This window comes from Lactuca sativa, chromosome 1 (genome assembly GCF_002870075.4).
Source record: "Lactuca sativa cultivar Salinas chromosome 1, Lsat_Salinas_v11, whole genome shotgun sequence".
Taxonomy (NCBI): domain Eukaryota; kingdom Viridiplantae; phylum Streptophyta; class Magnoliopsida; order Asterales; family Asteraceae; genus Lactuca; species Lactuca sativa.
Genome location: NC_056623.2, coordinates 96302387 through 96374475, shown reverse-complemented (window position 1 = coordinate 96374475; position 72089 = coordinate 96302387). Strand labels below are relative to the sequence as shown.

At 35.1% G+C, this 72089-nt stretch overlaps 2 protein-coding genes across 2 annotated transcripts; both read left to right on the top strand.

The window, feature by feature from the left end:
* Positions 1–36317: 36317 nt before the first annotated feature.
* LOC111885958 (uncharacterized) lies at positions 36318–38244 on the top strand. The gene is made up of 2 exons (XM_023882199.1): positions 36318–37244; positions 38170–38244. Exons 1-2 carry the CDS (start codon positions 36318–36320, stop codon positions 38242–38244), a joined length of 1002 nt encoding a protein of 333 aa, XP_023737967.1.
* A 1901-nt stretch (positions 38245–40145) lies between these two features.
* Positions 40146–41708, top strand: LOC111885945 ((+)-neomenthol dehydrogenase). The gene is made up of 3 exons (XM_023882187.3): positions 40146–40500; positions 40803–40985; positions 41076–41708. The coding sequence occupies exons 1-3, from the start codon at positions 40174–40176 to the stop codon at positions 41469–41471; spliced, it is 906 nt and encodes a 301-aa protein (XP_023737955.1). The 5' UTR covers positions 40146–40173; the 3' UTR covers positions 41472–41708.
* The last annotated feature ends 30381 nt before the right edge of the window (positions 41709–72089 follow it).

Here is a 72089-nt window from a genome sequence, read left to right as displayed (position 1 = left end):
CCACTGAGGTTTATGGTTACACAACATCAATATTAATGATCTTAGCTTCGTCCACCATGAACTGAGTGAAACCCAAAATCCAAAAAAATTAATTGAATTGACGGTGAACAATTAAATGTTAAAGATTTTCACCATGGAATTAACAAAAGCCACCTTCGTGGTTTGTACCAAGAAATCTATTTTTCTTTTGCGAGATCTCTATGATGTGTTCTTATCCCAAGACACTTCTTCCCATAAGATCTAGGTTTATTTTTTTGAGATTTCAGAATTTAATCTTGTCACCAAAATAATTCCAAACTAACTCGTTAAACTGACTACACTGGCCACACGAGTACTTTGTTCAAATCTCGGACTTATGTCAGGTTTCGGAGTTTGGATAAAGATGAAGCCACCTTATAAGCCTACTAAAAGATTCCTTACAATGTTTCTTATCAAACACTTGATCATATTTCAATGGGAAATCACACAGACACTTATTAGTCTCTCTTAACTTCGAAGGAAGAGATTTATGCCTAGGATCCACAGTTTTATATCTTTTGTTAGACATCACAAAATCCCACATAAAAGTGTTGTTTTAGTTCTTTATCTTTGACACTCTTGCACGAAAATCTTTATGGTTTTCAAAAGGTCTAGTTCATGGTACTTACGTTTATTTTTAGATTCAAAGTTCAACTAATGTTCTCTTGAAACGAAATTCATATTCATAAGAGACTGGAAAATTATAACTGTGAAAGGTGCAATGCTAATGTGGAAATTCATATCGATAAGAATTCAAATCGGCGCGTGAAATTTTGAATGGACAACAACTTTAGCGCTATAAGAAGCATAGGTCTGACATCTACAGTTGTCAAGTCGCGCTTTTTCAGATGATGCTTCAGTGACCGATGTATTCTCTCTCCTGATTTCTCTCACAAATCAAAACGTATATAAGGATTTTAACAACTCTTCATTCTTTACCACTCACAAATTCTCTCAAAGATTTCCAGCGATCAAAGTGTCTACTGTTCATCTTCTTTCTCAAGCTTTAACAATGGCGGGTTCCTCTGAAAATGTATCTATTCAAGATCTAACTACACACTCCTCCCTACTGGCCATCAAGCAACATCAGAACTTAATAATAGATCTCGAGCCATGCTAGTATGATAGTTTTATGCTTCCAATCGTTGAATGTCACAAGTATTCTCCACTGACTCTTGCACTCACCAAGATGGAGAATTTTCCAACGTCGATCTTGTCTAAAGCCTATTCCGCTGCTAATTATATCAAGGAAGAACAGAGTATTACTTTTGAAATTCACAGCCACACAACTTCCATCACAAAAACTCGATTCTATTCACTTCTAAGGCTTCGACAGACAGACTACATGATCAACCCAGAAACGGTGTCTAGTGCGGCCCTTCTAGAGATGTTTTACCAAATGGGCTACAAAGAAACCCTAACCACCATCACAATATTCAAGAAACCAAATATGCCTCCTCAATGGAATGATCCTTTCACTTTACTTTTCAAAGGTTTTTCTGAAAGAGTGACTGGTTCCGACTGTGCCAGTAAGATGTTAATGGCGATTCTCTACGGTCTCTACACAGGTTTGAATGTCGATTATGGGTCCGTTCTATGGGCTCAAGTTGTTCATAGCACCCTCTCTACCTCACGTCGTAGTGAAATCACCTGTGCACATTTTTGGACCATCATTGTCCAAAGGTTCATTGAAAAGCTTAAGATCCCACTGATGCAAGATACGGTGATGGCTTCTATCTCTACCTTTCACACCACTGGTATTATCATTTTTGATTCTTCAAAATTCTCTTTCGTTGGCTCAATTCTAGAGGCAATGTTTCGTGATGTGCCTGGGTCTAGGAAAATCTTAGAGGGATACAGGAAACTAACTGCTTCAGGGTTTCGTCCCTTAACTCCTAAAATGTAAGCAATTATAGCGGAGGCGGACATACCCAAGAAAGGGGGACAAAAGGGTGCGAAGAAGGGCGAAAAGAAAACAACTAATAAAGAAGGACCTTCAGCAGCTGCGAAACCACCAACAAAGCGAAAGGCAAAAGTTTCTCCTTCTACTGCTGCTCCTAAAAGGCGAAAGCAACCTTCTTGTGAGCACAAGTCCCCTACTCCAAGCGAAAATGAAAGTTTGGAGTCTGAATCTCAGTCAGATATTTGCAATGAGAAAGAACCACCTGTTCATAATGAGGAGGGAGAGTCTGCTCACAATGATAAGTCTACTTCTGATACTGAGGTAACTCAAACTCATAATGATTTTGTTCCTTCTCCACCACTAGACCGATCACCATTGCACCATGCCCTCCACCTGTTTCTGTTGGGTTTTGAGCATTCTAACACTCCTAAGTGTACATGCAACCCTAAATACCTTGGATCTATGTTTTCTCTATTATACATGCAAATAAGAACTTCCAAGGTATTATCCTAATCTAGCATACAAAAAACAATGAATGTAACAAGATAGAATACATACCTCTTGATGTAGAAAGTCTTCATGAAGCTTGAGTGCCTAGCCCCAATAGTGTGGAAGCCTCAAATGGAATCACAATCACCAAAACACTTAGAATGACTTGAGAGAATTCTACAACTCATGAAATCGGCTAGCCCTTTCACTTCACACACTAGTCGCCGATTTGGTCAAGAATAAGATGCTTATATAGTTAGGGTTACACCATGTAAGCCCTAATTGACATGGCCTTTCATTTCCATGATCCATGGGTACAAATACACCAAGGAGCATCCATGGACCATCCTATGGGTTTTAGCCCAACTTGGTTATCCATGGAGCATTAGCCCACTATACAAGTATGGATGATTTACACAATCAACCCATATATTTAATTAGTCTTCTTTTGATCACTTAATTAATCCTAGATTAATTCTTGATCAATACTAATTAAATAATCTTATTATTCTTATTATTAATATACTAGAACTTATAATATATTAATAACCATAAGTGTCTTATTTCTCTCATTATAGTCTATCCAAGTGCATGATGGTATGCAACCCAAATGGACCATGTCGGGTCGGGTCAAGTCTTACCAATTATAGTTATGGACTTAGACATTAATCCAATAGTCTCCCACTTGGATAAGTCTAAAACTATTATTGCGTATGACTTCAGGAACCAACTGGCAATCGTAGCTCTCAAAAGCTTCTGTCGAACTTTGACCTTGTAGATGAACTCTGACCTTTGTCAATGACTTGTCCATTAGATAAGGGATCATATATTCCTCCATTCTAGATATCATATGGACTGAGACATGGATTATAATCATTCTCTCTGTCCATTTGTTGTTTCCCGATTTGAGATTTATGACGACTGACTAATTGAACAAATCAAGTCAGTCCTGGCCCGGCCGAGCACTTCCATTTGTCATCATCAAATCATCGAGGGGCCCACAGATATCGCTTTTATCCCGAAGGTAAAAGGAACGGATAAACTTCGACTCATATGGCTTGTTCTACTACTTGTTGAATCATACACAAAGGCGCGTTTTATAACACCGAGTTACCGTATGCGTTTTCGTGCAATCAATGTACAACCAACTCATAGTAACAACTCATATCTCTAGGTTTGAAGAATATAAGATATTATCGTCTCATGATCACTCGTGATAAAATCCATGAAGTGATTCCAATGAGCGCGGGTTGAATCCAATACTCAGAACTTATGAGCACTCATGAGTGTTGTAGCCCTTTGTCCAACACCTTAGACCTCTACAAGCCAACCCATGACAGTCTTAATTCATATCTACTTCCAACATATGACCGACTGTGGATGGTTTGAATAACTTAGTCATTCCGGAAGAATAACCCAATTTATTCGGGAAGTCAAAACATGCAAAATGAAACACAATAATAATTGAATCCAATATGGTATCAACCCTTTGAACATAAATAAAACACCTTTTATTTATCACCATATGATTACACATTATTCATTGTATACTGTTTCAGCTATCAACTTAATTCTTGAATTTAAAACAATAGTTGTCCCATGCTCCAAGCATGTACACTATGTTTTCTTAAACACTAGTCATGCCACACACCAAGTATGCATACTATGTTTGTCTATGATCTTTACTTTGTGAACTAGATCAATTGAACATAACTTCAATGATTCTCTTTTCACACTCCCAAATCCTTACTGCAAATGCAAGAATTCCAAATTCATGCCATTTACTGAAATCTGTTAGATTCTAAACTTATATGCATTGATCCTCTTGTAATGATTATGTACAAAGTCATAAAGACTTGACAACAACCATTACAGAGTATTCCAAAGGAGATCAGCTCCTTGGAAACATCCTTCTTGCATTAAGTTTCCTAATCTTAAACAGATTGAAAATTCTAACTTTGAAACATTTCCAGATTCCATTTTGACTATCACTTCTGAACAAGAGTTGCCTCCTTACAGATTATGTCAATATGGTCCTTCCAGAATTATCACTATACTTCCAAATGTCCTTGAGCAACCAATCTTTGGTAAACCATAGATTGTCCTCGACAATTGTTTAATCCTTTTAGTCATATCCAGTTCTAAACCTTTTCCCTTCTTAATGCCCTAGGCATTTGGAAATTTTTTAGAAAGGATGAATATAGCACATGTAATCGATCCTATATCCGAAGCATATGGGACACGATTCATGATGTCTCACATAAAGACTAAACCAATCTTTTGCTATAACATTTCCATTTCAATTTGCCAAGTTCTCATAATTCAGATTATGAAAAGGGATGCCGTAATCATAATCGAATTTAGAACGCAAATAATGGACCCATATACAGAATTTCCTTATGTTGAACCATTCCAACATGAAATTCATATATGTATCCTTGACTAAATGATTAAAACCTCACGATCTAAGCTTATAGATTTGAGATGAAGTATAATTTCCTCTCCCTTAATTATAGCAAAACAACTTTTCCCAATTGAAACTTTTGTTTTCTATAATTAACATTGCTAACTTGCAATACTTATCATAATTATCATGCTCCCACTAACATGATGATTATTAGCATAACACTTATGCTCCCACTAGCTCTGACATGTATTCAGAAATCAAGTGACTTTCTTCCAAAGTTCAGATTTCTGATACTAGATTGTTTTGATAAGACCTTATCAAAAACATACACCTTCCCTTAGATAGCACACTTGTGTGTCTAAACAATTATGAAGAGGTATGCCGTAATCATAATGGTTAGACCTTTTTGCCACTTCTCACAAGTCCAGGTTAGTGTGCTGGTAAACCACACACGCTCCACTAACGACTTTGAGAATGCAAATATCACAATTGCTATCTAGCTAAAATCTACTTAGTGAAAGTGTTTCCTCACCATCATTTTCATGAATCGGAGAGAAACCTTATGACACTTAGATTTTTATGGTGTATGAGTTCCTACCCATATGAATTTGTCAAAACCATAATCACAAGACACAGATAATGACAAATCCAAAACCATATGGATTGAACTCAATCTTAATTTCTTGCCACCTGGCAGCTCAAGGGCCTGCCATTGCTTCCAAGTAGTTGTGCAACCAATTGAGAACTCTAAGAACTCATATGCAAAGTCAACTTTAACTGGAATGGGCACAGAATATGTGAACACGATAGGTTATAAACCTCAAGTCGTGTGCTAGTGAAGAACTTCAGATTCTATTCTTGATTAGTTCTTGAGACTTTCAAGACCTTAAAGACTCCCACTGTCCTCTTGACCTATAAGACTCCCTTGTCAAATATCCAAGAGATAGTGCGGATTCTAATCAAGAAAAACACTTTACCCAATTGGCCTAAGTTGGTCTTTGTTTTATCCAAAACATCACAACTTACCAATTCCAAATGTACAAGAGTAGAAAACTTTTACTCTTACATTTGACAAGTGTTTTAAACCTTCTTTAAGACATGTCACTCATGTTACAATCTTGGAGTATGACTCTAAGACTTGTATTGGCACGAAGTATGACTCATCTACTTGATTTAACCATTTCAACAATTCAAGATCCCTCTTCTTAGTCATAAGAATGCACTAAGATTTCCTTAGAGAACTAATTGTGATATGGTTTCTTAATCATTAAGATGATCACAAAACTGATACTAAAGTACTCTCCCATCTTTTCAGATTTGAGAAACTTTTATCCTTCTGCCTAATTTGATTCTTCTTATTCGCTCTGCCTTACATTGGAACCTTTTTTTCCAATGTCTCAGAGTTACACTTAAGCATGTAAGTATAATCATATTTACTGAGCTTTAGTAAACTATGACGAATAGTCTTATCAAACTTTTGTGGTGGACTTAATCAGTGCACAAGAATGTGTACTCGATCTCTTAGTCCTTTACTTGACTCACACATCCATGTGAACAAGTAATTAGTCTTAATTTTCCAAAACTTGAAAGTTCTCATTCATCATGCTATACAACTTGCATGATTCCAAGTTCCGGTCCAATTGAAACTTGGGTGATGAGAATCTTTCCTTATTTGGTAAATCTAGACATTACCACAAATGAAAGAATCAATTTCATATTTCCACTCTTGCTCTTAATGGAATCATATAAGCAACTATTTTTCCTCAAATGCCATTGTAAGGATATTTTTTAAAATAAATAAAATCAAAAATTTTCTTTTATTTTAAAACTTTGCGGAAAAACTTATCCTTACAATCCATATGAAAACTTGTTGTTATCTATTCCTAAGCAATATCTCATAACTCCTAAGAAGTAGCTCAAGAATCCGATCTTCAAACTATGCGATAGAAATCCATCTACGCCATCAGATTCAGCATATTCTTTCTTTAAGTTTCTTCACTTTTCTTTTGATTCTTAAAACATCACCATGTGACCCAGTCACATCATGTATCAAGAATCTCAGAATAGAAACTTAACAGAGTTAGATAGTGGATTTTACCTGAAGTAGAGTCAAACTTATTGACTTTAACATCCTTAGGTAAATTTGGCAGCTTCGCAACCAATGCCCCTTCCTTTTCCAATATAAACATATGGACCCTTTGATAATGGTACACGAGACTATCACAGACTTAGCTTTTCTCTTTACCATTTGGTCAACCGAGTTGACTATGGCCGATCCCTTTCCATTGGGAAGAGAATGCTTTCCGGGATTTCCTGTGTCACTATTGTCAATGTCCATCAAGTTTTAAGAAAGTTGATCTTAGATAAGATCATTAAGGGTCTTGTCATAGTCTGTTTCATAGGTGTCCCAAAGGAACTCACTATGTGACTTAGAAAGTGATTGAACCACCAACTTTCTCAAGACTTTGACACCCAACTCTCCCGGCTTGTCAATATGTGACTACATCTCCAAGATGTGACCACACCTAGACCTTACCTTGCCAATAGGGCTTGAGTGACCTTAAACTTTTCAAGAACTTGTGGGTTAGGGAGAATAGTTGGAGGAGGAGAAAGAAGTATGATTTCCAAGGGACATCATCTTCATTTAGGAAACCTTGTTTCAAGAGATTTGGGAAGATCATAGGTGTCTATTACAGACATCTTTTGGGAGATATTCAAGATAGTTGATTTAAAGTCCTTAATATGACACCCAATATGAAATATTAAGGCTAGGACCCAACAAACTATTTTATAACTTAGAAGAGGTATGCCGTAATCCAAGCTATAAAATATTTGAAGGTAGGTGAATGACGATTCACCAATTTCCACCAAGATAAACGAAATGTATTATTAGGTTTTAATTGGTTTTGAAACTCCTAGATCTTTGAGATTCATTGAACTTTTCAAAGGCATGTTTCAATCTCGAGTGTGCCCTTCAGGTTTTGTGACTGGGATGCCGAGGATCACAAAACAAGGTGTGAAGTAACCATGCAAATCACTTGGTACCCTTAATAAATTACCCCTCAATCGATGTGCCGGTTAACCACACACGCTCCATCGATACTATGATAAATATTAAGTCACCCTTTACCTACCTTGTTAAGTCCAAGTTAGTGTGTCGGTTAACCACACACGCTCCACTAACGACTTAGACAAAGTGTAAAGTGTAATTTCATGGGTTAGCACCTTATTCACATTTTTCCTAAGTAACTAAAATTGGGTATTATTAAGAGTTTAGTTACTTAGTATTTATCATTAATACTTTTAATGAAAGGAGAATTATAGTCTTGTCAAACCCGTTCGGCTAACGACCCTCCACCAGTCAAGCAAGCGGTGGGTGAGAGTGGACACCCATTAAGTTGCCATTTTATAGGCAACAACCTTATACCCACCTTATAGACCGGCTTCGTGAATGAGGCGTACTAGCGGTAAGACTGACTTTACTCTTATACATATATATATTATTAACTTATAATATTATAAAGTATAAGGGTTGAATTTTAACTTTTAAAATTCTAAGGGCTAACTTGGAATTAAAGTATTCATAAAGAAAACTTTTCAAATTCCAAAACTAGAGGGCAAGTTTTGAAACTATTCAAAACTAATTAATTCCATAACTTATGTGTTTAAAGTAGTTTTAATCCAAAAACTCTTCAAGTTCCATAACTTGAGGACAAGTTATGGAAGACTTTAAACTAATAAAAGAACTAACTTTTTCTTTATTTTATAACTTATGGATTTAATTATGGTTACATATTTTTCTTTAATGATGTGACTCTTGAACTTCCATAACTTGAGGACAAGTTATGGAGTCATAAAAAAATTATTCAATGACACAAGACTCTTCATTTTGTAACCATTGCCAACTTTTATGAATTTTATGAGTCTTTAATGTGACTCTTCATATAACTTGAGGACAAGTTACACAAACACATTTTATACTCAACTCTTAGATTAAAATGGATTGAAAACAACTATTTCAATTAACTTTTCTATTAATCTAAGCAACTCATAAGTACAAGATAATTCAAATCAAACTTTTTCATGTAATTAGTCTAAACCTTAAACTAATACAAAACATGAATCTATTGACAATTATCTTTGAAATTGGATTAGCATGAACATTACCACATCAAAAACAAGTTTATAAGTTCAAAAACAACTTAGGGTAATGTTCCTAGTCCATTTCTAGCCAAAAAACTCGAAAATATGCTGTCTGGGGGTCCAACTCGTCGAGTGCATGAACCAACTCGGCGAGTTGGATCAAATTAATCACATTTTAGGCATGGACTCGCCGAGTCCTCTGATGGACTCGCCGAGTCTGATGATCAGACAGCAACAAATTCGTTTTTTTCAGCTTCTATTGTAGGTATAACAAGAAAACAAGCCTAGGCTCTGATACCACTGTTGGGTTTTGAGCATTCTAACACTCCTAAGTGTACATGCAACCCTAAATACCTTGGATCTATGTTTTCTCTATTATACATGCAAATAAGAACTTCCAAGGTATTATCCTAATCTAGCATACAAAAAACAATGAATGTAACAAGATAGAATACATACCTCTTGATGTAGAAAGTCTTCATGAAGCTTGAGTGCCTAGCCCCAATAGTGTGGAAGCCTCAAATGGAATCACAATCACCAAAAAACTTAGAATGACTTGAGAGAATTCTACAACTCATGAAATCGGCTAGCCCTTTCACTTCACACACTAGTCGCCGATTTGGTCAAGAATAAGATGCTTATATAGTTAGGGTTACACCATGTAAGCCCTAATTGACATGGCCTTTCATTTCCATGATCCATGGGTTCAAATACACTAAGGAGCATCCATGGACCATCCTATGGGTTTTAGCCCAACTTGATTATCCATGGAGCATTAGCCCACTATACAAGTATGGATGATTTACACAATCAACCCATATATTTAATTAGTCTTCTTTTGATCACTTAATTAATCCTAGATTAATTCTTGATCAATACTAATTAAATAATCTTATTATTCTTATTATTAATATACTAGAACTTATAATATATTAATAACCATAAGTGTCTTATTTCTCTCATTATAGTCTATCCAAGTGCATGATGGTATGCAACCCAAATGGACCATGCCGGGTCGGGTCAAGTCTTACCAATTATAGTTATGGACTTAGACATTAATCCAACAGTTTCATCTCAACCTCAAAGCACCATTCCCTTATGTACACCTTTATACACTGATTTCACTGTTCCTCCAATAGCTTTTGGAGAATTTGTTGTTTCTTCTGGAGAACCTGCTGTTTCAGTTAACGCATCTGATGCGGGGGCTAAAACTTCAGGCATTCAATTATCCCATGTCTTTCCACCCATTTCTTCAATACACCAAGATGATCATAACATGATCTATGGGGATGTTGAAGATGATTTGGCAGGGTTTACTTATAGCCCATTCACTGTTCGCAATGAAAGTGATGATGAAGCACCAGTTACAAAGGGGAAATTGAAGGCAATAAACGAAACGCTTGACACTCAGCTTCAGGTTTCTAAACCTTCTTCTTCTTATGAGTACTCCTAAGCCTCCATTAAGTCCATTCTTGAAACCTCACAAAGGAGCATTCATCTAATCTTGAAAAGATAAACAATGTTTTGAATGCCTCTACCTTTGTTAGCAACGAAATGACCGAAAAAGTCAATAAACTAATTTCTGATGCTAGTACGTTTATGAACAACTACCAGTCTTCTTTTCATACCAACACAACGAGAGTTAATGAAGCAATTGCAAATATTGGCTCGTCTCTTAAGGCTGAAAGAACAAAACTACAAGAAGTCTGAAAATCAACATTGATCACAAAGATTTCAGATCATCCATTTCTTCTCAAGTCTCTAAACTTCAGGATGATCTCGCCATTGAAAGCAAGATAATAGGCTCCCTTACCATTAAAACTGAAAAGTTAAAGTTCTCACTGTTAAGCTCGAACATTCTAAGAAACAGATTCAAGATCTGATTGCTGAGAAGGGAATAATGAAAAGTTGTATATCTAATGTCAGTGGCCTCCTCTCAGAAATTATAGAAACCAAGGATCCAATGATAATAATTACCGTTAGGAAACATCTTTCTGAAAAGCTAAGACCTATGTTCACTATGTTACACCGCTTGGAGGGTGTTCCAGAACCTTCTGTTATTCCGAAACAAGGGGGATATCAACCGAAAAAGCCTTTAACAACTTCAGCAAAGCCAACCACTTCAATCAAGCCAAGCATTAAGAGCAAATCTGATCCAAAAGGAAAATACAAGATTTTTTCTGAGGAGTCAATAGTTGATAACAACGATGAAGAAGAGCTTGATGAAGAAGAAATCAAAAGGTGAAAGGCTCGTGAGGCTGAACTGGATGAGAATCAAAGAATTGTGAGAGAGGCTGAAGCTAAGGAGAAAGCTGACAAAGAAGCAAGGTCCGCTCTTGAAAGCAGGAAACTCGTGTTTCCTATTTGGACGTTAAAAAGGACTCAAAGTCAAGTTTTTGATTCAGCTAATCAGTATTGGCTAGAACCAGTTGTGTCGTTCGACCTCTAGAATACTCAGGACTCATAACTAGATCTTCCAGTTACATCTAAAGCCTTCAAGTTTCGTTCTTTCATCAAGGTTGCGAATGTTCCCGTCTCTGATAATGGTGCTGATCAACTTCTCTTCCAATTCTATCTTAAGCACATGAGGCCACAATACGAAACTTGTAGTGGTAGTAAAATCACGACAATGAAGGCAACCGGACCAATCGAGACTGACAGTTTTCCAAACGCCAAATTCAAAATTTTCATAGGTTCTGCGAGTCAAGTTCAAGAGTTCATTCTCACAGACCTGCCATGCATCAATAATTATGATTGGATAATTCTCTAAAACTTGTTGTTACGAGATGTGTAGAAGTACGAACCTATCATTCATCAGCTTAAGCTTCCGATCATTTCATATATCCAAGAGGTAGGCATCACAGATGTAGAGATAGCTGCAGTGTTACGAAAGAAGCCTACTACAGTTCCTAAAGAAGCTCCTGAGGGGTTTGAAAAGTTAAAGCCTGGAAAAAATCTACAAGGAAAGTTGATATGTTGTCTTTTAAGCGAGGGATAAGAATGATGTTGACTATCACAAAACGTGTTTCTTCCTCCCAGACAAACACTTATACACCACATCTTCTCTTGAGTTCATCTTGGATCTTGTCAACAAATAAGGGGGGAATAGTGAAGGTGATAAGAAATGCTTCTCAAACATGATTCGTTGGTATGTCCAAGTTCGTAAAGCATTGTTGAGCATAATGCCGAAGGTTTTTGAAGTACAAAAGTGAATCCAGAATTGATGTTCGCTTTTCTCAATTGACGCAAAAGGGTAGATTGTTGGGTATTAGATGTTGTTTCATTGGCCTTTTTGTATGGTCTGTTATGTAAACGGTTTGGGCCTGTACATCTCGTATTTAATTCTAGGGTTAGAGTATTTAAGGTACGTGCATGCATCTTATTTTTGTTAAATTTGATATTATTCTGTAACCCTAATCACGCCTCTACAGTAGAAATTCTTTGTCGAGTTCTTCTGAGGCGTGACACTTAATCATTCAGTATTATTCAAATCATCTTTGTGTTCTTGATTTTACTTGTTTTGAATCTAAATGATCATTAAGGATTTTCATTCTAATGAAAATGAATGCCTACCAATGGATATCTACATGTACACGTGCACATATACCAAATTCTGACGAAATTGCCAACCTTTTTCCTTAAATTAAAAGTCAACCTCTAGCTGTGTACTATGTCTGAGTTTTCTGTACGTCCATTGATGGGAGACAAACTTAAAGGAAATTCTCGCCTGCATCATGTAAATGACACTCTCCAATCAGTTGACAACACGTCAACACCAGTCGGATCCACTTGTGTACTCACGTGCTTGTGTAAGGGACTTTCAATTCATCTACGACTAATCAACATGCCCAGGTCCCACATGCATTAAAGATGCAACACTCAAGCCGACTCAAACTCCAAGTGACTACACCTCACACATCCAATATTCTCCTGACATCACATCTCCGGGCCCCAACTCTGTATAAGACTCGTTTCCTTCACTTGTTTCCAGTCATGACAGCTCAAAGCAGGTCCACCATCTCTTTACTTAATGTCCATCACACGTATGCTAATGAGTCAAATCACATGTCATTTCTTTTGTCTCATTTATTTGTAAATTCCGAGACCGAGCTGCTTCCACATTTTTGAACTGGACCCACCCTCTTGTTATCACTTCCGATAACTTCTCCGCCCCCACCATTTCTGACCTTATTTTTTTTATTTCGCACCCACTTGTCTCTAACCCATTTTGAACCTTTTCACCCATCTCGAACCTTGTAACACCCATAAAATTTATGCCAAATTTAAACTTTTAATACTAACAAAAGAGTCATATAGTAATTGTTTTTACAAAACATTTCCAATTCATTTATCATCAGAGTGTCCCAAAAATAGATCACGAGGATGAGGAGCGGTACGGTCACACCTTCACCTTCCCTCGCTCTCCTGAAGTACCTGAAACAATAAACTGAAAACTGTAAGCCCGAGGGCTTAGTGAGCTACCCGCAAAATAACAATACCACACTCGCAGAAACCATAGCCATAACGATCAATCAAAAACACGCATGCTGGGCCATCAGCCGGACTGGTCCGCCCTACTGGGCCTACAATCTATCTGAATCTATCCCGAGCCTTCGGCATGACTGGTCCGCCGCATGGGCCTACAGTCTCCCCAGACCGCTCAGAGGGTGTGTTAGCCTTTAGCACAAAGCAGGACCGCCTCAACCCAACCAACAAGCCACTAACCATGTACGCATACTATCATATACTGATTATACACATAGCAATCATATCTATCTATCCTGATTTCGATCTAATAGATCAGAATCATATGTAGCATACCATAACAACCGATCTAACCGATCTCTAGCATAACAACCATCCTAAATGGGATAAATTCTAACAAAGCAATAATATAACACCCTACTAAACCAGGATGAACTCTAGAATGTCAATAACAAGCGACCATCCTAAATGAGGATGTAAATCATAAAGGGACGACCTTGGTGCCGTAGACCCTATCGATATAGAGAGGATAACTCACCTCGCAGATGTTGATTAGAAAGCAAACTCCAACTATCGGATCACTTGACACCGGCTCCACCACCTATAACCATAGCACAATATACTCATAAGTTCTTGCCCTTATGAGACACCCCATAACCTCTTAGAAATTCCTAATAAAGGTCAGAGTCCTCAGTCAAGGTCAACAGTCCATGTTGACCTCTACTCGTCGAGTGCACTCGGCCACTCGTCGAGTCCATGGAGCACATTCCAACTCGTCGAGTCATCGGAGTGACTCGTCGAGTTCCTTCAAATCTCGATTAATCCTTAAGGGCCACCCGTCGAGTTTCCTCCTTACAACTCGATGGGTACACACGCAAGCCTATCCAAGGGAAAAGCCATCCGACTCGCCTAGTTGTTCTTCAACTCGTCGAGTTTTATGGTGATCTTCATCGGACTCGCCGAGTTGTTCATCCAACTCGCCAAGTTCAATGACCATCTTCATGTAACTCGCCGAGTCACCCTTGCGACTCGCCGAGTCCATACCATACAGACTTGTTTTGAGCCATGCAGCGGCTCCAAATCACAGATCCAAGCTTCTAGGGCATACTTACCACGTAAAGTTGCAAACTTTACGTACATGCATGGTTATAAAGGCTCCAAATGTCTATTTTAAGTTCTTAATGGAGCTTCTAGTCCAAGAGGGACTTCAACCACACCCAATACAACAACTTTATGACTCTAGTACCCAAGGAGGGTCCAGATCTGAAGTTATAACTTCGGATCTAGCCTATAGCTCAACATCCCAACTTGAAAATCCATAAAAAGCCGTAGAACTCAACAAGAGGAAAGAAAAGGAAGTAAGAATGGCACTTTGATACCTTCAAAAAGATGCTAGCTGAGGTAAAATCCGATTCCCCTTCCTTTCTTGCTTCGGTTTCCCTTTGCACTCTTAGCTCCCTTCCTCAAAAATCCTCTATTCCACGCTTCAAACTCACACCAAGGCACACACACACACACGAATTAGGGTTTATAAGGGCTCTCAAAGACTGTAAGGAAGCCCAAAGGAGGCTGAGGCTCCTTTAAATAGGGGTGAAAACCCCGGGATTTAGGGTTTCATCTGCCAGCTCCTACTCGCCGAGTCCCAAAAGTGGACTCGCTGAGTAGGTCACTAAACACGCGTTCTCACCCCGCTGCTACTCGACGAGTAGGTCGACCAACTCGTCGAGTAGAGCTTTATCCAGAAATTCTTAATAAATAAATACCTGAGGATCAGGGCGTTACAAACCTTACCTTTTATTTTCATTTCGGACCCTCCAACTTCTAACCCCCTAACCCATTTCCATTTTTTATATTCTGAAATTCTTTCATTTTATTTTATTTTATTTTATTGACCGCATTTATTTTCAAGTTTTTTTTATTATAACCAATTTATTCCTTTTTTTAACCAATTAATTTTATTTAACACCCATTATTGTTTTGAAACCCATTTTTTTGATACCAATTATTTTTATTTTATACCAAATATTTTATTAAAACCAAATTTTTAATTAAAACCATTTATTTTTTTAACACCAATTTTAGCCCCATGGTTCAAGGCTTCATTCTTCTTGTTGATTATAACTGATGACATGGTTGGTTCAAAGATTGTTATTTGTGTCTCACCTCTACTGAGCAACTCGCATTTGCCGCCTCATATTTATGTGCTTCAGAGATGATCATTTTCGAGGTTCACATTTTTACTCCCTTCGGACTATTTGTATATGGTCTCGGACCATTATTTGGGAGTTCGGGTTTGCATTTTGGTTATCGGCATTACTTCGACTCAGCATTATGATTCTTCAGCAGCGGGTTTTATGATATATATTCTACAGTGTTTGTTATGTTCAGCAATACATCACCATGTCTACCCGTGACCAAAAAATAATATCCTCGTTTTATGGGTAGATGCTCACATCAAGGGGGAGCGTGCGATGCTCCATAATATCCGACAGATTCTTTTTCCCGGTTTCATAATTATATTTGATCTTTATTACATGGTCAATCAAAAATAGGGGGAGAATCTTGAGCATCCATTCTGGTTTATTATTGGAGTTTTGATGTTATAGACATTTGAAGACGGATATTCATTTAGTAGTGTGATGTGGTACTGATTTTTGGTCTTCACAGATCGAATTTTTGGTACTACTAGACGTTATTTGGATTATGATTATTTATCTTCAGATTCTACACTTTGGGATGTCTCATTTGTGTTTGCATCCATTTTAGATCTTATGATTTCTTGAGTTTGGATTTGTGATATTTTGAAAACGATGATTATTTTAGCGATGCAGCATGGCACTTATTTTTGATTTTCCGATCAAATTTTTGGCATTGCTAGACGATGTCCTCATATTCATATTATTTATCATTCGGACTTTATTTTTAGGTGCTTCACATTTTCAGTAGGTTATTCTTTAGAGATTATTTGGTGCATAATCATTCGAGTTCGTAATATTGAAGACATTGTGTGATTTGACATTGTGCTTTCGGTTCAACAGTTGAGGGGGAGATTGTGAACATAATTAGTTGTTGCGGATTGATCACATTCGAAGATTAGGATTTCATACTTTTATTTAGAGATTGGGGTTTCTCTGTCTGTTCGTTGATGCTAGAGATTCCATTGCCAGATTCTGAGATCATGACAGCTTCAACTTTTCCGAGACGCTTCAGCACCAGACCTGCCTGTCGGATGTTCTTCCTTTTATCATTGCTTTACCCTCACCATTTATGAGCATTTAGGGGGAGATTGTTGGAGCATTAAAATGCTCTACAATGTTGAGCGTTTATTAGGTTAGAATATTCCCTTGTATGAAAAGCATATTCCCTCCACTAGTATATAAATTGGAGGTGATGGTTATTTTATTGTAAGTGTTCACTATGTAGACTTTGTAGTTTAGAGAGCGTTTGGTGGGATATCTCCCACCAAGGGAGAGTTATCTCTCCCAACCCATGAGTTTTCTTGTAATTTTTTATATCGCTTAATTTATCTACCACATTTTTACTCACATATCTTGGTCATCATGTTCATACACGATTATCTTCTTGGTAATATCTTGCTCACTGACCCAATCAAAAAAATGGGAACCTACAAAGAACAAGCATCATGAGAAGCTTATCAAACTACAATCATCTTGGAAGATCCTCCGAAGTCTCCTCAACACGATGCCTTTCAACCTCATTCAAACAAAGAGTTCATGTTTGATGAAGACAGTGCATTCGTTGGTGCTCCTCTGATCTTCTCCTCATTCCATTCACTACAAAAGCCTTCCTCATCAAGACCTTTCTATGATTTTGGACTGATGTCATCTTCATTGGAGCATGTTGATGAAGAAATCCAGATAGATGACAAAGTCCAGGAAACACTTGAAGGTGAAACAAAAACAAACCCTCCCAAAGAAAATCAAACAGAGAATAATCCAGCTCCTTCCGAACCTCCAGTCAACAAACGTGGTGATAAAGACAATTTTGAGAGTTCCACCTCAGACACTGGATCATTAGACAAAAACATTGTTTATCCATTTGCCTTGTTGGAACTCTAAGACAACATTGTTATAACTGTCTCCAAGGTCAACTCACTCGATAAAACTGTGGCACAGTTAGATTCCAAGATTGATGTCAAAGTATCCAGTCTCGATTCCAAACTTGACGTCATTCTCAAATCCTTGTCCAAGATGAAGCAAAGTGAGCCCTCCAAAGCAGAAAGGGTTAAACAACTCAATTAACTTATCTCCCTACGTTTCAAGCATACTTTAGAACAAATTGAGCAAAAATACAACTCCAACCTGGATCACCACATCAACATCACCTCTATAATGCTCAAAATACATGAAGACATGATCAGTGCCACCAATGAGCTGATAAAGAAAACACATGTCCAAAATGAGAAAAAAATTCATAGGTTGGAGAAGGAAATAAAAGAAAGGATGATCTCAATCTCATTATGCAGTAGGTCCTCATAAAATTAATATGAGTTGGTTGGAACATAGTAGACTTTCCGAACAACAAGTTCGAAGAGATGCACTCTATCCTTGGTTCCTTATTTGATCACTTGAAAGCCCAAGCTCCCACAGCTAAGGCTTATGATGCCCTTTCGAAGCAAATCAACATGAGCTTCCAAAAGGTATTCGATAGCCATTCGATGTTCAAGATACAACTCAATAATGGATAATTCACAATTAATACATTATGTCATTCATGTACTTTGACCTACCCACACAAGATTCAGACCAAATTGATCTCCCAATTTCTCCCTTCGGAAGGTACTACATCAAGTTCGCTCCACTCCACCCTAATGATGATCCTTAAACAATCATCAGAATTGAATGGGAGAGATTGAAGACACTCTACTCTGTTAATGTACGACCTCAAAAGGAATGTTGTCTCGGAAGAGAATCACGAAAATTGTTGGGTTCAGAAGAAACGTTCAGAGCAAGTTTGACATGAACTGCATGATGTATACATTCTACATCAATCTGAACAAAAAAAACACCATCACCATTACGGATGCGGATTTTCCCTCCATTAATCCGAATGACATTCTCATGATTACCGGTCATTTCCGATGTCACCAAAATGATCAAATGAGCATCGCTGCTTATAGTGTCGCAACAAACTTCTAGAAAGATTATGTAGTTGAGTTCTTCAGATCTGACTCGAGCTTGTGCATTTGTTCGATACTAAGAAACTTTTCTCTAAGATCGAATACAAACTGCCTGAATCAGAAATTCTGGTAGAGGGACATATCGAGGAACCAAAGCTCGGATATGTCTACTTGCAAAGGAAGAACAACAAAAAGGATTTCTTTTTAGTTCATGAAAAACACCTCGTTTCCACCATGATCCTCAAAAAAAATCCTTGCCAATGTAGCCAATTCTAATGTGTCGGAGCACGTGAAGAACAAATTCATCAACCATCTCCAATGGTACCTAGAAGTCCAAAATTGGCTTTACAGATCTTACCTATTCATTTATGTAGAATCCAACTAACTGACATGATTTCTAAGTTTACTTAGGGGGAGATTGTTGAAACAGGAAAAGTGAACCTCTAGCAATCACAAGCAATCAAGTTATATGTCAGATGAATCCAAGATATGGTAAAGATCTGAGATTGAAGATCAAGTCTAAGATCCAGATGTTCCGAGATCCGAAGTATGTTCACGCATTTAATGCATTTTGTCTTATCTTTGATGTAACAGTTCATAGGACCTATTTGTATATGTCTTTTAGATATTAGTTTGTCAAACACTGATTATTGTCCAGTCCTAAGAATGTTTTTCAGTTTATATTATGTTCCTCCTCTACTATATAAGGAGTAAATGTCTCACCATTTAATGACATGTGAACGATTCAAATTTTACTCCAAGAATAGCAAATATTCTCTTCACATCTCTTTCACTTTCCTTCAACTCAAATCTCTTTCATAACATTCTTCTTGTTCTTTAAATATCTTCGCATTTATTATACTCTAAGTTTACTTCATTTATTATTTGAATACTTTTTTGAATATTTATGTTCAAGTCCTAACTGGTTTACCAGATTCGACTGAAACTCTTTATTAAGAGCAGACGTTGATCATAAATATTAACTCAAGGTTTGAGTTTTCAAACCTTTTCCTGGTGCATTGATTATAGTAATCATAATGCTTATGAGTTCTATGGGTCTCATTTTACTGCAAAAGGCTGAGCACGTTGGTCAGTGATATTACATTGGTCAATGGGGGTGATCTGCTTAAACAACATGGAAGCATTAGCAGGCCCTTGTGCTACCAGAGGACAAGTAATTAAGAACAAGTAAACTTCAATCTGTGAAAGCTAAATTAGAATTTGAATTTATCATAAACCTTTTCTTATTATTGTAGGTTAGAAAGGATAGATTCACATGGATGGGAACACATACACCATAAAATCTAGGTGGCAAAAGGTTTCGCTCTAATTTATGAAAACGAGTAAATACTTTTGCTAGTAGATTTTAAAGATTTAATAAATATCATTATGGTTGAGAAATGGCAAGGAACTGTTTGAATGTTAAGGACTTATAGCTATAAGTTCTGAAAGGATTTAAACACATACATATACTATCTAATGAAAGATGTATAAGCTTGAGAAGTCTAGACTTATCGAAGCATCACGTATCAGAAAACTACACTTTAGTATGAAAGTCAAAGAGTAATGATTTCTAGAAGTTCAGTTGATTTCTGGATACATGTCAAAGCTAGTGGCAGTATAATTGTTGTGTTATTGGGAGCATAGTTGTTATGCTAAGTTTTTGCAAGTTGGCCATACTAATTGTAGGAAACAAGGATTTCAAATTTGCAAATTGCAAAGTTTGGAAATTGTTTCGCTACAAAAAATGTAAGGGAGAGGGCACTCATACTTTATTACAAATCTAAAAGTTTAGATTTAAGGATCTTAATGGAAATTAATCTAGTACATATATAAATATCATGTTCAAATGGTTCAACATAGGAAGTTCAATACATGGAAATACTATAGCAATAGACTGAAAAAATATCAGGTCTTTTTGATGAATCAAATCCCATATGCTTCGGATATAGGATTGATTACATATGCTATAATATTCACTTGTTTTGACTTTCCAAATGCCTAGGGCATTGAGAGGGAAAAGGAATAGAACTGGATGTGACTAAAGTTGTTGAACAACTATCAAGAACATTCTAAGGTCATGCCAAAGGATTGGTTGCTAGTGGACAGTTGGAAGTATAGTATTGGTTGGAAGGACCTTAGTGACCTATTTTAGATTGGGATGATTCTTGATCAAAATTGATGGTCATATGGGAATGTGGAAATGTTTCCATAATGGAAGTTGATGATAAAATCTACATGTAAGTTAGGAACTTTAATGCAAGGAAGATGTTCAAGGAGTGTATCTTGAATTTGAAACTTCATTACCATAGAATTATTTTAAGTAACAAACTTTCAATTGAAAATTTATAATATAGTTGGAAAAGTCTCTGTGACTTTGAAGCCTCTACATTACAGAAGAGCGTTACATGTAAGGTTGAACTCTAACACATTCTATTAGTAACAAGAATTTGAAATTGTGAAATGAGCATCATTAGAATAGTGTTCAATCAATCTGTTCACAAACGAAGGACCATAGAGAGACATAGTATGGATCTTTATAACATGGTATGACTGATGTTTAATTCAAGTGTTTAGTTGATTACTCGAAACATTATACAATGAATAAAGTCTAACTAATATGGTGATTAAATAATAAGAGTTTCATTTATATTCAATAGTTTTGAGACCATAGTTAGTTAGGTTATTATTGTGTTTCACTTCGCATGTTTTACTTCCCGAATAATTGGACTGTTCAAACATCCACAGTCGATCGTACTTTTGGAAGAAAGTAGCAAATTAAGATTGTCATGAATTGAATTGTAGATTGTCTATGGAGATTAGACATAGCAATGGTTTTACTGCAATGGTCATGAGTACTTGGAAAATGGGGATTTTGAGTATTAAATAAACTCATGCTTAGAGAACTACTTCATGGATTTTTTCACGAGTAATTTTGAAACCAAAATATCTTATATTCTTGAAACATAGATATATGAGTTGTTGTTTACAAGTCAATTGTGCATTGATAATGCGTAAACGTATCAGTAACTTGATGTTATAAAACATATTATTATGCATGATTTGATGAGTGAATAGTGCAAGAATATAAGTTGAAGTTTATCTGTTCCTTTTTCCCTGACGGGAAAAGCGTTATCTGTGGGCCCCTCGATGATTTAGTGTTGACATCGGAAGTGCTTGGCCAAGCCTGGACTATATTGATGTGTTCAATTGGTAGTCTGATTTTAGTCGTCATAAATCAGAAATCAGGAAAGAAAATCTTAGACAATGAGACTGATTATAATCCATGTCTCATGCCCATACGATATCTTGTAAAATGGTGTAATTTTTGATCACTTATCTTAGGACACGTAACTAATTGGGTCAGATTTTGAAAACGGCTTTGAGAGTTATAATTTTCTAATCAGTTTAGAAGTTATACTAAGAACTATAGTTATTAGACTTATCCAAGTGTGAGACTGTTGGATTGGGTGTCTAAGCCCATAACTATAATTGGTATGTACTTGAATTGATAGTAACACAGTTCTTTTGGGTTGCTCTCAAAACTAGCAACTGGACAGGATGACTTTTGGAGAGAGGTTGAATTTATAATTTGATTAATAATTTGAGATAATTGATTTATTAATGTATTATGACAATAATATATTAACTAGAAATCATATTGTTTAGTTTATAATTATGAATTAATTAGAATTAATTTTGGGATTAATTAATTAAAAGTGCAGGGGTTGTTTAGCGATTTATTGATAGTTAAGGAAAGAAGCTATAGAACCTCCTTAGAAGAGGTTGCACGAAAACTTCTAGGAAGGCCCTAGAATTTTCTTCCAAGGGCTCTTAGATGGAGGTTTGTGGGCTGCTTGGTCCTTAAGCTAAGGAATTAGGGTTTCTTCCTTAAAACCCTAACTTTGGCTCTAAGCTACCTCACCTATCTAAAGGGCCTTGATCTCTCATATTTTCAGCCACTAGAAACCCTAGAAGAGTATCCAAAATTCTCAAGCCTCTTCTCCTCTCTCCTCTCTCATCATCTTGCTAGTGTTTGGTGTGAACCATTAATTAGAGGCACAACATTTGTGGTGCTTGCTCTCCAAGCTTCAACACTAAGGATTTAATTTGTTATTACTATATAACAATTAGGGTATGTTTTCTTAACCCTATTTGATGATTTTTCGAAAATATACTAGTATTCTTAGGGTTTTCCATTTGATGCTCAAAAGTTGTATGTTCAATTAGAGAAAACATAGATCAACAATTAGGGTTGCATGCACACATAGGATTTTTGTTTGTTATGCTCAAAACCCATCAAGAAGCTCCAAGGTATAGCATAGCTCATGGAATATGAAGATTTCCCAACTTGCAAGGAACCGTGGAAACACTTGGATCCTTACATTTTTAGGTAATCGTTTTCATAACACTGCATATATGTTCTCACTTACTTTGACAGTTTCATTACCTTTTAATTTCTTCTTATATGTGCATAGTTCCTTAAGTAATTTAGCATAACTAAGGACTTCTTTGACCGGCATCAATGAGAGGAATATTCACCTCAACCTTTCTAAACATTTTCATGATTTCATTATCTTCTCTCTCACGCTTTGACTTGTTCAGTCTTATAGGAAAAGGAGGAGGAGTAACTTTCACTTCAACGAGTATTGGCTTAGAGGATGCTTTTAATTTCTCTTCTTTTTTTATTCTTCATCTTCCTCGACCATGCTTGGACCTTCATATTCTTTACCATTCCTTAAATTTATGGCACATGCATTATGCTTTGGATTCTTCTCGGTTTGTGCGGGTAGTTTGACTTGTAACTCCAATTTACTCACAAAAGTAGCGAGTTGGGTAATTTGTTTATCCAAAGTCTTGATACTCACCTTGGTCTCATTTTGAAATGATTTAGTACTTATGCCTAAACTATTGACAATGTCTTCCAAAGACATACTTGAACCACTTGAACTCCTTGTTGCATGTTTTAAGGTTGGAATTGAGATTGATGAGGAGGTTGATGGAGCTGGAAATTTGGTTGATGATGCATTTGGTTTTGAAATGGAGGTCTAGGCTGATATGGTTGTGAAATTGACTGAAAATTGGCATTGGTTTGATGCCAATTTAGATTGCTTCATAGCTAAAAGTTTCCTTGTTGTTGACTAGAAAACCCTATAGCTTGAACCGGATATATATCTTCTTGTAACATCGGGAACATATCAGTGAGGTGTCCAAATTGGGTACAAATACCACAAGGTCTAACTGTTGGTGGTTATACACCCTTGTTCTTAGCAAGGATCTTCACAAAGTTAGTAAACTCAGAAATTTGGCTGTCAATTTTTAGCGTAGAAATTTCTTTCACTCCTCTTGTCCATCACTGTACCATTCTTCTTCTTGAGTTGTTTGCTTGGACTCTTCCGGCATTAGAAAAGCTCTGATTTCTTTATGGGTTTTTTTGGCTATTGATCCATCACTTGATGCGTTGAGAAATATTCTCTTCCAAGGTGACATCCCTTCATAAAAATACTGCAATAATTGGTACTCTGAAATTCCATGCTTTAGGCGTCTTGAACACAAATTCTTGAACTGTTCTAATAAGTGTGCAAAGATTCTGTTTTCTATGCTTGAATCTAATAATTTTCCAGTGTAAGGCCGAATCTCTCATTGCTGAAAAATATTTGTCTAAAAACATCCGTGCTAGCTCATTCCATATGGTGACTGACCCCGGTGGTAAGTCATATAACCACTCCTTAGTTGATACTTGTAAAGAAAAAGGGAATGCCCTTAACTTAATTTGAACTTTTGTGACTTCATGTGACTTCATTCTCACACAAACAACATGAAATTTCTTAAGGAATTTGTGTGTGTCTTCATTCTCAAGACTCTAGAATGAAGGAAAAAAGCGAATGAGTCAGAATTCGAAAGGTTATTACAGCGGGATAATTCATGCACAAAGGTTATTTGGTAACATCTTGGGTGGCCCATTTTCTAAATGTTTGTTTAGGAGGTAGATTTGGAGGATCGTGATTCCCTCCATGGTTGTCTCACATGGTAGGAGTAGGGATGAAAGTTTTAGGCTCGGTGGAATGAGTGGGTAAATATGGTGGTGTGGAATTTTTGGATGTTGGTGAAGATTTGGTTGAAAGATTTGATGAAGAAGCTTCGGATTGTTATTATTTCTTTAGAACTCTAGCTTCTTTCCTTCTTTGTTTCGTAGATTTCTATATCTCCAAATCAGGTAGTAATGGTGTACCTAAGCGAAAAGATCTTGGCATAAACAATTAGTATTACCGTATCCCCGAAAAATGATGTCAATTCGGTTGGTGTGTCAAACCAACAAATAAAAGGGATAAAATAATAACAAATAAACACAATTCAGTACTACTATGTATACTAAGATACTATAGACAAAGCAGGGTCGATCCACATAAATACGAGACTTAATGCTTAACCATGTTTTCACACATTATTATAATAGTTTTAAAACAAGGGGTTTGTTGGCTTAAATTATACTTCATAAATAAATAGAAATTAAAACTAAAATTCAAGAATTAAATAAATATTTTTGGTTTCAATTCCTATTCAAACACTATGTCGAAAGATGTAATGTGACTTACATTTATGTTCAATCTAGGTTGATAATTAAGATATTAATAAGCTCTAATATCTCCAAATTGATAAAAGTATCTTACTCAAAACATGCTCTTTAAGTAAAACTTCATTTATTTGATAAAATCCAAATAATCTCTTAGATTAAATCACTAAAAGACCTTCAGTTCATGCAATCGTTACCAATAATGTTCAATATTCCTCATATAATAGGGAGTATGAGCAATTAATCTTTGATTACACTAATTTTGATTCCATAGAAACCAATTAAATGTTTGTTACCAATTACAAATCATAAAACATATACAAATTTCATAATTTGACTAACAACCATGACATGAACTGCAATTCATTGATCAAGTGAAAAGAGTACAAATCAAGTATATAATGAAGACCAAATCAAAGATTACTAGATAGAAACATGATATTAAGTTCACATCATAGTCTAATAAGAAGTGTTTAAGGATCTAAAACTGGAAATAAAAGGAAAAGTTAGCCACACATGGCTTAATCAAAGCATAAATTCAATCAAACTTACAAATTCGATAGTTGGAAAATCACAGAAAACTGTCGGCATGAAAAAATGTTGAAATGCTAAATTTTCCATTCTGCCGTTGTGGAATGGTGAAGGCATTGCATTCCAAGACCATGGAATGCTCTGAATAAGCATCAACTTCCATTTTTTTGTTTTCTTCAATCTTGCTCCAATACTTCTAAAATTTTGCATAGAGTCTCCCTTGAACATCCTAAGCATGCCCAAATCATCAGATGCCCCTGAAACATCCACAAAAATGGTGATAAGTAGATTGATCCTCGAAAATGTCCCGTAAATGCAAAATGCATGCAAAATTATACTAAAATGCAATGTAATTCTATGAGTAAACATGATATAGGCATATGAAAGTGTGCAATTTATGCACCTATTAGCCCTAAGAAATCATCCAGTAGCTCCAAAATCCCCTCCTTGATGGTACCAAACATCACAGGAGTAACATCCAAAATATCACGAGTTATCTTAGACGTGATGAACTCACGTATCCTCTTATCAATTGGTTGAGCACCAAATCCAAAACCAGAACCTGAACTAGAACCTCCTCCTCGAATGCATACCACCATATTGAAATACAAACATATAAACAATCAATATATACTCGAGGAAACTCTCACACAGCAAGCTCCTTAAGATCTCCGTAGTTTTCCTTGATTCAAGTATGAACCTTTTGCTTCCAGTAGTACGGGCCCAATACTACCTTCCACACCTATCCATAATTTCCTCAAGAACCATCCCAAATCTTCTACCATAACAACTCACATAAGTACTATGCTAAACAACATATATATCCCACTATAACAATCACTAGGCTCCCATAGGAATCCGCGTCTCACTTGCTTTTGAGATACTAGGAATTTCTACCAACACATACGATTGCCTTATACTTGAAAATTATACATAATATGGGATAAAATAGATTGTCGAGTAAATGACTCTACCCTAAGCCCACAACTAAAAATGAAACAACAAATAAGGCTAAATCAGTCATTTTAGGGCTATATGATCCTAAACGTATACAATTGTCAAACATACACTTAGCAATTAACTTCACCAATATAGATTCCAGGTAATACATACGATCCAATTCCTCCTAGGCTATAAGGAATCACAAATTATTGAATACTATCATGCAATTCTTGAAAGTAAGCCATATCCTAGCATACAATTCACATAAACATATAATACTCATGTATGAGTATTTTAGGGATCACTTACTTGAGCTCGGCTGATTGCACGCATCACACTCCTTTATTTGTAAAAACTTTTAAGAAAAGTTATTTTTTTCAAAAAGATTACCAATTCCTCAGTTTGAGTTCAGACATACCCAAGAGTGTGCCTGAATCCCTCAAACCAAGGCTTTGAAATCAACTTGTAACATCCCAAAAATACTGATAAATTTTTTTTCATTTTCAAATCATCAACTCACATAATGTTTTTTTTTCAAAATCAATCATAGTAAATGTAACACAAACATTAGAGGTAAAGTAAAATTCACGGTACGGAAAAATCATCAGGGGATGTTATGCAGTTAAGCCACGCCCTTAGATTAGTGAGTTCCCCAAAATAACACATACCATAAATAACATTGGGCCCTACCTATATAACGGGCTACGCCCATATATCGAGCCCCGCCCACATCTTGGGCCCCGCTCAACATACAAACGAGCCCACCACAACATACAAACATGACCTCCCCAACATACAAATGGGCCCAACCCAACATTCAAATTCAAGAGTCATAAAGACAACTAACATCCTACACACTATAGTGAGAAGACTCCCTTTCTCATGAAGTCAAATAAGCCACATCTCAATGTCAGGTAACCGGTGCTAAAACACACCTATCAAATAAAACAAGGTCCAACATTAGTCTATACTATAAAACTAGCAATTTGATCGAAAGTCAACCCATGTCAACAAGTCAATGGTCAAGGTCAAAGTCAACAGTCAACATTACCATCAACTGACCTTTACATTGTGACCAGCTCATGGTCATGTCGTGAGAAATGTACTCATCCTGATCCTAGACTCGGTCACAATTCAACTTAGTCTCAATCTAAGCTAACATCACGTTGTGATGGATAGCTCATCATGTCGTGACAGAATCTATCCAAAATAATAGGGGAGATCCCTTGTTTTCATGTAGTGACAAAGAAGTTGTTACGTCGTGAAATTGGGTTTTCTCAGCTTAATGGATTCAACTCTCAATCTATTAAGCCATTTATCCATTCCTTCTAGAAGGCTTCCTAATGTCCAACTACCTAAAGATCGATGTTTTGCATCAATGCATGCCCATTGTGAGTCTAAAGCTCAAACTAGGTAAAAATGGAGGAACAAAACCAAGAATCTTATGCATGAGTCCAATACACTACCAAACTTCATATCCAAGTCATAAAACACTCAAAGGACCTCAATGATCAATAAAGTTGCTAACTTTATGGAATCCTACCATTCCAAGTGTTAGATTAGTGTCTAAGTCCATAACTATTTTGGTATGTACTTGACCCGATGGTGCATGGTCCTTTTGGGTTGCCTTCACCAAAGCAACTTGATAGGATGAATTATGGAGAGAAAGGATTAAATATGATTTATTAATATATTGTAAGAATAATATATTAAAGGAGAAATCATATTGCTTAATTAACATTAGTCAAGAATTAATAAGAATTAAGTTTGTGACTAAAAGAGATTAATTAAACTTAAGGGACTGGAATTGTAATTATAAGATAATTACAATTGGGCTATGGATTGCCTTATATTATAAGGTTGGACGAATTCTATGGGGAAACCCATTAGAAATCGTCCTAGGCCTTTAAGGAAAGGAGTCCATGGGTTGCTTAGGACTTAAGCATCCAAATTAGGGTTTCCTTGTTAGATAACCCTAATAGCCTCACTATTTAAAGAACCCTTATGCTCCAAAAACGTGGTGAACTAATTGGTTAGGGTTTCCACACGTTTTTGAGAGCCTCCTTCTCTTCTCCTCTTCATCCTCTTGCTCTTGGTGTTTGTGAACCATTAGAGGAGTGACATTTGTGAGTCTAAGCTTTCTAAAGTCGTTACAAGGAGGATTTGAGATTGTTATTGCTACATAACAATCAAGGTATGATCTAAACCCTAATTATATGTTGTATTGATTATCATATGCTAGATCTAGGGTTTATAGTCTTGGATGAATTTCATGTACAATAGAGAAACCTAGATCCAAGCATTAGGGTTTGTATGAGCACATAGGATGTTCTTATGACTAAAACCCATCACCAAGTAGCTCATACTTGAAGAAAATGGGACAAAACCTTAGATCTAGCAACTTAGAACAATAAAGTTTGGATCTTGAACACTTACAAAGGTCCAAGGATGCCCAAATGAAGTCCCAAAGCTTGCCAAGATGCACACAACACTACTCAATCCTTCTTCTTCCTTCACAAGCAACTAAAAGCACCAAAATGAGCCTAAAAATAGTGTCACAACTAGCAATTTAGCCAGGAAGTTTTGTGATCATTTAAACACCATCCATGATAATACTTGTAGCTCTAACTTGAGATTATACACTATATTCATTCTATAACAACACACTTAGTCAAGATTTACAATTGAAATTCAAAAATCTATACAAAACATTTCTGAAAGTCAATTGGGAGTTGAAAACGCTAAAAATCCCGGTTCAAGTTCTATATGGACTAGGATTTTCTTATTGGGCCTAATGGACCAATAAGCATTTAATTCGACTATATTGGGCTTAGAAACCCTATTTGGATTCTAAATGGACCCAATTCATAAATCTATAACATTTTGGACCATTTGTGCCTAGAAAGATTCATTCTAACCTTAATGGGCCTTAATGGGCCATAAACTCCTTCTCTTTTATTCAAATGGGTCGTGAACCATCCTAAGGGCCCAATGGGCTGAAAAATAATATTGGGCCTATGAAATTCGATCAAAGCCAAGGATTTGAGCCCAAATCTAATTCACCTTCATTCATTGAGCCCATTCTCGGCCCAATGGGTTTATAAAAAAAAGAGTTTGTACATGGAGTTAAATAGTGCCACCTCAAGTTTACCTTGTGGTTCTCCATGCTAATTAACCACTAAACAAAATATAAGTCACGTACATCTAAGCACCAATCTTATCTTCAACCATCCTCCCCTCTCTATTTTCTTCTATTCAACCGAGAGCAAGAAACAAACACACACATACACTTTCAAAACTCTCTCTCAAACATTCTCAAAAACTCCTCCTTCTTCCATCAAAATTTCAAGATTTAGTGTTGTTTCAAGAAGGTTTTCACCAAAAATCATCATTCCTTGGTAAGTCCTTACATATTAAAGTTCTATAACTTCATTTTTATGTTAGAATACTCCTTCTAAACAAATGCTTGTGATCATACTCTTAGAAACTTCCTAAGTTCGAAAATCACTCAAGAAGGCTTGCTAAAGGCCAAGATCTCTCCATTTCTTCTTCAAAACCGAGAACAACAACCAAATGTGAGTTCATACCCCATTTTTTCGGTTTTTGCATGATTTTAGGGGAGAATACATGTAAAATGTGTAGACCTATGTGTTTTATGCATGTTATGTGTGATTTCTTGATTTATGTTGTGAATATGTGTAAGATCTTGACAAATCTCGAGATCTTTAACAAATATGGGTAAAATCCATAAACTAAAACACTTTATACATCATACTACAAAGATAAAAGTGTATTGCATGCCCAAGATGTACAAAACAAAACAAAAATCTTATTTAATGATAATTTTTAACAAATAAACGAAAGATTGGGACAACGGTGACACCTACAGTTTTATAAGGACCAAAAGGGTCACATTCACTTAAAAATGAGTTTTTATAACAATCATATTTTCCAAAGGGCCAAAAGTGTAAAATTTTGCATTATGGGCCTTAATGTGGCTCTTACGGCTTTTTGGGCCCAAATTGCAAAAATAACAATTTTATGGATCAAAATGTTATGAAATAAAAACTTGAGCCAAAAATGGAAGCCCATGAGATTAGGGGCTGAAAATGACACTTATTTCAAGATTTGGGCCAAAAATGTTAATTTATAAAAATTGGGCTGAAAATGTCATTTTATTCAAATAAGGGCTGAAAATGTAATTTTCCGCAAATACAAATTTTTATAAATTAATGGGCTAAAATGTTATTTTTAAATAAAATAGACCAAAAATGACATTTTATGTAAAAATAAGCCTTTAAATGTTCAACTTAGTTCTTAAGGGACTTAAAGTGTAATTTTTATTAAACACGAGTTTAAATTATAAAATTTTGACGTAACGAACTAAAAATATAATTATAACAAAACACTGGATTTTTTTATAACACTACGGATAAATTTTTCCGACTAAATGAACTATACTATAACAAACAAACGAAATAAAACAACGGTACGAATATTGAGCCTAATACTTCCTATACATGCTTATTAGGCCTTCGTGATCCGTTTGCATGTTTATTGGCCCCAATATATATTCATTTCATGTCTATGGGGCCTTAGTGACCAAATTACATGCTCAATGGACCTAAATTAATGTTACATGTTATTGGGCCTTAGTGAACCATTCACATGCTAATTTAGCCCGAAGCGATTCATCATATGCATAATGGGCTTCGACGTGTCCATTTGCATACTATCAAGCCTAGAAATAACTTACATGTCTAATGGGCCAAAGCTGTCCCTTTTCATGTTTGTTGGGCCGTGTCTTTTCACATTCAAGTATCCACATGTGTTTGTAAATCAAAATATGTTTAACATTTAACATATTCATGTGACAATCATTGGGATCTAGTGATAATTGTCGGTTGACACCAATGAGTGCTTGGCCGTAGCCTGTAGTTATAATCAGATTCTCCTAGAGGGAGAGGGAGAGTTTGTGTATAGATCTTTACGGGGTGACTCCCCCACACCTGAGTTGTTCGCTATAGTTAGACTAGGTCAGTCTAGTGTGACAAAATCTTGATCAAAACCGGTGTTTGGAAAAATGCCAAGACAGGCGAATTAGTCATTATTATGCATGGTTATAATGACTCATGTAGAGATCCATTACCATCGATACAATACTAGAATCAAAGTGTTTAAATCATGATAATACGAAAACAATTCATGTTGTAATACGAGGACTACGACACTTTTATAAATCAGAAAATATCGGATTTTCTGGGGAAATATTATTATTCATTACCTTCTACTTACAACAGATACAATATAAGGAAATTTTTGGATTGCTTACTTATACATGTTTTTTTTACAATGGAAATCACACATACATTTATACTTGGTCATTACATCATTTTCATATAATTTACAGAAAATATCAGATTTTCTGGGTTATACAAACAATACAAAATCTTTCAGTCAAACATTCTTATGAACTCACCAACATTATATATGTTGACCATTTTCAAAATAACTTGTATTCTCAAGTAATCATTAAGTTGAAAAATCTTCATGGGTATTTTGGGAATTTCTTTTCATGAAATGTCAATTATCGTATAATTTATGTTTTAGAATGTGTAATGTAAAACAATGTACTTGATGTGAACAATACAAGTTGTACTATCTAATGCATGGTGATGTTTATGTTATGTTTCATGTATACTCATTGTGATGATATTCCAATTGATAATCACACGAGCCATCGGACGTTTCCGCCGTCTGGTTCGGGGGTGCGATAAATAAAGGATAGGAATTAGGGTTTCTTTAAGGGGTTTTGGAGGTGATGGAGGCTGAGGCTGAATGAAACCCTAGCCCCTTACTTCCTTTAAATAGGGTCCAAGTCCGAAATTTCGGGTTTGTCTATGATCAACTGTCACACCATGATTATCATAGTGTCACGTTGTGACACTTAAATGAGACTTCACATCTCTCATGGCCATGTCACGATATGACAATGCTTCCATCATGTTGTGACCTATTCAAAACTCAGATTTTACTTAAAATTTTCTACCTCAAGGATTCGGATATTACAGTCCTTATAACTCTCTCTCTCTCTCTCTCTCTCTCTCTCTCTCTCTCAGTATGTGTGAGATGGGTCAAACAGACGTATCAAATAGCCTGGACATTGTGTTGGTTAGTTTGTACTCATTTGACTTTCAACAAACCCAAGAATTGGAAAAATTGACTCCACTTTCCCATTCACCATACTTTCGAGATTACGAGACTCTATCCAGGTATTTATGCTCCAGTTTATGATTCTACTTCACCTCTACTATGTATATGTTCACTATACATAACAACTCTATATTGTGTCGACATCCTTACCGTTTCATCCCCCACTTTGAGGGTTATACCAACAAAATCGAACCCCTCCATGGCCTTGAAACAAAGATCGAACAAAGATATTTTAAATGGTAAATCATTTTTATTGTAATTTCATGTTTGAAACAAAATTGAGATTTTCGATGTTTTCTAAGCTTTCTATCACTTCTACGTCAATTGTGAAGGCTAAGAAATCGGGTGAACAAATTGATATTTTGCAGACCTTCTCAAGAAGTTTATATTTAAGCAATCATCTGACAACACACTCATGTGGCAGGGGAGGTTTAAGCTTATCTCTTTCTTGTACATACCATCCACCTCTATATATTATCTTCTCTTTTTTTTGCTGATTTGAATGGTAGACGAAGGATGAATGTAATCTATGTTCAAGCAAGAAGGGAAAGAAAGAAGTATATAATGTCATTGATGTCGTCGTTCATAAGGATTAAATCCAAGACGGTTAAGGGATTCAGTCCATGCTTTTGGTTAATGCTAAAAGTTGAATCCTAAAAATCAAGAATTTAGTTTAATGTGTATATCTTCCCAGTTGTACACTTGTACGTATTGGGTTTGACTCCAAAACGGATTTCAACCAGAAGAAAAAACAAAAACTTCACTACAAACCACTTAATTATGCCCTAAAGGTGTTCGATAGAATACTTGAAAATGTAATATCTCCGCAAATTGCAATATACAAATCTGTCACCAAGCTAAAAACATGCTACAATTACGAACCTTAAACATGGTTGTACCATAAATATGTTTGAATAACGTTGATCTAAATGACAACTAAAGGAAGGTCTCTTAGGTGGTGTAAGTCAAGTGTGCACACGATTGGAAATGTGCTAACTGACACTCTAGATGCTCGATTGAATGCCTTAACGAAACCAAAGTCGGTTTACAACTACTCGTCAGTTGTGCTTCTAACAATATAATTCATCATAGCATCTGTGCTCATCATTGTATGAGTTAAGGTGAAGAGTAAGGAAGATGGAGTTTTGAGAGAGTCACGGAGAAGGAGTTAAGGTGAAGAGTAAGGAAGATGGAATTTTGAAAGAGTCACGGAGAAGGATTGAGGGGATACAACTCAAAACTCAAAATGGAGAGAGACAAATGCATGTGTGAGAGAGAGAGAGAGAGAGAGAGAGAGAGAGAGAGAGAGACTTATTTTTTTGTAATGTCAAAGTCACAAGATATTAAAATAAATTTAAAAATTTAAAAATAAAGGACAATTTTATTATTTCACAAGCATCTAACATAATCGGTTAGGGAAGTAAGTCATAAAGACTATTTGTATTTAAAATTTATTCCGTAAGGAGAGTTTCCCAAGAACTATTTTAAGTACAAACAAAAAATAAAGATTATCTGTGAAATTTTGTCTAAATAAAATATTATATTTGAGCAATTGATTATATTGGGTATATTTTGGATCACCTTTACCTTCCACAAAAATAAAGCCGTGTAAATACATTGGCAGTTGTGCAATATAGATATATACTATTGTTGAAGGAATGGTCTGGATAGGCAGAATCCAATCAAGCGCAGCTTTAGTTCCGCCACGCCATTTTCACTTGACCACATGTACCACACCACCTCATATATTAACATAAACTATCTATACCTTTTCTCATCCATAAATTCATAATATAATCGACTTCCGACATAATCAAATGACCAAAAGTTATATTAATTATAATATGGTCTTTTATTCTATTTGGCAGTCAACCGAGTATTTTATTAAAGAAACTAGTTTAAAATTAATTGACAATAAAGGAATTAAATGCATCTTTTGAATTGAATTAATCTAATTACTCGATCATCCATGAAAATGAAATGGCTACAATAGAGTCAAATATACTTTTTCTGCTCATAAGGTCCTAATTGATATTGGGTTATTTCGATATAAGTATATCATGCATCAATGGCGACATCAAAGTACTTTGAGTGCTCTTTACATATTATGTCAAATTTAATTTCTCGTTAAGAAATTTCATTCCTGAAAACAAATCTATTGTGAGATATCATAATTGTTGATTACCAAACCTTGTTTTGCCCTAGCTTTCTAACATTTCATTAGAGCTGACAAATATGTATCACGAAAAACCAACTAGTTACCAACCGAATCAATAATATTGGTAACCATTATGTTTGGTAGCCTACATGTTTGATTGGTAATACCGTACCAATTACCTAGATATGGTAGTATGTTATGGTAATTGTATAAAGTTTTAAATCTCACAATAATATTATACCAACCAATTCCATATATATATATATATATATATATATATATATATATATATATATATATATATATATATATATATATATATATATATATATATATAAAAGATCGCATATTTAAATTTTAAGTGTGTTTGGTATTTAAGATTCAATAGCTTTGATAATACTGTATACCAAATTAAAAAAGTTTAAAGTTTTAAATCATGTCATGATCTAATTTCCTCCGCTTCTTTTAAAAATTAAAGTCATGATAGCAGTTAATAAAATCCTTTTGGATCGAATTTTCATTCTCAAACCATCCACAAAACCATCATTCACAAATGCTCCATTCATGTTCATAATGCTCAAAAATAGGAAAATCTTTATTCATAAAAGCCTATGTATGTTGGTATATATCGTTACCAACATGTACTAGCCAAAGTTATTGGTAGGCAAATAAGTTGGTACCATATATATACTTGATACAGTAATCAGTGGCGGAAACATGAATTTTAAAATGAGGTACAAACATTGTCAATATATTATATATGTAGTTATTCAATATCGGACATTAAAAACATGTTATAATCTCTTTAATTTGGGGTACAACAACAAGAAACATGTTTACAAACAATATTATATATATATATATATATATATATATATATATATATATATATATATATATATAAACAATTTTTTGGGATACTGTAGTACCCCCAACGCCCATCTAGCTCCGCCACTAACAGTAATAGAATAAAAAAAATTATCAACTATAATTAATACAGTATATGGTTTAGAAAAAAAATTAATATTATACCAATTCCAAACAACCAAAAGATGAGATGGCTTGAGGGCTCAACACTTACTAGACGCCCTTTGTGGAGAAGGGTCTGTTATTGTCATAGATCTCATACATGCTATCACTTTAGTTGTTAATTTATGGTTAGTGGGAAGATGTCCAACCATTTTGGCAAAGTTTGTTGTATCCGCTCCTCTTAGGCCTCTACTTAAACCTGACAACGGGATCCGTCCGATTGCAGTAGGCACTATATAGAGACGTCTGGTTTCCAAGGTTGCCATGAAAGGTGTGGGTAAAGAAATGGCCAAGTACCTTAATGATTTTCAGTTCGGGGTTGGTGTATCTGGCGGTGTTGAGGCTGTGTTACACAGTGCCAATAGGGTGTTGAGTGAACACCATGCTGATGGGTCTCTTGTAATGCTGACTGTGGATTTTTCGAATGCCTTTAACCTGGTGGATCGTTCAGCATTGCTCCACGAGGTTAAGAAGATGTGCTCTTCCATTTCTTTGTGGGTGAATTTCTTGTACGGGCAAGCAGCGAGACTTTATATCGGAGACCAACATATATGGTCTGCCACTGGGGTGCAACAAGGTGACCCCTTGGGCCCTCTTCTTTTTGTCCTCGTTTTGCACCCGCTTGTGCACAAGATTAGAGACAATTGTAAGCTCCTTCTCCATGCTTGGTACCTAGATGATGAGACTGTCATTGGGGATTCAGAGGAGGTGACTAGAGTGTTGAACATAATTCGGTTGCGTGGTCCAGGTTTGGGTCTTGAGTTGAACATCAAGAAAACGGAGATTTTTTGGCCCTCATGTGATGGTAGGAAACTTCGTGCCGATTTATTCCCTACGGAGATAGGGAGACCTTCTTTGGGGGTGAAGCTCCTTGGGGGGGCTGTTAGCAGAGACGCGAGGTTTATTAGCGGGCTGGCCATGAAGAGAACGGTCAATGTTGTTGATTTGATGGGCCTTCTTCCACAACTATGTGACCCGCAGAGTGAGCTCCTTTTACTTCGATCATGTATGGGCATTGCAAAACTTTTCTTTGGTTTAAGGACATGCCAGTCGGTACACATAGAAGAAGCAACGTTATTCTTTGACAAAGGATTGCGCAGGTCTATCGAGGATATGGTGGTATGTGGAGGCCCCTTATTTGGAGACATTCAGTGGCGCTTGGCTTCCTTACCTATTCGTTTCGGTGGTTTGGGTTTGTACTCAGCCTACGAGGTTTCCTCCTACACATTTGTAGCCTCGAGGGCCCAATCTTGGGCATTACAAGACCGCATCTTACGTGACAGTGGCATATGTGGTATGGACTCGGATTGCCTATGTGCTATGACTCGTCTCCGCGATACGATTCCGAGATTTGACTGTAGCGGTTTCACTAATAAGGACATCCCCCCCCCCCTAAATCCCAAAAAGCTTTGGCGTGTGCCCTTTTTAGCAAAATCGTCCAAGATATGGAAATCGACTTCGACATGACTGTCAGACAGAAAGCAGTCTTTAAGTGTCTGCGGGCGCCTCATGCTCATGATTTTCTACTAACTATCCTTATTGATGGTCTTGGCCAGCATATGTCTCATGTGGAGTACCGAACTATCCTTCGTTACCGCCTCATGATTCCCATATTCCCAATTGACGAGATATGCCCAGTTTAGCGCAAGGCATGTTTGGATACCTTTGGGGAACACGCGGTTCATTGTAGAGAGCTCCCTGGTATCAAGTATAGACATAATGTGGTTCGGGATGTTCTCTTTGATGCTTGTCGGCGTGCTGGTATTTCTGTGAAGAAAGAAGCGCTAGTGAACTTTTTGACGGACCCGCATGATGGCAGGTCCACACTTAGACCGGCTGCCATTTTGGTCCTTGGATGGATAGGAGGGAAGCATGCGTGCATGGATCTTATTGGGGTCTCTCCTCTCGTTGGTTTGGGGAGCGGGGGTTTCACAGTTGGGCATGCCGCTTTGAAAGCCGCTGCGTGCAAAGTGGTAAAGCACGAGAATGCATGTAGAGAAAATCAACATGTGTTTGTTCCTTTTGCATTCGATACATTTGGTTTTCTCGCACCAGAGGCGGTGGAGCTCCTTAATAGAGTCCAACGAGTCATGCATTCTAATGTCATATTCCTACATCCACAAATGTTGTTTTCAAGAGAATTGGTTTTGCCATTCAGAAAGGGCTGGCGGCGCAGCTTGTTGCCTATTTGTCTTCAATCGATATGTATTGAACTTTGAAAGTGCAATATTGAATAAACTAAACATGTAAAACAAACAAAAAAAAGATGATCCTACGTATAATGTTTCACACACCCGGCAAAAAGAACAATATTTGAAGGCTAACCCACATCCCTTCTCCCCTCTTTTTCCTATCTATGTTACATCTATGACAAATCAACATTCGAATTCAAAGAGTTCGGAATAAAGGTAGTACTTGCCAAATCTTGAGTATATGGGTTCCAAAAATATGTGTAATTGGGTGGAGTGGGTTTGTTCTCCTTTTTCAGTGTTGTAAACTGTTGTTCCTATACCTTGCTTTCACCCCGACTAGTTTATTGCTAGTCGAGTGGCTTTTTTAATGTCATTCGACGTTTCCAAAAAAATAAATAAATAAATAAAACGAGAAAAACTTATTATTCGATACAATAAGATTTTATATATGCTAACATGTTTGACTGTACCAATTTCCAATGAGGAATGGTGCTATGATGTGGTAATGCCAAGTGCCAATTCAAAGTGCTGATGACTTAGGTGAACAGCGATGAGGGCTTGGGACTGCCAAGTGCCAATTCAAAGCCAGATGTACGACATGAACTATTTATTAGGTGGCATGTTCTATAAAGTTAGACAATTGAAATTCAAAAATAATTCTTTTAAGAGTAAATTAGATGAATGGTCAGTATGGTTTGGAGTAATTTATATGTTTGGTTCCTAACTTATTTTTTTAACTTGAAAAATCCTTATAGTTTATTTTTGTTGCGTGTTTGGTCCATGTCTTATCTCTAAAAAGACTATTTTGTCTTTGATTTTTTTTTTTATTTCTTTAAATAAAGTGGGTAGATAATGTATAGTAATGTGAGATGGAAATGTGTTTGGGGTATCTTTATTTAAATAAATTAAAAAATTAAGGGTAAAATAGTCTTTTTAGGTAATAAATTGATCAAGCGCAACAAAAACAAACAGTAGAGATCTTCCGAGTTAAAACAAATAAGTTAGAGACCAAACATGTAAATTAGCTCAAACGTATGGACCATTTGTATAATCAACTCTTATTTTAATTTCATTAATCTATAAATATTTTACTGATTTAAAAAAAAAAAAATTAAAACTCAATTTAAAGCTACAGCTGAAAGTTGTAAGCTACAAACCATAGTTGAGACGGAAATGTGTAACTTGTAGTTTTGTTTATTTAGAAATAACCATTTGAAATTTATAAAATGCCAAAACGTTAATAAAAGCTATGTGAATAACTTTTAAATTATGAGCTTCATTTAAAATCTTATTCTTAAACACTTGTTATTTCTTTATTTTTTTAAATCTGAAAATTTAAATTTTCTAAAATGTCTTAAAATTAAATCACGATGTTGAACATACTCATATCGACAATAAATTGGATCATATTAATTAAAAATAAACAAAACGATATGAAATTTTATAACAGTAAAACTAAATTGAAAATTGAATACATAACTTTTTTAAAATAAGTATTATAATTAAGACAATCAATTGGATCATATTAATTAAAAATAAACAAAACGATATGAAATTTTACAACAGTAAAACTAAATTGAAAATTAAATATATAACTTTTCTAAAATAAATATTATAATTAAACAAAAGTAAAACTTATTTAGTAGATCGTTAGGAATAGGAACATCTTTTGTTTTCTATTTTTCCGAATAGTTAAATATGTGGACGCTAACACCTACATAAACCTAGAGGAGTTTAAAACTAGCTAGTAGCACCACGAGGAGAATTATTTATTTATTTATTTATTGGAAGCAAGTAACTTTTTATTATTTTAATAAAATTTTACCATTTCCATTTTATAACATGCTAACCAATTCAATATATATATATATATAGATAAACGTTGATTTGGTTAGACATTAATCAGTAGCCATTGGTATCTTGCTCCCACATTCTCATCTGCTTCCGCCATGGCATCATCCTGTAGACATCATCAGCAACCACCACTTTCCCACCCCACAACCACCACAAGGTGGTGGTCGGAGGACTCAGTAGCCATTGTCACCGGAGCAAACAAGGGTATCGGGTATGCATTGGTTAAACGGTTTGCTGAGTTGGGGTTAACAGTTGTGTTAACGGCTAGAGATCAATCAAGAGGTTTACAAGCCATGGATTCACTTAAGGTTCTTGGAGTAGATCATCATGTTCGTTTCTGTCAGCTTGACATATCTGATCCAGTCTCCATTCGGTGTTTTGTTTCTTGGTTTCGATCCAGTTTCAAGGCTTTCGATATATTAGTGAGTATTCTTAAGTTTTTTAATGTGGTTGTGCACTTTGAATAATTAGGTAAAAGTTTTTCATGATAAAATGGAAGTCACTTATTCTTTAAATCATTCTTCAATTTCATAATAAACACATAAAAAAGAAAGACACCCATTACAAAAAGCTTTTTGTAGATCCATATATGTATATACAATTGATCCAATCTTGTTTGGATTCCCAAAAACATTACTCATTACAATCCAAAACACCACATTAAAAATATTAAAATTTTATTTGTTGTTGATATTCATCGAATCGGTATTTATTATTGGTACAGGTGAACAATGCAGCTGTATGTTTCAATGCAATGAACGAAAACTCCATGGAGTATGCTGAAACTGTGATCAAGACTAATTACTACGGATCAAAACAGTTTACCGAGGCCATGTTGCCATTTTTTCGTCGTTCATCTTCCATGAGCCGCATCCTTAATATCAGTTCTCGACTTGGCACATTAGATGTATGTACCTAATTATTTATCAAATTAACCCCACAGTTAACTGATTCGATTAAGACCATATTGAATAATTGATTCATTAATTAAATGCAGAAACTAAACAACCCACAAATGAAGGCAATACTTGGTGATAAAGAAACATTGAGTGAAGGTCGAATAGATATGGTGGTGAATGCGTTTTTAGAAGATGTGAAAGAAGGGAGATGGAAGACACAAGGGTGGCCGGAGATATGGACGGATTATTCGGTGGCTAAGCTTGCATTGAATGCATACTCTCAAGTTTTGGCAAAGAGATATAAAGGGGTGGTGAGTGTGAATTGTTTTTGTCCGGGGTTCACTCAAACCGCCATGACGGATGGCAATGGAAAGCATTCGGCGGATGATGCGGCAAAAATGGCAGCAAAAATTGCACTGCTTCCGGTTCCGGTTCTAAACACAGGGAAATTTTATGTGGGGTCGACAAGTCGTGGCATATGCTCGAAATTATAAACCTAATTAGGATTTTTATTTGGTCCTATTACTAATTTTTAATCGAAAGTTTATAATTGTTTAAAACGAAATTGACTTTTTTGTAACGGGGTAAAATGTGTGATAATCGTAACTTGGATCTTGAAAGGATAATGTTTGATGTTTCCGTTATCGTCCGGGTATCATGAAATTTGTTCTAGGATAATCCAATCGATGTTGGTAACTTCAAGTTTCGACAACAAAACACGAACGTTTGTGTGTTATTTATAAAATAAAATTAAAAAAATATGGATTAGAGCCTCCAAAATGTTGATTATCACAAATGGCAATTGTGGGATATTTTAGTTGATTTTGGAAAATTACTAATGTTTAACAACATTAGCTACTCATGCAATTAGTAGATGCCCATATTGGTAGCTCTTAAGAGTTAAGATGATCACTAGTAGTCAATTTGCTACTAAGTAGTTGTTGATCTGATGTAGATCAATTGGTAGCTACCTATCATATATTTCACGTGTAACAATCACTAGATACAAAATATATATCTAATGTTAGTGTCAACTCTTCAATCTATTTTATGTCGATATACCCTCCGATCCTGACACAGGTATTAGGGGCACTATCCTTTGACCCTGCCCATTCCATCTCGTAACCATCCACCAATGGGATCAAATTGGTCCATATGTAATTGTAGTTGTGCACTTTTCACATCCGAAACATACTTGAACTTAGTTTAAAATCCCATTGACACCTGTTTAAATTTCTATCACTTAAAATGTCTAATGAAACGCTAAAATCACAAACACATTTAGCATTGGGATTTTTATTTTTTCCATTTAGGTTTTCTTAACTCTAGGAGATTGTCATTTTGTTACATATATAATCATGTACAAAACATTAAAAATGATAAGAATTGTGAGATGCATTACAACACATAATCTTGTTAAACATATTTTATTATAAGGGATCTCGTTAACATGAAATTTTTAACAATACAACAATTTAGTTAAAAGGAATACATTTTGATATTGTATATGGGTCCTAAGGAATTAAATATCATCAAAGGCTTTGGACGAGCAAAAACAAAGACTCTATACGACTGTCCATTTTGCCCCCTTTGATCGCAAGTAACAATTTGAGCATCTTTTTGTGAAATTACTTCAGAATAAGTTGTTTTAGAAAAAAAAATCTGACAAAAGCAAGAGTTTTGAACACCATTATTCATTTTGAAACAACTTTTTTTTGACAAATTGTTTCAAAATTCTGCTTTATGTGGAGAGTTTCAAACTAACCGATAAGTTTCAAAGTCATTATTATGTGTAGGCCCATTATATTTGTGTTTGTTTGTATATAGTTTTAGATTGGATACTCTTCTACTTTTAGGAAGGAAGGTGCATGTGGAAGGCCTACATTTGTGTAGGTTATATATATGTATTTGATATTGCACATTAATTTTTCAATATAAAATATGCAATGGTATTTGATATTGCACATTAATTTTTCAATATAAAATATGCAATGATTAATGGTAGGTTATTAACGTATGAGTTATCCAATTAAGAGGGTGTTTGGTTAAGTTTGAAAATGAAGTTTGTTAACTTATTATCGGTTCAATATCGGTATACTTATTATCGGTTCAATATCGGTATAAGTTAAAATAAATGTTTTGATAGACTGTTTTTAAAAAAACAGCTTATAGCGGTGTGGAACCGAAGATAAGTCATTTTTGGTCATTTTACCAAACACTAAAAATGGTTTATCAACTTATCGCGTTTTGACACTGGATAATCTAATCTAAACACTTTTTAAAAAACTTCATTTGAAGACCGTTATAAGCTAACAAGTAAGTTAAAAAGTTAAAAATATTTTTAATAAGCTTAGTCAAACATAACCCTCTAAGAATTGGTATCCAATCAATAAAAAGGTCATGTGAGGGGGTGCTTCCCATGACCAAAACTTGTGTTAATACACCAAAATATGTCATATACTGTCTCTTGTCCCACACCTAATTGAAACCCCAAAAACTCTCGGAAATGGGATTTTAGTTCCTTATCCAAGAGCGCCACCTTGGTTCTTTTGTAACTTAACGAGTTTAATGAAAGCCAATTGCTTCTTTTGTACTTGTTCGACAAGTTATTGAAGTTTTTAATTGTTTTTTTTGCACTTATTCCGCAAGTTATTGAAGATTTTTTAGTTTTCAAGTTAACCGTATTGTAAAAATATCTCTCTTATTTATCAAACTTAACAATAGTTATTCATTTACCACTTATTACATATGTAGTCCGTTTCTTTACAGAAGTTTTCATCTACATAACATTTCTTCATGAAATTTAACAAGTAAATCCTTAAGGGGTGTTTGTTGTTTAGTCCAAAAATATAGAAACAATGTTTAAACAGTTTCAAGGTTCTCACGTATATGAATAGTTGGTTTTTAAAAGAAAATCATCTTTAGAATAAAAAAAATTAACAAATTTAATTCCCACGTATAATCGATATAAAATTAGGCTTCCACTAAACGCTTATTATAAAAATAAACACGCTTTATGTCCAGCATCAAGACGTCAAAAGCCAAGAATAAAAAGTCATTCGGTGTTGACGTTAGGGTTAACAAAGTAGGATTAGGGATTTAGGGTTAGGGTTTCAAGGAATTAATTAAGGTTAATCTATTGATTAACACACGTTGCAACCATTTTTAAATTCTAATTATTGTCAATGGAGTCTCATGTGATGGCACAAGGCACTTGCGGCTGCCAAACTCGATTCTCCTGTTCATATTTGGCTCCCATTTCATAGTTAATTGACTTAATTCACAAATTTACAGGAATGGTACTTGTGGTTTACCAGATTTACAAATTGATGACAACATTCAAAACTTCTATGTGCATGATACCTGGTTGGTCCTTGGACTATGACAACATTCAAAACTTCAAGGAGTTAACTGACTTAATTCACAAACTTCTTGTGTTTCATTTTTCACTTGGTTGGTCCTTGGACTAAGAAAAAAGATTTTTTTTACCCTTTTTATTTTGTTTTACATTTTTTTATATATTGTTTTATTTTTGGATAATGACTTAAAAAGTAATATATTTTTTGATTTGTACACATTTAGTTACAGTGTTTTTTGTCCTAATTTTCCCATTAAAATTTTTTGAATAGTTCAAAAAACATCCTTATGACCTGTTTATCGTAGGTTTAGCCGGTTTCTGGCCTATTTGACAGCTCCAGTGAGACTCCGGTCATCTTCATCGGCGAGTCTTCGGCCAAAAATCTAAAATAATTTCAATTTTGATTTTTATATCAAAAAATTCTCGTAATAATAATTTAGATTCATAGAGCAAGGATAAAAAAATTACACTAAAAAGAAAATGATACTTCATCTTCATCTGTTCAAGAACACACACACACACACATTGATTCTTCATCTTCATCTGTTCAAGAACATACAAACACTCATGATTCTCCAACGTATAAATCTATAACAAATATGATGAACTCAAGAACATAAATCCATAAATCATTTGAGTTCTTCATATTGTTGTCTATTTTCAGATTTGATGAAGAATACACACACACACATTCTAAAGAACTCAAACCCATATTTGATAAAGAACACAAACATAAAAAATATTGATGCATGTTTTTAGATCTGTGTTCGTGAAGAACACGAACACAAACTCATATGTCAAAGCTAGATTTCTTGTTTGAAATTGATTTCAGATTCAAGTTCAATGTGTTCTTGAATCGAACTGGAAACATAATTTTCGAGCTTCAAAATTTTCACATGAACACTTCTGGATTTGGTTTCTGGAAAGAAGATGAACGCACGTCTGGATTTGGTTTTAGGATTTGAAAAACGAATTTGATTAAATCTAACAACCTGGAAAAAAAACATAACTCAAGAACATAACAAAGATCTATAAATCTTGAAGACCGTTTGAATTCTAGGAAGAAGATGAACACACACACATTGATGAACTCGTTTTCTGACCTAGTTGTTCTTGAAGATGGTATGGGTTGAAGTGGTTGAAATATTTTTGGGTTGAAGAACTTTTAGGTTGAAGGGTTTGAATGGATGAACATGATTGTGTATGTGTTGTGTGATCTAATAAGCGCACACACACACACGATTGAAGGGTCGCAATGTTTTTGTTTAGATCTAATACACACACACATACTTACACATAAATCTAAAATCATTTTTGATGGTCTCGTTTTCTGATCTAGTTGTTCTTGAAGATGTTTAATCTGGGTTGAAGAATTTCTGCAACAAAAACACATGATACTAAATTGAAAGACCTTGTATGCTCAAGAGTCATATTAAAATGATATTGCTAATTAACATATGATCTTAAAGGGTCACACTAATGACAACTTGATACAATTGAATTTTTATTAGAAATTGAGTTTAGTAAATATTCATAAACTCTTATAATTAACTGAATTTTTTTATTCATGTAAATAATAATTTTTTAATGGAAAACAAAATAAAATATAATATGGTATAAATTAAAAAGTCATGTACAACATTTTTGAATAGATAAATTCTTTTGTCTTTTACCAAAAAGTTAATGCTTATATTTTATAAAAGAGTTTATAAAATTTTCAACTTTTGTATTCTTTTTTCTTAAGAGACATGGGTAAGGCTTTTTGATTTGTTTAATCTAAAGAACATATCGTAAGAAAGAATACATGGACATGATAATAGGTTAGGGACATGATTGACCAAAAGTGTTAAGATCTCTTAGTAAATGACTTTACTTTAAGACGTTAAGTGAGGTTTTCATTTGGGTATTCTACACTCATGCAAAAATTATATCTTGCATTTTCCTCTCTCATTCCTTTCTTGCTTTGAGTGTTAGAGTTGAAGTTGCTTGCATTTTTCTCTCTTGAAATTAATACTTGGGTTTTACTTTCAAGCTTAAGAGTTTCATCAAAAAGGACCAGCATCTTACATCAATTTGGTTCATTGTTGGTGTCTCAAACGTTCCACATTCGTCATCAACTACCAAGCCTCCCCTAGAGGACCCAAAGAACACAATGTTTGTTATTTCTTCATATCTTCAGTGGCTTATATTTTATCTTTCCATTTATTATAAGATGACCATTGGTGGGTTGTAACAAGTTTATAATTATTCAAATTATTCAACTCTTCCGTTGCTAAAATATCATCTTTTCGAAACTATTTTTAAACTAAAACCCAACAATTGGTATCAGAGTCACCTGACAAGTTTCGTTAGATTGTATGATTTTTGAAAATCTTAGTTTTTGGAGAATATCGATAACTTGTTTTTGTATAAAAATGAGTTCATACATATTTTTTTTGACAACTTTATAATTTTTATTTTTGTGACAAAAGTTTGCATGCATTTTTTGTCACTTAAAGTTGTTTTATAAAAAAAAGGTTGTTTTATGTTTATATGTATTTTAGAGTACATAAACAAGCCATGGACCATTTGTGTTGTTATTTTATGTGGACTTGTGAAAATGGTTTGTAATATTCTTTTATTCATATGGTATGTAATAATAAGTAGCTAGTTTTTCATCTTTGTTATTTTATGTAATAGATTAGTTTTAGACTAGATTTATTTTATGTAAAATGTAACAAGATGACAATGGAGGACATTTTGAAAATCCAAGATGATCCCTACGGTATTACAAGGTTTTTATAAAAGTTCGTAACTTTTATAAAAATCTTATAAAATTGCTACAAAGTTGGTTTTCTAAGCAAGTGGGAGCATACAATTAACTTGAAGTTCACATGGAGCTCATTTGGTCCCTTTTTTTCCCTTTAGGAAATGATTTGGCACTTTTATGTTGGCTCCCAAAAGTGTCAACTAGATTATGGCTTGTTTATGTTAAATGCATGCTTGTATTGTTTATTTCTCAAGTAAATATTTTGCATGTGTAACATCCCAACTACCATGATCAAAAATTTTAATTTTATAAAACATTCCCACAAAACCATAAGATAGTAAAGCATTGTTTTAAAATCAAATCCTTTGAATCATAGTATCAAAAATCCCTCAAAACATAAATTAGCAGGAGGATGTGTACGATCATGCATTCGCCTTCCCACAATCACCGATGGTACCTGAAAAACATTTATAAGCAACTGGGTAAGCATTAAGCTTAGTGAGTCCCCCCCCCCCATAATACCCCACACAATAATACATGTATATCAGGCCCATAGTATAAAACTAGATTGCCCCTAGGCCCATAATCTCTCGATTGGATTGCCCTTGGCCCACAGTCTCCCAACTGGATTGCCTATGGCCCACAATCTCCTAACTAGATTTCCCATGGCCCACAATCTCCTGACTGGATTGCCCCGGGGTTTATTGGCGTACAACACAAAGTAGTATCATCTCAACCCAACCACACTATGTTGACATATGCAACAGATAAACAATAACCAGCAATACAAGTAATCATACATATCTACCAATCTAACAAATCACTACATCATAGCCACATCCCGTAGTTAAATACTCAATTCGACCCACGAATACAGTGATGAAAACTCACTTGAACTATTCAATAGACGCCCAATAGCTACATCAGCAATAGAATAACCAACCCACGCTTCCTAAACCCTAGATCCCTCAGCTATATAAGGAGCCTTCTGGTTCACATTTTGGTCACTCCTTCTTTTGAATAAACCCTAGGCCGAGAATTGCATACTCCCTCCCTCTCTCCCCTTCTAGTTTCCTTCATGCTAGTTCTTGGGTGTGATTCCATTAGAGGCATTACATTTGTGGTGCTAAGCTTCTAAGAAGATCAAGATCAAGATCAAGAGGATTGTCAATTGTTTGCTATAACAATTGAAATGTATGTAACTCCTAAACCCTAGTTTGTTATTTTTCGAAAATAGCCTCTCTCCTCTAGGGTTCTTGTTTTGCAATTCAAAGTTATATGTTCAATAGTTAAAACATAGATCCAAAGTAGGTTGCATGTGAACTTAGGAATTGTTTTCTAGTTATTTGTTTTACCTAAAACCCATCAGTGGTATCAGAGCCATTGGTGTTTTAAATTGAATTGCTATAATAGTTTAATTGCAAATTAGGGTTTATAGCCATTAAACCCTAAAGGCCAAAATTTTCGATTTTAGGGTTTTGGTGCAAAGGGTTTTCGAAAACCCTAGCCTCCATGAACCCTAGTCGAAATTAGGGTTAGGGTTTCCAAAACCCTAGCCTTTTCCCCTTGAAATTTCGAAATATGCTCCCCCTTTTAGGGTTTCTTTGTTTTGGATAGTAGTTGCCTTCTTGGATAATTGAGAAAAATAAGGAAATTATCCTATCCCCATATTTTCGAAATCTAGAAGGGATATGGATTAGGATTAAATTAATTGTTTAATTTAATTAGATAATCCTTAGTAGATTTAATTAATTAATTAATTAAAAGTTAATTAATAGATAAATATTAAATCTAGTTATTTGGTTGAGAAAAATAAGGAAATTATCCTATCATCATATTTTCGAAATCTAGGAGGGATATGGATTAGGATTAAATTAATTGTTTAATTTAATTAGATAATCCTTAGTAGATTTAATTAATTAATTAAAAGTTAATTAATAGATAAATATTAAATCTAGTTATTTGGTTTATTTTAAATTTAAAATTAATGTCTTAATTTTCGAAATTTATATATAAACCTTAAAGTTTTAAAAGTTTAAAAACACACCTTATATATATATATATATATATATATATATATATATATATATATATATATATATTATGATTAAAAGTTAAATATTATATATGTATAAGACTATGGTCGGTCAAATCGCTAGTATGCCTCATTCACGAAGCTAATCTATAAGGGGGGTATAAGGAAACTGCCTATAAAATGGTAGTTGAATGGGTGTCCACTCTCACCCACCGCTTCCTTGATTAGTGGAGGGTCGTTAGCAGAACGGATTTGATAGGACAACTACATCTCATTAAAAGTATAATGTTATTAAAGAAAGTACTAGAACATTATTTTACAAAATCCCAACTCTAGTTACTTTAGAAAAAATGAGAAAAGTATGCTAATCCATGAAATTGCACATTATGCTTTATTGGTCGTTAGTGGAGCGTGTGTGGTTAACCGGCACACTAAAAGACACTAATAAAGAGTAGTAATGGGTATCTCATGATTGTCATTTTGATGGAGCGTGTGTGGTTTACCGGCACATCAATAGTTAAAGATAAAGACAATGAGGTTACCAAGCACATTTGCATGGTTATTAACATCTTGTTTGTGATCCTCGGCATCCCAATCACAGATAGAAGAGCATAATCCGAGATTAAAACATGTCATTGAATAGTTTCAATGTATCTCAAAGGATCTAGGAGTTTTCAATATATTTAAAACTTAACCTTCTTTTTCGTTTTTCATGGTGGAAATTGGTAAATTGTCATTTACCTACCTTCAAATATTTTGCAAATTGGATTATGGCTTCCCTCTTCCAATTTGTGGAATGTTGTGTTGGATCCTAGCCTCGATGTTTCATTTGGGTGTTACATCAAGGATTCTTATCAACTAACTTGAATTTTCTCCCGTTTTTGTGGATGTCTGAATCTAACCATGTCTTCCCGAATCTAAAGGAAAAAGTATTCCTGCTCAAAGTCTGTTCCACTATGAAGGTGAAAGATCAATCCCTGCCATGTGGAATAACTTGATTCCACTTCCTCCACCCCCTCTCGTTGTTCTCCCAAACCCACAAGACCGAAGGATTGAAAAGTTCAATATCATTAAAGCCCTATTGGCAATGAAACATGAAGATGCTAAACCCGTGTGTGCTCACGTCCTAGGGATGAAATCACACATCGATAGGTTGATAATGTTAGGTGCAACCTTTCCCAAGAAGTTGGCTGCGTACTGGGTTCTTCAATCACTCCTTGAATCATATAATAAGTTTAAAAGAGAGTATTATATGATGGATCTTGACGCCACCCTCATTGATCTAACTTACATGCTTATTGCTGCTGAATCAGAAATGATTTGGCAAAAGCAATGGAGCATATTTGTTTGGTGAATCAACCAACCATGCTTTCAAGGACATTCCAAAAGAACCCACCTGTTTCTGCTGCCAAGAGAAGGGGCGTTGGATACAAATCTGCCCTGAGAACCTGAAGAGTCCAAGAGATGGGAGAGTCAAGGAATATGGCTCTGCTTCAGGTAAAATCCACTATCTAACTCCATTAAGTTCATATTCATTGATTCTTAATACATAATGTGATAAGATTACATTTGAATGTTTTGCAGGATCAGAGAAAAGAGATGAAGCTTGATGGAAAAGCAAGATGAGTCTGATCACAAAGAAATGGATCACCGTCGCATGGATTCGAAGATCAGATTTTGAGCTTAGAAAGTTATGACAGATTTGTTAGGAATAAATACATAGTTTTTCAGTTGATTTTGCATTGTAAGGACAAGTTTTCCGCTGCTTTTATGAATAAAAGAAATTTTGGTTTGAGTAATTATATATATATATATATATATATATATATATATATATATATATATATATATATCCTTGCAATAAAATCGTTGTGAAAAATTGATGTTTGTGTATTACTACAATGAATGGATTTGATTCTTAATTATTATTTGTGGAAATGTCAAGAATTTTCCAAATAAGGAAAGGTTCTCATCGCCCAAGTTTCAATTGGACAGAAACTTGAAATCATACAACTAGATTGCATGATGAATGAGAAACTTCATACTTGGAAATTAGACTAATTATTTGGCAAAGTGTCAAGAGAAGGACCAGGAGATTAAGTACACTAGGTTATGCGTTGATCAAGTCCACCACAAGAGTGATAAAGATATTCATCATGATTTACTAAAGTTTAGTACATATGGTTATACTTATAAGATTAAGTATAATTCTGAGTTGATCGAAAGAGTTTCAATCAATAGCAGAACGAATAAGAAGAATCAAGTAGGTAGAAAGATAAAAGTTTCTCTATTCTAAGAAGAAGGGAGAGTACCTTTTATTGTGTTTTATGATAAGTCTTAATGATAAGGAACCGTATCTCAATTGATTCTCTAAGTGAGTCTTAGTGCATTTGCATGTCTAAGAAAGAGGAATCGAGAATTGTGGAAATGGTTAAAATCAAGAAGTCAATCATACTTTGTTCCAACATCAAGTCTTAGAGTTATATTCCAAGATTGTGAATTAAGTGACAAGTCTCGAGAAGGTTTATAACACTCATCAAATGTGGAATTTTGAAAAGTTTTCTTATTCTTGCACATGTGAAATTGGTAAGTTGTGATGTCTTGGATAAGACAAAGACCAACTACGACAAATTTTGTGAAGTGTTTTGTCTTGATAAGAACTACACTAACTCTTGAATATTTGTTTTGTCTAGGAAAGTTTCCTGACAAGAGAATCATATATGTCAAGAGGTCAGTGGGAGTTTTAATGATCTTGAAAAAAATTTCAAGAACAAATCAAGAATAAACCTTATCAATCATCACTAGCACACGACTTGAGGTTTATAGCCTATCGTGGATGACATACCCCTTTTCTGTGCCATTCCAGTTGAGTTAATTATGCATGTGAGTTTTATAAGTTCTCATGTGAATACATAAAGACAAAGCACCTTGATCAATGGAAAGTACATTGATAAGTAAGGATGACTTGCTAAACCACTTGGAAGACATGGTGGGCACTCGTGTTACCATAAGGCAAAAAACCAAGATTAAGAAAGTTCAGTCCATATGAGTTTGGATTTGTCACAAACTTTGGTTTTGACAAATTCACATGGATAGGAACTTATACACCATAAAATCTAAGTGTCATAAGATTACCTCCTTCATGAAAATGACTGTGATGAAATGCTTTCACTATGAGAGAATTTAAGAAGATAGCGATTGTGGAAATTGTATTCTCAAATTTGATTATGGTTACGACATCCCTTTCCATAGTTCGAATTGTGAGATTTGGCAATTAGTCTGAACATTTGGGACTTAGTGACATAAGTTCTGAATTTGTCTAGAGACACATATGAGCTTTCTAAGGCAAAGGTGTATGAGTTTAAGAAGCTTTGATAAAGGCTTATCAAAGCATTAGGTATTAGAAATATGAACTTAAGGAATTCAATAAGCATTGTTCTCTGGAAGTTTAATTGTTTTCTGAATACATGTCAAAGCTAGTGGGAGCATAAGTGTTATGCTGGTAAGAAAATAATCATCATGTTAGTGGGAGCATGATCATTATGGTAAAGTATTGCGAGTTAGAAATATTAATTATAGAAAACAAAGATTCACTTTGCAAAGTTGCAATGGTTGAAAAGTTGTTTTGCTATAATTAAGGGAGAGAATATTATACTTCATTTCAAAATTCTAAAGCTTAGATCGAGAAACATTAATCAATTTAGTCAAGGATATATAGTGCATTCTCAGATTCAATTATGATCACGACATCCCTCTTCGTAGATCGAATTGTGGGAACAGGGCACATAAAATATTATGGCAGAAGGATGATAAAGTATCACGTCTTTATGTGAGACATTATGCATCGTGTCCAATACGCTTCGGGTATAGGATCGATTGCATATGCTGTAATATTTGACCATTCTAAAGTTTTCCAAATGCCTAGGGCATTAAGAGGGAAAAAGGAATTAGAATCAGTTTTGACTAAAATAATTAAACAACTATCAAAGGAAAATTTGAGGTCCACTGAGGATTTGTCACTTGTGAGTAGTTGGAAGTATAGTATTGAATGGACTATCTTGACATTATTATGAATAGATAAGATTCTATTAAGAATGAGTTGTCATATGGCAAATATGGAAATGTTTCCATTAATGGGAGTTGGATATTAAGAAATATGTCTAGATTAGAAACTTTTATGCGAGAAGGATGTTCAAAGGAATGTACTTTGAATGTGAGACTTCACGTCTATGGAATTGTCTTGTAACAATTTCCGATAGAATACCTTGTAATTTCATTAGTCGAGTCTTAGTGACTTTTGTGCTATGACATTACGAAAGAATTATTGCATAAAATGTTAGAATTTGACATATTCTAGAAGTGGTAAGAATTTGGTATTCTTATACTAATAATAAGGATTGGGGATTGTGAGATGAAAATTTTTTCAATTGATCTATTTCACAAAGTATGGACCATAGGAAACCAAAGTGTTCATGGGACAATTGTAGTTATAATTCGAGTAATAAGTTGATTTTCTGAAATAGTAAGCAATGAATAATGAGTAATCAATATGGTGTTTAAATAAAAGTGTTTTTATTTACGCTCAAAAGCTTTGGGGCCATATAGGATTAATATTATTATTGCGTTTCACTTTGCATGTTTTTTGAATTCCTGAATAATAAGATTATTCAAACTCCACAATCGCTCGTACTTTTGGAAGTAAGTAGTGAATCAAGACTGCCATGAATAGGATTACAGATTGTCTAAGGATAGACATAGCAATAGAATTGCTGCAATGTTCATGAGTACTCAGAGAGTGAGATTTGAGTATTGGATAAACCCACGCTTAGAGTATTACTTCATGGAATTCATCATGAGTAATACTGAGACGATAATATCTATGATCTTGAAACAGAGATATATGAGTTGTAATTTGCAAATCGGCTATACATTGGTGATACGAAAACTCATCAGTAACTCGGTGTTATAAAGCGTATTGTCATGTATGGTTTGATGAGTAGAAGATACAAGCATATGAGTCAATGTTTATTCATTCCTTTTGCCCTAATGGGAAAAGTGATATTTGTGGGCCCCTCGATGATTTGGTGTTGACTTTTGTGCTGGGCCCAGCCAGGACTAAATTGATGTGTTCGATTAGAAGTCATATATCATCACAAATCAGAAATCGGGAAACATAAATTCTGGACAAAGAGATTGATTGTATTCCATGTCTTATGTCTAGAGATATCTAGTAGAACGAAGGATTATATGATCTCTTATCTTAGAACATGTAACTAACTGGGTCAGAGTTCGACATCAGCTTTTTTTAAGCTACAATTTCCTGGTCAAATTTAGAAGGCATACTAGCAATTATAGTTACAGACTTATCCAAGTGGGAGACTGTTGGATTAGGTGTCTAAGCCCATAACTATAATTGGTATGTACTTGAATTGATAGCAACACAGTCCTTTTGGGTTGCCCTCCAACCTAGCAACCAGACAAGGAAATTATGAAAGGAGAGATATTAATTTATTATAAGATTAATAAATTAATATAAATGAATTTATTAATATGTTAAAAGATTAATATATTAATTAGAAATCATTATGTTTAATTAATATTTAACCAGAAATTAATTAGAATTAATTTTGGGGTTAAAAGTATTAATTATAAGGTGCGATGACTAGTTTGCAATTATCTAATAGTTGAGTGGAAGACTCTAGAACCCCCTTGGAAGAGGGTGGACGAAATCTATAGGGGAAACCCTAATGATTTCGTCCATGGGGGCTTGGATAAGGCCCTTGGGTTTTCTTAGGCCCAAAGCAAGGAGCATTAGGGTTTTTCCTAAACCCTAGATCCCTCAGCTATATAAGGAGCCTTCTGGTTCACATTTTGGTCACTCCTTCTTTTGAAGAAACCCTAGGCCGAGAATTGCATACTCCCTCCCTCTCTCTCCTTCTAGTTTCCTTCTTGCTAGTTCTTGGGTGTGATTCCATTAGAGGCATTACATTTATTGTGCTAAGCTTCCAAGAAGATCAAGATCAAGATCAAGAGGATTATTAATTGTTTGCTATAACAGTTGCAAGGTATGTAACTCCTAAACCCTAGTTTGTTATTTTTCTAAAATAGCCTCTCTCCTCTAGGGTTCTTGTTTTGCAATTCAAAGTTATATGTTCAATAGTTAAAACATAGATCCAAAGTAGGTTGCAGGTGAACTTAGGAATTGTTTTCTAGTTTATTTGTTTTACCTAAAACCCATCATAAAGAACTAGAGCATGATTGGAACTTTATACTCACAATAGTCTAGAATTATAGTGCCTTTGATGGATCCAAGCTTGAAGAATCATTCCTTGCAACCAAAAGAACCTTCTTGATCTTTAAGCTTAATCAAAATATCATAAAAAGCATCCAAAAGATGAGAGAGGAGAGGGGAGGAGCTCAAATCTTGAATATGGAGGCTAGGGTTTCTCCTAAGGGGTTCGAGATATGATGGAGGCAGCTAAAATGCACAAAAACGTGGAACCTTAAGCTTGAATACATTGAAAACCCTAAAATCATGGATTTGGGGTCTAACAAACTGCCACTCCGTGACTATGTTTCTCAATTTCGTGGCCTACCACGTCGTGGAGCTCTCATCTCCACACCATGGCAATGGTTTTCACTCAATTGCATTCCAACTTCAATCAGCCATAACTTCTTCGTTTCAACTCCATTTCTGGCGATCTTTATATGCACGAAAAGGTATTGATGAGACCCACAAATATCTCTAATTACTTTTCACTTAAAACATACCGAACTAAAATCCTGAATTCATGAAAGAAATCAGAAACATCACTTTTCCCATTTTACCATTTGACTCCAAAACACAAACCAAGGGCTTATATCACATAACCAATATTATCAACATCCAATAGGGTTTAAACCCAATTCCCTTGAAACCCAAGGCCTTTACTTGATCCATTTATTTTCCAAAATCCCAAAATAAGAAACTTCTCAAAACAAGATGTTATAGCATGGTTGATAATTTAGCTTTCAACAAACTCAAACTATTTTTTGGACAAAATAAACATCACATGGAGTTTGAATTTCAAATTTTAAAATGTGAACATAATATGTAATAAGTTATAACTTTAAAATAAAAACCGGTTTTATTAAAACCTTAATAACGACAAATTTTGTAATAGTAAACTTATAAGTCTAAAATTGTGATTTTATAACTTATTCAAACTCCAAAATATTAACAAAAAGAAGTTTTATTAAATAATATAAAAGGTTCTATAAGGCTAAAACTCAAACTTAATCTTGGATATTAATTTTAAAATTGAACAGCATCGAAATATAAAAACCGGGTTTTATATGTGAACCTTAAAAGGCTTTTTTTTAGGAAATTGATACCATGATAAGTTGGATGCATGTAAGTGTCATGATATCACATGTTTTAAAATAGAATAATAAAACATACAAATCCATTTTCAAAAGGCAAGTTTATGTCATGCAACTTTAGAAACATTTGCACACCATTTGTATAATGCTTGTAGGATAAAGGATACTTAGCCATTTGTATTATCTTTTAGTGGCCAAAGTATTTTTGCGATTTCTATAACCAAGTTATAGACCATTTATAGAAGTTTCTCTAATTTGATGACTTGATTGGAAACCTCTTTTGATAAAGGTCACCTAAGCAAGTGTTCCAAGGCATAGATGACACCAAATATGTCAAATAAACAAATGGATTGTTAAGGGTGTCATAACTATAGGAATTACAAATTATGTAATTAATAAAAGCTATTTACCTTGTTAAAATTAAGTGAATGGGATAAAGATCACCTAACCATTTATTTAATTTGTAACTTGGATCCTAGACTTTAAATAAAGAATGTTTTTGGAAACAAAAGGGTATTACTTTTAAAGAATTAAATACTAAATGAAAACTTTGTTAAAATTTTATAGATGGCTCCACCTACTACTATAACACACCGTCACCTAATGAACATTTTGATAGTTTGTTTTATTTAGCTCTTTTATATAGTTTATTTTATCATTTTTAGCCTTTTTTTTATTGTTTTTGCATTGCATATTCTATCATTTCTTTATCTTGGATCGTATTGGGTACTTTCTGTTTTGCATAAGGTGTTTTGTTGGTTTTTGGAGTCTTGTTGCGGTTGCGGATTAGCTTGTTTTTGGGCTTAGTGGACTTGTGAGGAGTTTTTGGGATTTACATATCCTTTTTGTATGAATTGGAATTGATGCGTTAAATACTTGGATGAGATGGACTCTTTAAGATGGGTCATGGACTCTTGAAGATGGGCTTGGACTATCCATTTTGAAGCTTAAAGATGATTGGTTCATTTTGAATCATGTGAGGTGTGAAGGTGACCAAAGGAATCAAAAGTAGTGGGGTAGAATAGTAGAATCAGGAGCCAATAGCATTCTAACATTATTTGTGAGGATGATGTATCTGCCCATGCAACCGTGCATGGGTACCCATGCAACTACACAGTTAGGGTCATTTTTGTCATTTGACTCATCATTTACCGTAGGGATTCGGTTTGGCGGCCATACTTAGAATTTTACACCATTGGATCATCATAGAGGCGATTTTGGAGAGCTAGATCTATCATCTTCTCATTCTTCTAATAATTGCTAATTTCTTGATGTTAAAACACTTTTATGATTATTGTCTTGTTTCCATGAGTGGCTAGTTAGTTTATTTTGGTTGACTTGGGCTAAAACCCTTGGATACTTTTAGGTTTTGAAGGATTTATGTTTGATGGTCATTTATCTCATGTTATTGATTCTTAGTTCATAATTCTTATGCTTGTTTAATACTTTGATCATGAGCTTAGTACTTAAATGAGCAATTTTTGGTTTATTTATTTGATTTAGCAATGAATCATTGAATTTGCTAATGAAAATGGATTTATGATGGTAGAAATCATATCTAGCTTATGGATCATGGCTCCTTTTTAAGGATATATAAGCATTGACATCCTCTTGGATTTGTGAATTTCTTCGTTATTAAGCATTGACATCCTCTTGGAAGTGGGAATTCCTTCATTCTTAAGGCTAATCAATTTTGTTGAGTTCAATTTCTACAATTGGGTTCTTGATTTTGATTAAGAAGGTGTGTTGTGGGCTTCCCCAACCTCCATACTACCTTTGAGTAATTTTGGCATATCATGCTTTATGATTGCTAAAACTAATTTGGGTTGAATGATAACCTTACATATTGAATCCTAATAATAAATACACAAATGTTCATTGTGTTAAATTACCTTAGTTGACCAACTTTCTCCAATATTTGAGCACCTCACCATCTTGCTTAATTGCAAGCATTTTAATTCTTCTAGTCTTTTAGTTTTTACCCCCTCCATTTAGTTAATTGTAGTTAGTTAATTTTATTTCACTTGTATTGCATTGGTGATTGAATATGTAACATTCAGCTCAGGTGAGCAATTGTTAAGTTTAAAAGTTCAAAGGATAAAACCCTACTCACGATGTGAGGAGATTAATGAGAAAGAGCACCACTTTTGGTGCTCACGACATGATCACATATTGGCTCATGACATGAGAACTACCTGAGAGGAAAACCCTAATTTTGGGGGTTTTATTTTTGTATTTAAAAGAAGTGAGGGATAGGGTTAGCCCACCCTCAGCCTCCATCACCTCTTTGCACTCCCCTTTGAAACCCTAGCATCCATATTTGATTTTGAAGCTCATTTGTTGTAATTTTAGCCAAGGAGAAGAAGAGGAAGAGCATCTAGTCCATCATTTCTACATTCAAGTCTCACTACCAAGCATTTGCACATCTTCTGGACCTTTTGTGAGTTTCAAGTTCATTGCATTATGAGTCCATTAGCCTAGATTTAGATTTTTATGCTTAATCCTTCATATTCAAGATGATGTAGTGGTTGAAATCCATAAAGTTGCCAACTTTATGGATCTTCAGTGTCCTTTGAGTAGTATAGAAGCTAGTTCTGGAAGACAGTTGATTTTTATGACTTTTGCATGAGATTTGGTGTCATTTTTCCCATTTTGTACCCTAATTAGTGTTTGGGACATGCATGTGCAAAAAGCCATGATTTTTATGATGTTCTAGAGTAAATAAGACTCTATGGGGGAATTGGGTTGCTTGACCAAAATAGGATTAAGAGTTTCAATAAGAACTTTTTGATTAGAGCGTTCTCATGATGTGAGCACGGCGAGTGTCATGATGTGAGGATAAGGATTCCTCGACTATTTTAGACTCATTAGGTCACGACGTGACCACTAAAGGCCACGACGTGACTAGCGGCTGTGGGACTTTCAAGCTTGAATTGACTTTGACTTTGACCAAGTTTGACATAGGGGTATTTTGAGTTGTAATTGAGAATTAGTCACTATCTGATGGGTAGGTGACCGGTAGAGCTGATATTCGGAGTTGTGTCCTTTTCAACGATCTTTTTGGACTAAGAAGTGAGTTTTCCTCACCGTACTTTGAGAGTGCAAGAATATGTGCGCGGATAAGGTTTGAAAACTCAAACCTTGAATTAACTTAAGATCAATGTCTACTACTAATGTAAGAGTCCAGTCAAGACTGGTAAACCAGTCTTGCCTTGAAATAAGAAGTTCAACAAAGTATTCAAATATAAGAAAATTAGTATAAACAATGTAAAGAAAATTAAAGAACAATGAGAATGATAGAGAGAATGATTTGACTTGCAAAATACTTGGTATTTTAGTGTATGAGAATGTTGCTTCAGAGTGTTACATTGAATGAAAATCACATCTCCTTAAATAGACAATGAGGGATAAAAAGACAAACTAGGAAGACTGCATGGACTATGTAAAGTTGTAAAGTCAAAAAGATGACGCATAGGATTTTCTCGATCTTGTCCCATGATCTTTACAATAAAACAAAGACTAAATGACAAGAAACATTAAATGAAAATACAGACTCAAAATAGCACTGAATACAATGTGTTTCTCGGACAGGTCTTCATTTCATAGCAGCTGCATTTCGGAACTCATCACACTTCAGAATGCACTTCACTTCGGATTGGCTTGACTTCGGATTGCTAAGGGTTCACTTTTCATGTATCAACAATATCCCCCTAAGTGACCTTATAAATCAATCAATTCTTCACTTAGCTTCATCAAATACAAAGAGATAAGCACTATGGAGCCAACTTCTGACTTCTCTATACCATCTGAGATGCTCAATGAATTTTTTCTTGACGTGTTCGGATGAATCACTTTTGGCAGCATTGGGATGGACTTTTGAAAGATATTTGTTGGAACAAGGTGTTTGTCAAGAACTTTAAAGGATTTTTTTATTAGTCTTCTTTTTTATTAGTCTTCTCATAAAAAAATGATTATGAACTCACAAACTTAATGGTTGACATTTTTCAAAATCACTTGTATTCTCAGGAAACCAGTAGATAGATATTCAACCCTTTTTGAGGGTCGGCATCGTCGCTTCATGTTTTCGATTTTTCAGTTACTTGTATTTAACTTTTGAACAAGCAAAGAGTTGTAAAAAATGTAAACTTGAATCCTAAATGTATGAATGTTTGTGTTGCTATGTTTCAATTATATTCAGCTGTTATGATACTGTACATGAAGTCACTCCATCCGCCCCCAGATATTTGCGCCATTCTAGTTTGGGGGTGTGACAGATTGGTATCAGATCATTGTTTATAGTGAAATGGTATATCAAAGCATACAAGATATGCAACTATAAATACAAAGGGACTTAAACACTCTGACTAAGAGTTATACTTTGAAATATGATAATATTTTATAGAAGTATATATACATACATACATACATACATACATACATACATACATATATACATACATACATACATACCAGAACAATGTCAAAAATGAACAAAACAAAAGTATTAAGATAAGTTGGACACTACGATTAAGCCTTGGGGTATGTAATCAGGTCTAGGATAAATATAGCCTGATCAACTATATTTATCCGAGAGGTGACTAACGTATGCCAAGGAATAGTCGTGGTGAGCAATAAGTACAAAACTTACCAACTCTATACACCAAGAAACTCTAGAACCAAACATAAAGCTTAAAATTCTATAGGAGTATTTTATGATACTATAAATAAATAATGTGAAAACGAAAGGCCCTCACTGGCAGGTCTATAATTACTTAATGTATAGGTTAAGGATATATATATATATATATATATATATATATATATATATATATATATATATATATATATATATATATAATATTTTATAGACTTAGAATTTGGTGATTTCGCTCTACTTCTTGTTCCTTGTTTGGTTGTGGTGTTAGAGTAGAATCACTTATTTGGAGGTCTATACAATCTTAGTTATATATGTAACGGCTACAGATTCGGGCTAGTTAATTTAAAGACAATGAGCGTCAAAAATGACTTTTTGATGGAAGATTATTAAGAAAGAGTAATCTTAACAAAGATATATTATATGTCACAAGGGTTCCGTACATATAAAGAATGTTGAAATCCGAGTTATAACGAAGAAGTTATGACCCGTCGAAGTTTAACGGCAAAACCGACACGACACCGGGAATTGTAAGAAGTGAATTTACAATAAAATACTTTCTAGCCTTAGAGATATAAATGAAAGTTATAGTATATGTTAAACCGAGAGTGTGCATAAAAAGAACGTCCAAATCTGACTTCATATGAAGAAGTTATGATTTTCTAAGATTTAGCATAGTAGTGCACAACTAGAAATTCGAATTTTAGATCGGTCGATTTTTAACCAAAATAGTCTAAACAATAATTCAATATATCATTAATAGGAGCTCAAAGATAAAAAGACAGTAAAAAACAGAGCTCGTATGCGAAAGATATGGATGGAACCTAGTCCCTACTCTTCGAGCGCGACGAATTCAATACAGCTTTGTAAATTAGAGATAGAGTGAGAATTAGCTGACGAGATCTAAATGAAAGTTGTAGTACTTGTAAATACCAATGCGTGGATATAAACAATGTCAATAATAGAGATCGTATTCAAAAGATATGGATGAAACTTAGTCCTTACTCTTTGAGCGCGATAAATTCGATACAGTTTTGCAAATCGGAGATAGAATGAGAATTAGCCGACGATGTCTAAATGAAAGTTGTGGTACTCATAAATACCAATGTGTGGATATAAAGAACGTAGAAAACGGAGCTTGTACATGGAAGATACAGACGAAACTTAGGGCCTACTCTATGAAAAAACTCCTATAAATAAGAGATGAACTCTTCATATTTTCTTCACACCATAAGCCTTTCTTTCTCTCTCTAACTTCTCTATAGACTCCCTAAAGCCTAGGAAACTTCCCTAGGGCTAGAAGAAAGCCCCGGAGCGCATGAAGGCTCCGAGAAAAAGAGCTTTTTGGCTCAGAAGCTCTGCTCCAGCAGAGCCCGGTTTTTAGTAAAACCTGTTGTAAGTAAAATAAGCCTACCATATTTCAAATATAGCTTATATATAAATATAATATCATTATTATGAACCTAGAAATAAGATATATCAGTGATTCAAAGTCGTTATACTGATTGATCTACTTACGGGAATGATGTTTTGGTTGTGATTTAGTGAGGTGTTTAAAGTGGGATTTCCAAATAGTATACTTCGTATACCAAACAGAACCTACCTCCGATATGATCCTACCTGGTTGTTCCTTACTTGATAGATCATGAAACTAGACTTTGAGTTAATGATGAATCTAGACTAATAATTAGTTGCAATAAAGATTAGACTAAAACTTAGCGATAATAATGCTAGGTTTCATCGAAGGAAAATAGAATCGTTAAAAGCGAAGCGCTGCCCGAGTTTGGAATCATCACTTTAACAAGTGAGTGCATAGTTACTTTCATCTTACATATAGATATGAAGTATTTTATATAAATTACGTGCTATGTGTGTATACTGTCTGAATACTTGCTGTCTATGCAGGATGAAATGTTTTATACATGTTTTAAATGATTTGAACTATATATGTATTTTATATCTAAAAAATGTGTTGGGTAAAACATCGGTAGATTAGAGGTGAGATAAATAATGAGCGATGAAAGATGAGATAAATGATGAGCGATGAAAGATGAGATGAATGATGAGCGATGATATATGAGTGATAAAATATGGTGCAAAGTGATGAACCAAAACGATGAGCCAAACGATGACCCAAGCGATGACCCCATCATTTAGCAGAGTATGGATGGCAACCACGGATGATTCTAGACAGCCTAGTGGAACACTAGCAGGCTCGCAACCTGTAGGTATTGTGAACGATGTGTTCACCCAGTGTACTGTAAAAACCCATTGACAGGTATTACGAGTGGACTCTTGAAAATGATACTGTCAATAAACGAGATAAACCCTGGCGACTATGCAGACTTAGTGTCGATTCCTTAGGATACTCCTTAGGGATGAATGGACGAGGAATAGCTGGATCTTAGGGTAGATCCTTAATAGTAAAGAAGATAATGGGGATGAGTAATTGGGTTGATTGTTTGATGTTTAACATAATAATTATATTATTGTGGGTTGAAAACCCTATGTACTCACCAGGTTTCCCAACCCGACCCACTCAAGCTTATTTGTATCACATGTGTCGATATGAAGCTACTTTACACTGAGGGATTTAAAAGATATGTAGATCACTAGTGTAAATGAATGTAAGTTCTATTTATGCTTATGCTACTGTATTGACGATGACATCCCAAATGTTTTAAAATGGATAAAAATACATTTCTTCGGAAATGCTTTGATAACGTATTTATCATGTTTTATTGGGAACAAATTCCGCAATGTTTTTATTAAAAGTGGTACTCTAATTTTTATAAAGCATAAACAAAATCGGTCTTTTATGGCCGTGAAAATGGGGATGTCACAATATACAACTTGTATACACTGTGTGATTATAGGAGGACCCGATAAGGATCACACCATAAAAATTTTCGTTATAAATGCTTCTATTAATCTCATAGTTTCTTTATACATACCTCTATTCTCGCATAGACAACATGACTGAATTTCACCACGAAGACGCATACTACCCTGCCATGGTAGCCAACGGATGGATCGTGGAGGATCCAGGAGAGGTTCATGAGGAGAACCCATAATTGGGTCCTGAAGAATACCAAGAGCTGGATTACGAGGGGGAGGATTCTGATGAAGAGTAAGACAAGGATGAAGGCGCTCGAGAGATCCTTAGCGAGCCTTACCCTATCGGGAGCAGGAAAGATACCCTTTCACCTCCCTCCTCCCAAGTACGTAAGCATCTAATAGGAGTCCTCTTGGGATGAACATACCTAGTAAGAAAATATTGTCCATGCAAGGGCAAGCTTCATTGCTGACATCTACCTTGTCTAGGATGCACCTCCACAAGGGGCAACCCAGCTACATGCCTGGGCTAGAGGAGACGACCAACAATCCGCATTAGGCATGCACCCACTACACCACACTCCATTTTGGATTAGGTGTCTAAGCCCATAACTATAATTGGTATATATTTGACCCGATAGTAGCATGGTCCTTTTGGGTTGCCTTGTAACGCCCGTAGATCAAGGCTAGTCAATTTAGAGATGATAAGCGTCAAAAATGAATTTTTGATATAAGATTATTTAGAATGAATAATCTTAACTAAGTTGTAGTATGTGTTACAAGGATTCCGTACATATAAAGAACGTCGAAATCTGAGTTATAACGAAGAAGTTATGACCTGTCGAAGTTTCGCGACAGAACCGGTACGACGCTGAATGACGTAAAATATGAATTTAAGATAGAGCGATATATAACCTTAGTGATCTAAATGAAAGTTGTAGAATATGTTAAACCAATAGCGTACATAAAAAGAACGCCCAAATCTGACTTCGTATGAGGAAGTTATGATTTTCCGAAGTTTCGACTTAGCGGTATGCAGCCCGAATACTCGAATATGAGATCGAGTTATTTTTAGCCGAAACAATCTAAACGAGAATCGAAGATCTCGTCAATAGCAGTCCAAAGGTAAGAAGACATACGAAAACGAACGTCGGATGAAAAAGTTATGAATTTCTAATGGAGATTTCCTGTCCCGGCCTACTAAGAATAATATAAAAGTAATATCTTTATAATATATTAAAAATAAAGTCAAAATTAGCCAACGGCGTCTAAATGAGAGTTGTAGCGCATATTCTCGCCTACACGTCGATATAAAGAATGTCGAAAACGGAGTTCGTATGCAAAAGTTATGACTTTCTGAAGTTCGGGGCACGAAGCCCAAAGCTGTGTCAGTGCCCACGACGTGGCATGTTTTCTGACACCTTCTGGAGTCTGCCAAACCCAACTTATGATGACACATGAAGTGACGACCAAGCCCACGACGTGGAAAATGAGAAATTAGCCCTATAAATAGATTTGAAGGGGCAGCCGGCTAAGGTTGCTAATTCACCCTTCTCTTAACCATATTACCTCGATTTTCATGCAAAGAAGTACCCCCGAAGCCCCGATATCATCCCGAGACCTGAAGCCTCGAAGATCCCGAGAAGAAAAGAGTTTCCGAGCCGAAGCTCTGCCCGCGAGAAGTCCGGTGTGTGAAGTGATCCCATTTTCACCGAAGAATACTATTTGAAGAGCCGTAGTGCTGTCCGATCATCTTCTGATCAAGTGAGTGTATAGTCCCTTTCATAAACACGATATTAATATAAGTATTGTTTGAATGTATTAAGTATATGTTTTGGGTGAGTGTATAGTCACTCTTTTCTAACACATAAATATGAAGTATTTGCTATGAAATACATGCTATGTGATTATATATTGTTGTTTATTTGAGATGAGTGTGGAATGGATGTTTTATATAGTTTTAAATGAGTCAAACTGTATATGTATTTTATATCTACAAATATGTTGGGTAGGACATGGGTATATGAGATCCATGAGTATGGATCAGATCAAGAGGTTGGTTTTAGATCCGTGAGTATGGATCAGATCAAGAGGTTAGTTTTAGATCTGTGAGTGTGAATCAGATCAAGAGGTTAGTTTTAGATCCGTGAGTATAGATTAAACCAAGAGGTTAGTTTTAGATCCGGGAGTATGGATTAGGTAAAGAGATAAACTTGCTATTAGTCTGGGAGTATGGATTAAGAAAAAGTTAATTGTCCCTAGTCCGGGAGTATGGATTGGGCACACTTATTGATCCGGGAGTATGGATCAGATCAGGAGGTTAGTTTTAGATCTATGAGTATGGATCAGGTAGTTTTAGATCTGTGAGTATGGATCAGGTGAAAAGGTTAGTTTTAGATCCGTGAGTGTGGATCGGGTGAAGAGGATAGTTTTAGATCCGTGAGTAGGGATCAGGTAAAGAGGAAAATTTTAGATACGAGAGTTTAGATCGTGTCGTTGTGAGGATCGATGGGGGTAGGATAAGAGTTGCCTTTATATGGTGAAATTGTACAAGTTTGAATGTTCTATTTATATAAATATATGATATAACATTGTGGGATGAAAACCCTATATGCTCACCAGGCTCCCAAGCCTGAACCTCTCAGTTTTCTTTGTATTACAAGTTATGACACGAGAGCATAAGTTGGTTGACATGACGAGAGATAATGGATTATAGGCCAGTAGTTATAAATAACTGTTGTAAGGTCTAATATGTTCTATTTATGCTTTTGGTTTGTATCGGAACATGACATCCCAAGATTTTGTTATATAATGAAAATACATTTCTTTAAGAAATGATTTGATAAATTGTTATCATATTTTGTTTTAGGAACAAATTCTGCAACCGTTTTTTTTAAACGATTACTCTGATTTAAAAACAAAGCATAAACAAATCAGTCTTTTCTGGCCATGAAATTGGGGATGTCACATGCCTTCACTGGAGCAATTTGATAGGATGAATATTTGAGAAAGAGGTTATTTGTGATTTATTAATGTATTATAATAATAATATATTAATTGAGAAATCATATGATTTAATTGGTATTGATCAAGAATTAGTTTTTAATTAATTTAGTGATCAAAAGAGACTGATTAAATTTATAGGGACTGATTAGGTAAATCAGTAATACTTATAGTTTGGGCTAATGATCCATGTTGATTAGTGATGGACTAAATCTATGTGAGAGTCCATGAAGAGTTAGTCCAAAGGGCCTATAATATGGATTATTGGAATACTTAAAGGCTTAAGTAAATTAGGATTTTATGTATGAAACCCTAAGGATTCCACACTATAAATTGAACCCCTATCCTTCCTAAAATCGGCCAAGAATTCCAAGGTGAAACTCTAGCCGATATTGGTGCTTCCTAACCACTCTCTTATAAGCCTCTTCTTGCTTTTGGCGTTTGTGACTTATTTGAGGTATCACATTTGAGTTACTAAGCTCTTGAAAGGCCAAGAACTACAAGCTACAACAAAGAGGTATTCATCTAACTTGTTTTATGTTTTAAATATCAAAATTGTATGCTAGTTAGGTTTCATGCTTTGGATAAATGAAAATTGCATGTATAACTTGAGAAAACTTAGATCCAAAGCATTAAGGTTGTATGTGCACCATAGGATTGTTATAGAGGTCAAAACCCATCAGTGGTATCAGAGCTAGATTGTTTTATGTTATATTGATGCAGTTGTATTGTTTTCAAAAAAGCTGAAAAAATTTCATTTTTGGCCTCTGGCTACTGGACTCGACGAGTCTTATGAAGGAACTCGATGAGTAGAGCCAACTCGACGAGTTGGATCATCTGTTGGCAAAATTTTTGAGTTTTTGGCCAGATTTGGATTATGATCATTATCACAAACTATTTTGACTGATAAAATTTGATTTTTTGATAAGGTAATGATTATCCTCATCCAATTGAATGATGACTGTCAAATATTAAGATAATTACTTGATTTTGTGAAAAAATTAATTATTTGTAGAATTTGATTTGAATCAACTAGCTATATGAAATTAGATTAGGTCAATTTTGTGATATAGTTAATTATATGATTAATTTAATTGTTTTTAAATTAATCTGAAGAGTTTTGAAAAGTTTCAAATTTTTCCCTCAAGTTCTGGAATTTAAAAAATTGATTAAGTTAATTTTGAAATATTTAAATTCTAAACCCTAGAGTTTTAAAAGTGTAAAATTCAACCCTTATGCTATTATAATATTAAAATCTTAATACTTATATATATATATATATATATATATATATATATATATATATATATATATATATAATACAGTCAGTCTTACCGTTAGTAGGCATCATTCATGAAGTTGGTCTATAACGGGTATAAAGAAATTGCCTATAAAATTGCGATTGAATGGGTGTCCACTCTCACCCACCGCTCCCTTGACTAGTAGAGGATCGTTAGCAAACAGGTAGGATAGGACATTAACTCTCATTAAAAAGTATAATGATAATTATAAAATTAACAAAAAAAATTTCATAAATTCCCAAACTTAGTTACTTTAGGGAAAATGTGAAACTGGTGCGATTCCATGAATTTTCACTTTGCACCTTGCCATGTTGTTAGTCAAGCGTGTGTGGTTATCCGACACACTAATATGGACTAAAAAGGGTGGAAATGGGTAGCTTGAGAATTATCATAGATCAATGGAGCGTGTGTGTTTAACCGACACATTGATTAGGTGGTGAATGACTCGAGATTGCCAAGCAAATTTGCATGGTTATTCACACCATGTTTGTGATCCTTGGTATCCCACTCACAAACTTGAAGTGCATAATCAAGATTTAAACATGACATTGAAAGGTTCAATGAATCTCAAAGAATTAGGAATTTCATAAAACTTAATTCTTTAAAATTTTAGTTTTGGGTGGTGAAATTGGTACATCGTCCTTTACCTACCTTCAAATATTTTGCAATTGGATTATGGCATCCCTCTTCCGAATTGTGAAATATTGTGTTGGGACCTAGCCTTAATATTTCATTTGGGTGTTATATTAAGGAATTTCTATCTAATGAAACTTGTCTTTCTTTTCAGATGTCCACTTCAAACAACGCTTCAAACTCAAATGCTTCTGGCTCTTTCTCCCTCATGAACTTATGTTGGAGGGTCATTTTCGATGGGTCGAATTTCAATGACTGGATTCGAAACATTCGCATGGCCATTCGCTACCAGGAAAAGGAATATGTCCTTGACGAAGAGCTAAAGGAGATTGATGAAGAAACTGTTACTCCTGAGCAACTGGATGAGTATAGGGCTTGTGATAAGGACGCGACAAAGGTGTCGTGCATCATGCTACCCACTATGACTTCTAAGCTTCAAAAGTCCTATGAGGACTTCTGGCCTTTCGAGATGCACCAAGACTTGATGGAAAATTACCATCAAAGTGCTCGACAAGAAAGGTATGAAATCGTTTCCTCCATGATAACAACAAAAATGAAGGATGGAGAGTCCATCATGGCCCGCTTGAAAAATATACAAAGATATGTGGATCGCTTGCTAAAATTGAATGTCGATTTCGATGAAGAGTTGGATATTGAAATTATCCTATACTCCTTGCCTCCTTGTTATGATCAGTTTAGAATGACTTATCATATGAACAAGGAGGAAGTCACTCTAAGAAAGTTTCAAGGCCTACTGAGAACTGTTGAAAGTAGTTTAAAAGGCAAGTTTGTTGTACCCACTCCAACTGTTGCTGCCCTAATCCTGGCAATTAGACATGGGAAGGGAAAGAAGAGGAAAGCTTCCTCAACGAATCACAAGGGAAAGTCTCATGATAAATCCTCTTCTAGTGGGTCTAAAGGTGGTTCTGCTGCTCCCTCATCCAATCCAAAGGAAGTAGAGTGCTTCCATTGTCATGAAAAAGGACATTGGAAACGAAGCTTCCCTAAATACTTGCAGGACATTAAGGATGGGAAGATAAAGCCCACCTTCGCAGGTATTTACACTATTCAATCTAATAACTCATCACATGCTAGTTCTTGGGTCCTTGATACAGGATGTGGTTTTTATATTTGTTCTGAATTGCAGGGTCTAAGAAGAAGTAGGGATGTGGAGCACATGAAGATGAACTTGATTATGGGAAATAGGAAAGCGTCGCCTGTCACCAAGATTGGAGTTTATCTTTATTGCTTAGTAATGGGTTAGGGTTAGATTTGAACAATTGTTGCTACTCGCCAGATATGGCAAGAAACATTATTTCTTTTCACGGTTTGTATAAACAAGGTTTTAGATTTTCATTTAATAATGAAATTGGTTCTATTAATGCTTTTTGTAATGGTAATTTTTATTTTGAAGCATTGCCATGTAATGGTGTATATGAAAATGTGATGGTTGTATACAACGTACGAAATAATGTATATCATATTGATTCGTCCAATGGTTTTGACAAGGTATGCTTGTGGCATTGTTATATTGGACATGTCAACAAGAAGTGCATAGCCTAACTCCAAAAGGATGGAGTGTTGGATTCATTTGATTTGAAGTCGGATAACACGTGCGAATCTTGTTTACTTGGAAAGATGACCAAGTCACCTTTCACTGGTACTTGTGAATGAGGTGAGGGTTTGTTGGATCTGATCATACACACCGATGTGTGTGGACCCTTCAGATCTGCCACAAAGGATGCTAACCGCTTCTATGTAACCTTTACCGACGATTATACCAGATATGGATATATCTACTTAATCAAGCACAAGTCGGAAACCTTTGAAAAGTTCAAAGAGTTTAAGCAAGAAGTGGAGAATCAATTGGGCGGGAAAATAAAGATGATCTGATTTGATCGAAGTGGTTAGTATCTTAGTAATGAGTTCCACAACTATCTTAAAGAATGTGGAATTGTTTCACAATTGACGCCACCTAGGACACCACAGCTTAATGGTGAGGCTGAGAGGCGCAATAGAACCTTGTTGGACATGGTTCGTTCCATGATGAGTCGAGCTTCGTTACCTATCTCATTTTGGGGGTATGCCTTGGAGACCGCCACCCATATCCTTAATCTAGTCCCAACCAAGAAGGTTTCCAAAACATCTCATGAAATGTGGACATGGAAGGTTCCCTTGTTAGCGCATATCAAAGTTTGGGGTTATGAGGCTTTCGTAAGACAAGAGACTTACGACAAGCTCGAACCTCGTAGTGAGCGTGGTATTTTCATCGGACACCCATAAAAATACTTTGGATATTTGTTCTATAAACCTAGTGAGAAAATGGTCTTTGTATCGTAGACGAGTGTCTTTCATAAAAGAGAACTCATATGCCAAGAGGATAGTGGTGTTGGATTAGGTGTCTAAACCCATAACTATAACTGGGATGTACATGACCTAATAGTAGCATGGTCCTTTTCGGTTGCCTTCACTAGTGCAATTTGATAGGATGGACTTTTGAGAATAAGGTTATTTGTGATTTATTAATGTATTATAAGTATAATATATTAATTGAGAAATCATATTATTTAATTAGTATTGATCAAGAATTAATTTGGAATTAATTTAGTGATCAAAAGAGACTAGTTTAATATACGGGGACTGATTAAGTAAATTAATGATTCTTATAATGTGGGCCAAAGATCCATGGTTATTAGGATGGGCTAAACTGTAACATCCCAAATTTTACAAAGAAAATTTTTTCGTTTTAATAAGTAATCCAATTACATATTCCATAAGTTTTCAAAACATTTGTTTCCAATTCACATTCATTACATCATTGTTGTTTTTTTTTGAAATCATCAGAGATTCCCCAAAACGTCCAAAAGAGAGGTAGAGTACACGCCACGCCATCAGGCCTTGCCTTTGCCCTTAGGCTCCGAAGTACCTGCAACAATCAATAACCTGTAAGCGAAATGCTTAGTGAGTTTCCCAGAGCATACCACACAAATCACATATCCTAATAGCCATAAAGCTAAACACATAACACATAAACCATGCATACATCAAACCTGTAATAGTGTCATGGGCTACCCCACATGGTATTTACCTAGGATTTCCATGGGCTACCCCACATGGTCTTACATCCAGTGTCATGCGCTACCCCACATGGTCTTCACCTAGGACTGCCATGGGCTACCCCA

Coding starts and splice junctions, on each gene's coding strand:
- LOC111885958 (XM_023882199.1), top strand. CDS start 36,318: ATGGCCAAGTACCTTAATGATTTTCAGTTCGGGGTTGGTGTATCTGGC. Junction 37,245..38,169: donor GTTTGTACTCAGCCTACGAG/GTTTCCTCCTAC, acceptor GTTGTTTTCAAG/AGAATTGGTTTTGCCATTCA.
- LOC111885945 (XM_023882187.3), top strand. CDS start 40,174: ATGGCATCATCCTGTAGACATCATCAGCAACCACCACTTTCCCACCCC. Junction 40,501..40,802: donor TCAAGGCTTTCGATATATTA/GTGAGTATTCTT, acceptor TTATTGGTACAG/GTGAACAATGCAGCTGTATG. Junction 40,986..41,075: donor CTCGACTTGGCACATTAGAT/GTATGTACCTAA, acceptor AATTAAATGCAG/AAACTAAACAACCCACAAAT.